Source organism: Leptonotus elevatus, chromosome 12 (assembly GCF_054856555.1).
Source record: "Leptonotus elevatus isolate MCC_2025b chromosome 12, RoL_Lele_1.0, whole genome shotgun sequence".
NCBI lineage: Eukaryota > Metazoa > Chordata > Actinopteri > Syngnathiformes > Syngnathidae > Leptonotus > Leptonotus elevatus.
The window spans coordinates 12338955-12411043 of record NC_141250.1 but is presented as its reverse complement, the minus strand read 5'-3'; the positions used below and the strand labels follow the sequence as shown (position 1 = coordinate 12411043).

Genomic DNA, 72089 nt, shown 5'->3' with positions numbered 1-72089 from the left:
GTACAACAGGAACCACTACTGCTACCAGTCACAGCAGCTACTGGGTCTCCACGCCATGAAGAGGAGGCAACTGAAGTTGGCGGGTTACAAAGTTGTAGAGCTTTACCATCACGAGTGGATTTCCATGTTAAGGAAAAGCAGGGCTGAGAAGATGGCGTATCTTCACTGCAAGCTGTACAACAGTCTGGAAACTTGAAATCAAACAGCTGCTGGACTTAAAATGAATGCTGTAGGTTGCTTTACAAACTTGTAAAGTGTGTCCCATTATGAGTATGTGCTAAGCACAGCAAAAAGACATACTGTATTCTATTCACTGTTGTGTACGTCATCCATATACTTTATGTGATAATAAAATGTGACATGGCACAAAGTTTGTATAACAAAAACGTCCGTCTTGTCATTGTCTTTGTCTACACACTATCATGATGAGTCAAATGTATTTGTTACATGCAGAGCGCTGTTCAAAAGTATTCACCCCCATTTAAAAAAAACAAACAAACTAATATTTATATATATTTTTTATTACTTGTTTGAAGAGTTCCTTGGTCTTCATGGTAGTGTTTGGTTGGCGGTGTTGCAGCCTCTGGGGCCTTACAAAAAATGTGTGTACACTGAAAGATGATGTAACATTTCAATTACACACAGGTCTTATTACATTTATATATATATTTTAGAAGCAAATTTATTTTTACACCAGATTTCATTAAATTATTTACATAACAAATGCTGTGGAAAAAGTCAACATCAATAATGAAAAGCAGAAAAATATCTCTTGTCTTTTAAATCCCTGCTGCTTTAGGATTACTGCCACTAGAGAGCGCTCTCCAACAAGGTACTACACATGCGCAATCAAATAAGTTCCAGTACAAAAGCTACATCTTAACTTTAGTTTGACATTGCATTATGATGCTTGTGGTGTTTTTAGATGTGCTTTTCTTCAGTGTCAATAAATGTGTATTGTATAATTAGTACCTCTACGGTTTTGACATGCAGTATAGTTAAGTAAAACCCAACATTTATTTTTCAGTAAAAGTAATTGTTGTATTGGGCCCATTGCTTTGTTTTAGCTATAAATGACACAAGAAAGTGTCACAAGACAGTAGATGTAGATATATTAAAGAAATTGCTAGTTTATAACAATTTGTAATTTTGAGAAAACGTTCCAAGGCCAAAACAATTATACCCAACTCATTTGCATACCGTTTTTCTTATATGTTGTGAATAATTAATGATAATCATACATGAAGATGCAGATCAACAGTGATTTAACAATGTAGGAAACAAATATTGATATGCAATGCTTCATTATTATTATTATTGAAAATCTCACTAAGTGTTTACATTTTCAAATGATTTTGACATTTGTGGAAAATCGCAATGTCCATCACTGCTGAGCTATTTTTAGAACAGGTTCATGGGCTACTCGTATTACCCGGAGCCCACGGTGACACCTGTACTAGATGTTACGCAGATTCTTCAAAATGGTGCAAAGCATAGGTGTTACTAGCCAATTTATTGGCGTGCGCAAGCACTCCTAAATTCAATCCGAGTACCCCTGACATTTGAGAGACTTTTATTGACCTATCCCTTTAAAGCAAGTTACAAAAGTGTATAACCATACAGTACTTGGAAGTAATATTACACAACAGAAATCCAACTCAACAGCCCTTGCCTTGGCTTGTTCCACTCATTCCCTCCCAAGTTGGCTTAAACCAGGATATGTGGAACATTTCTTAAATTTTTATCCTTACCATTCCTTAATTTTGCTGCATTTAATCGTCGCTGACTGATTTATGTTAAGTAGGAGTTAGCTGACGTTTATTCTAGCTTGGAAACGAGAGCGACACCAGACCCACCAGAGACACCACCACTGTCCTCTGAATTACATGAGAGAAGCTAGCTGTATATCATGTGTGTGTTAATATTAGGCTAAAGTGCTACTGACAAGCTAACTGCAGATGCCTATTAACATCACACCTATTATAATCATCACAGAGAGTGGGAGGATTAAAGTTTTTTTTTTCTCAATAGTAATCAAAGTATTCACAAGTGTCAACTTTTGTTCCTGTGTTTTACATGTAGAGTTGCAACTTGCAATTTGTATACCGTTGATCCAACGCCATTTGTGCTAACCACTACCTTACCATTCTACCTTACTACGGTATGATATTATTTACCCCTTTCCTGTGTCTTGTTTCCATTCAGAAGATACTCATTCAACACATATCTTTTCCCCAAAACAATTTCTATTGTAAGGATCATGCTTGTGTACCCAGTACTGCTGTAGGCCGTAGCTAATATTTTACAATTAAAAAGACCCAAGGGACAGTAAGTGCATTTTAATTAGTCAAAAGCAGTCAAAGGCCTTGAGACATTACTGTATGTGAGTGAATTCACATTTGGACCTTTCATGTGCCAAACTCTGGCAGCAAATTTCACACCTCTAGGTGAGCAAGGAGCATCCCTTTGAAGTTCACTCTACTCCCTTTCTCATTTAGCGCCTTTTATTAAATATATATTTTATGTAACTGTAGCGGTCTCCCCTTACCTTACTCAGTGGAGTGGCTGACCTAGGTTTGTAAACAGTCTATTTCTACATTTCCTTGATCAGTCGCCTTTCTCATGACATGCTTAATTAAGCAGCTATCAATACAAGTAGGTAAATAGAGGATAATCATCAGGCTCAGACACTACATTGCAGGCAGTTAGTCGAGGAGCTGTGAATGCTGTCTCAGTAATCCTCGTCTTATTTGCATTTCAATTCTTCTGCTTTTTCTCCGGCTGGAGGCTAATCCAGCGGCAGCTGAATATGTGGCCTCAGCGTGCATCGGCATCTCTTGGCTCATCCCGAGGGAGAGATACTACATTGTGTCTTGCTCTAATTCTTTCATTTACTTCATTGTAGGAAACGGACAAATCCTAATGTCTTGTTAAAACGCTGACGCAACAGCTCGAATGCAACAGAAGCAGCTGAAATGTGTGAATGGTTTTGTGTCGTCGGTTCATCTCTCTAGATGGTTTGTGTGTACATCATCTTGGCCTGGCTGACCTCTCGGATGCCATTCAGAATAGTGTCTGGCTCTGAAGCTTTTACAATTCCTCACGCACACATTAACCACCTGCGGTCTACTTAAATTGATGGAAAGTGTTTGCATTCAGCCCTAGATACACTTAATAGAGTTCTGAACAGCAATACACTGAAACCAAGAGGTTGAACACAATCTGTTTTGAGATACTGGTTCATTTGGGATCACTGTTTCCCAAAGGAAATAATGGAAATTTAATGACTAAGTTCCAGGGTCAAACTGCTGCTCTCAACTTGAATTGATGGTAAGGTTTTGCATTCAGTTCTTGTTTGACCTACTAGACACACTTAATTTACTTCTGAAAAGCAATATAGTCAAACCTGAGAAGTTTAACACAATCTGTTTTTAGATACTGGTTGACTGAGGATACATTTTTTTTCCACACAGAAATGAACATCATTTACCTGTTTCAGGGCCAAAATGTTACCATCAATGTTTGTAAGTATTGTGAACTGCCATACAAGCTTAAAAACAGAGAAGCATAAAGGGAAGTGAGGATTAAAGGAAAGTGCAGTACATTTGGCACCTGTGGCTAAAGCCAAACGGTGGTAGGGTTTTTACTTAATTGGGCCTGGATTGCTTTAATTGTTTCCCCATGTAGGGAAGGTTCATCTAAGTTTTTCTGGCTGTGGTGGCTATGCTAGCGACTGCTACCACGTAACGTTGTATCGTGTGTTTATGTACCATTTATCAGAAATGTATGCTAATCTGTGCATCCAACAACATTGCAGCTCAATTTATTATTATTATTATTATTAGCCCGTCTGTGGCAAAAATCTTCATGGTTTACTTAAAAGCGCATTTTCTGACATAGGCAGCTTGCAAAAAAAAAAGCCTATTTGCGTCATTTCAAAGTTGATGGAAGGGCTAACCTTGCAATCCTGAGACCCAAAGAAGCAGCACACTTTAATTTCACTGTCTTCAGAGCAGGTGTGTGTTTTTCGTACACCTTGTTTAGATGCAGAGTTCTGAGGGATCATATACATATCTTCAGTTTTCTCCTTCTCATGTTATGGTGGTTGAAACAGGCAATATCATCCATCCATCCATCCATTACTCCCTCCCTCCATCCTTTACTTCCTCCATCCATCCATCCATCCATAGATACATACATACATCCACCTAACATGTAAGTTATTGGAATGTGGGAACAAGCCGGAGTATCTGGAGAAAACCCATGCAAGTACAGGGATAACATTTAAACTCACTTCAGGAGTGCCTGAGTGAAGATTTGAACTCAGAAGCTCTTGACTATGATGCAGACGTGCTAAACACGAGTGCACCGTGTACAGTATTTATATCACAATATTGGTACATTTTTAGACATTTTGCACTATTTTTGCAAGCATCAGAACTGTCAGGCAGATATGCTAACCACAAGGAAATGTACTGCCAATTAAAAAGTCCACCTTCCATATTATATCCCCTCAAATCAAGGTTGCGGCAACAAACTAAAAACAGCAAGCTTTTTTTTTTATACGTTTTGAAAATGTTCATGGAAAAACAACGAAGTTGTCAAAAAAATGTCTGTTCACACAGATCTGTGTAAACACTGAAATTGCTGTAATATGCTGCTGGGTCAGTAGTTCACAATTTCAATAATGTAAAACTATTCATTTGGATTAGATAAATAACGTGGTTCTACTGCCTTATAATGCAGATGCTGCATTTTTTTAAACTCTCACTTGTATACACAAAATGCACCAAAGCTGCAGACCTCCATCAATTAATCCAACAATTCCAATACATTTCTACTAAAAAGACACTGATGGCATAAGTACTTTTCAAGTAACCAAACCAGACTCTGCATGATTAATGTTATAGTAAAAAAAAAAAAAACCTTCTACCTATCACTTTCACAATGTTTAGTGATCTTACATCAATTGTGCTTACAGCGTTGATGCTCTGTGTGAGCGTGTAAGGACAGAAATGGTATTACACAACACATTGCCGCTTGCACAAGTGTCATCTTGAACTTAACTCGCACGGGGAGAGCGACACACAGTGCTAATTAGTCTAAAAACACACTACCTTGTTTTTTTTCCCTGTCCTCCATCTTTTACACGCCTGCTATAAATACGTCTGCCGACGATATGCTCCGAGGGCTTTGTAATTATAGCAGGATGTGTTTTAAATGCAGAAATGTCTCTGTAAATGTTTACTCCTGGTAAAGTCACATACAGTATGAACTTAATTAGGAGCGTTGCTTGGATTCATTAGTCACTAGTCGCTTCACTGCTCGGTCATGACTTTGTTTTTCATAAATGCCACTTTATTGGTTACATTTACACAATTGGATGAGCTCCAATACGAGCTGTAGGAAAGATTACACTTTTACAAAGATAGGCGGCTATTGATTGACACTATCTTAGAAGTATTCATTTGACAATATCTTGTTTCTAAAATGAAGGTTACCTTTGATTCAATCTATTGTATTAGGTGTTTTATGTTAAAGCAAACAATTGAAATCATGTATTCATTTGAATTTTACATTTTCAAGCCTCTCTGGCCGATCTTGATTCAGATTCTGATACTGTATGTTATTTCGTCCTGCAGGGAGTTTCCCTTTCAGCATTTGTGCCGGTCGTCTCTCTGTGGATCTATGAGGTACCATGCTCAACTTTCAGAGCCTCAGGCGGGGTGACAAGCTTCACCTCAAGTTTTCAACTGTCTTTGCAGCAGGTATGCGCTCCGCTGAGTGACACTATTGAGAAGTGAAATTCACATTCTATTTCTACACTAGTAGATATTTTTTATTGATTAGACTAAAGCGTGTGTGTATATAAAAAAAGGTCTGCCTGTTCAGATTTTGTCTTGTAAAAATATATTTGTATTATTATATTGGTAGTTCAATTACTTTGGCAAAACGTGTTACTGAATATGGACGCTAATGTGTTTCATTTCGGGGGTGATAAACCAAATGCAGGATTCAGGGAGGCCAGACCGGCTTCCAGGATTTCAATAAACAGGGATTAATTTCCAAATGAACAACCAAAAGTCAAACAAAGAACTTGGAATGCTAACAAAAGACCAAAATCAGATGCAAAGTAACAAACAAAACACACAAAGTAAACTAGGGCAAGAATAGGATGATTGACGTAGACTCAAACAATGATCCAAAAGATTGCAGGGAAGGAGGAAACTAAATAGGAGCAAACTGACAAAAACCTGGACATGACACAAGGGGCAGAGGGTGCTGATTGGAAGACACTAGGGGACCGGTATGACAAGCACAATGAAAACAAGGAGACATGACAACCAAACCCAAACCATAACATAATGTGCAAATGTACACATTTTAAAACCTTTATTTACTATACAAGTATTGTTAACGTTTTACTAAGACTGCAATAAAACCCATACTCACATCTTTATTTGTTAAGAGACACCACTGTAAACTGCTACCACAATATAGACATTTCAAAGTAATCTCTCTCTGACTGTGTTTCACATTTAGCTCTTGTAATGGATCTCATTAGATTGTGCCGGTACTTAAAGCTGTGACCTGTGAGTGTATATGAAGCAATTAAGAAAAAGCTCAATTGGCTAAGATTTGGTGTCACACATTCAAAAGAGTCATGCGCTGCTAACCTCGAAGCATACATTAAAGCTGCCCACATCTTTTGCTTTTAACTCTTCATCTCCTTAATGCTAATTCATATTTTAGTCCGTAAGAAGACCCTGGTAACCCTGTCGACAAATGTGAAGTGATGTGCTGTGTAATTATTCATGACATTATCTCAAACACTCGTGAAAACTCGGTATGGAGTTGTTCAGTGTCAAGTCACCACGGACACACAAACACCACACCGGCAAAGTGAAAATATTGCGATCAGTGTGTTTGTTCATGAATTCTATCCTTGGGGTGTTGTGTTGTCTGGAGGTGTGCTGAGGAAGATGTCTGATGAAAGAAGGAGCTGCAGGAATTTAAAATCTTTCCAGTGTTCCAAGTTCTGCGTGTGAATAATTGATGCTTTTTACAGTACATTCACATTGACTTGACATTGCAAAACATTGTGCACTGCTGCGCATTGTTTGAGAACATTCCCGTCTCATGAAAAGCCCTGCAACATCTGTGCCTTTCATTTACAAGAGGAGCCACAGTGAAATGAAGAAGCATTATAGCCTCTCTGAGTCATACCTACCCAATGGCAATGAAGGTTGACCACATCTCTCATAATCATAATAATAATAATAGCAGCCATTTTTATTAGATACAATTATGACTACAACGGGACTATAAATAATGTCCGAGCAAATCACCTTTCGCTAAACCACACCCCCCGAACACTGACTGGCCATTCACAGTGCAACACAGAAGCGAGATTTATTTTTAATCTGCAAGTGGTACGCATTTGTATTTTATTTGTTAGGTGTAATCTTGAAATGTATACTTCAAAATTTTCTGACAGCTTCGGTTTTAGATTTACTTTACAAAAATTTAATTATTTCTACAGGAACGGCAGAAAGTGTAAGTCAGTGTTAATTTCTGAAAGCTCGACAGACTTGGCAACATTAACTAACAAGAACTGGCTGGGAAAAGTTAATTCTACAAAAAGTGAAAGATAAAGGACATGACATCACACTAAGAACTAGACATTTAGGAGAGCATAGACCTCTGCTGAGGTAGAAGCGACACCTGGTTGGAGCATGTGATTTGAGCAAGATGAAAGGTTTTGTGCTTCCTCCCACATTCTGAAAAACATTTATGTTAGCTTAATGGAAGACTTCAAGTTGTGAGTCACAATCATTTTGGTATAAGCTCCAACTCACTTGCGACGTTGAATTGAATACATTATAATGTAAAAAATAAATGATTGTTAACATGACGTAATTACTGTATGTATTCATTTGGCCCGTACATTAAGATGAAGAATGAGAAAATAATATTCACAACATGAGCTTATAAATAGAGTTGTGAAAGTTTACATACCTTAGGGGCAGGGCTGGACTGACAAAAAAACAAAAACAAATCGTCCTTGGCATTATGACTTAAGCGTGGTGGCTAGGCCCGACCCAACCTAACTCCTGACCACACCTGGCAACCACGTAGCTTTGCCACTCATGTTGATTGGTTCAATTTGCAATCTACATTGTAAATAGAATAATGGGTTGCTTCCTATAAATTGTGGGATGGCCTGTTGGGGTGAAATTAAAGAAAATTATCCTTAAATAGCCTCGCATCAGGACTAAAAGACACTGGCCCACCGGGTATGTAAACGTGTGCACTGTCTGGTGAAAAAAAGGCTTAGATGCCCCTAAAATCCAAATTTGTAACAATAATAATAATAATAAACACCCACATTTTTTATTCCAATGTGCACTTAAATTGACTGTTGTGCATGTGCAACCACAAGCTCACTCAAATCTGTGATGTAGTTTTTGCATAATCACAGGTAATCAAATCCCCGTAAGGAAGCTTGTCATTCAGCAGAGAAGCACTCGGCCTATTTTAAGGAATCCGGCAATGTTATCTCTAGAAGAAAAAAAAGCACTTCAAAGCTATATTTTGTCTCGCTCAAGCATGTTCTTCTGCAATTTTGAGAAACCCCCAAATCAGTGACACTGCAAGAATGAAGGACGTTTCTTTGTTTTGCCCACTTATTTAGACGCTGCAGCTCGGCTGTCATCTCGCCTGATTTAATGGACTTGACTGCAAACCCACAGCGGTTGACCTCATTCCGCAGAAACGAAAGCATTCTGAGACCTTCTGATCAAAAACTGTGACTTAACGCTTATCAACCTATTCTGCCGCTGATTAGAACCAGTTCCCTTTAATCCGCACAACTTAATTATACAGGAGATGTCCGACTCTCAAGGACGCTCTTATGCCAGAAGCATTGAATCCAAGCGTGAATACTTGATGTGGCATCTTTTCGACAAATATAAAAATGCAGAGAAGTCTATAAGGATATACGGTGGGATGGGTCGAGGACATACAGTATATGGTCCGTTTATATTGGCCTTCCATTTACAATGACAATAAAAAGAACCTCAAAAACTCTATGTCCAAGTTTAGTCGGGAACATGTTGTAAATTTGGACTAACATATTAGAGACACTGTAGTGTGAAAGTGTAATTTGAGACTTCAGACATCCAGTCGTCCCTCTCCCAAGTCACTTCTTCTAACTCTTTCGAGGGGATGCCGAGGTGTTCCCAGGCCAGCAGAGAGTCTTAGTCTCCCCAGCGTGTCCTGGGTCGTCCCGGGTGCCTGCTGCTGGTGTGTCATGCCCGGAACACCTCACCACGGAAGCATCCAGTGACGTGCAGTGATCTCTGTGTTTGGGCAGGCAGTCGTAAATTGAGACGCACACACCAATTACAAATTTGTGTGTCGGCAGGCGAGTGTACAACGTATCCTGGGGTGACCATATTTTCATTTCCAAAAGAAGAGGGCACTCGGCCTGATCTTCAGATACTTAAATGACACTCAGTTTACTCCAAGATTCCATACATTCAAACTATTTTAACATATGCCTCCTCTACGGGAGAAAAACAACAACATCATTACTCTCTTGTTGTCACTTTCAAACCTATACATAGTGTAGGATTTCTGAAATGAAAAAATAAATAAATAGAAGAAACCAAATCGTTTCATTTCAGCCTTTGGCAGGCAGTGCCTACCTTGCCTGCCCTGACCGCACGTCACTGGAAGCATCCAGGTGCCATTCTAACCAGATGCCCAGGCCACCTCACCTGGCTCATCAGCGGATCGACTCTGAGTCCCTCCTGAATAGGTGACCTTTCACCTTATCTTTAAGCGACAGCCCGGCTGCTTGCATCCGGGATTTTGTTCTTTCGATCAGGACCTCATGACCACAGGTGCAGCCCCAGCCACCAGTTACAAAATAAGATATGTACAAGATAATAGTCTAGCGTCTTTTAGTTCTTCGTCTAGTACAACTACTACTACTTATTTGACTTTTTTGTCTTGATGCCCTGTGGCACTGCAGCCAAGCAATTGTCAGTGTAGATATCGTTATGTGTGCAGTGTGCTTGCTCTTTTGGTCATCTGCAGTACACGACACACTCGCTCACAATTTAAGACAGTTAGGATGTTAAAAATCCTTGCTGAAGTTTGACCTTAGGCTTAAATCCGTCATCTTAAAGCTAGATAATCGAGTGCTTCCAGCATTGTGGGACCAGGTTGAGGATGGCCCTTTTCTGTTCCCAGTTGACACATCAATGAGTTTGGTGTGGAAGAGAACGCCATCAGACACCTTCGGGATGAACTGGAATCGAGATTGTGAGCCAACATCAGTGGCCTCTGATGTCACAAATGTTGGATACATTGACAAAAATTGTCCCAGGAACACTCAAAGGTGTCCCAATACTTTTGTCCTGAATCTTTTTATCACAATCTTGCAAAACAAGCAAACTTGCGTCAGTGCAAGCTATTTAAAAGTGATTGAATATCTCGGAAACATCTCTAATTAAATGAGATCCCATCGACAAACCCCGCAGCTTCTCTAATGCTGTACAAGCTGAGCCTTGCATTGTTTGATGTTCTTAATATGTTCCTGCGTCGTGCGTTCTGTGTGTGCCACAGCAGTGGCATAAGTTGCTATAGCAACAAGCCTTTTCCCCACTCAATTGTATTCCTGTGAGTGGATGTTGCTTTGATCGGGTAGCCAGCGGCTAGGTGATCCGTTTAATTGTGCCATAACCACTGGGAGACTCTTCTCTGTGGAGAGACGCAGCCATGCAGTCGATATGTTTTACAAGAGGAAATGAAATATCATCCGCGCACACTGCAGTCTTTGAAAAGTCTGAATTATTTATTTTGAACATTCTAAGCATTGATTTGTACAGAGGACTATTTGGACCACATTAACTCATTCACTGCCATAAATTCATAAAAAAGAAAAGAAAAAGATAATTAAAAATTAGGGGCGACAGGCTACTAAAATGTTTAATTGTAATTAATCGCATGATTTCAATAGCTCACGATTAATTACAAATTTTACATCTGTTCTAAATGTACAATTAAAAAAAAGATTGTTTTTCATACTCTTGTTAACAAAAGTGGGAAAAAATGTTAAACTAATAGAAAAAGTTTAAATGAATTTTTGACGTTTATAGCCGTCAATGGCAGTGAATGAAAAAAAAAAATGAAAACATTATTAAAAATTTGGAACGTTAGGCGTTAAAAATTTGTAATCATAATTAATCGCATGACTTCACTAGTTAACTCACAATTAATCACACATTTCATATCTGTTCTAAATGTACAATAAAAAATTCTAGGTTTTCATACTCTTGTTAACAAAAAATAGTTTTTTTTAAACGAATAGAAATTTTTAAAATGAATTTTTGACGTCTATAGCCGTCAATGGCAGTGAATGAGTTAAAAATATATAGATATATAGGCCTACTATGACGCTAAAGTCACAATTCGATAAGAATGCAATAAGGAAAAGACCGGATTCAATATAATATACACTCATTCTAATTACAATTGATAATATGTATACATGCAAACCTCATTGCAAAAGTATTTTCAGATATTAAAGGTTTGTCTTGCATTATTAACAGATATTGCAAAATGGCCTATTTGAATAATTCATCTCATGTTCTTGTGAGTTTCACGCTGTAAAGCCACCGGTGAAAAATGCTTTCAAAGAATCGATTTTAAAACCTAATCTCCATTCTCATGCGTCTGCCGTGCAGAGTGCTTCATTTGCAACAAAAAGACAAAAAAAAAAAGAAAAGATGTGAGGATGAGCTCAGCTGTAACTAGTGGCTGGGCTGGTATTAAATACATGCAAATATCATTTTTCTTTGCGTGCCTCCCATTGGAATGATCACTCACTTTACAACTGAGCGTCCTGCCGTGTGAATTTCTTTGGTCATTTTTTAATGTGAATTACCTTGTTTTTCTTCCCTCTGCCCAATTACAGCAGTTGTGAAGTGTTTTTTTTACTATTTTATTTTTTGGGTTCTACTATGTCACGGATGACCGCCTTGCCAAGTGATCTGTAGCTAGTGTGTCAGGCTGGCGGTCATGTACGGTCATTGCTGTTGCTGATGCTGCAGCAGCAGCAGCAACAAATACAGCTGTGTTCAAAACTCCATCAGGGATGGATGACTGATGAACAATTTGTCTGCTTACTTCAGTAAGTTGACCTTTCAGTTTGGTGACGAAAATCTGCTTTTAGTGGAATATGCTGTCAGAAAGGTATTCTATGTGTTCTATGCGTATTAAAATTAATAAATAAATAAATCATACATATGCATGCAATATATATATATATGCATATGTATTAGTGGTGCAACGGATCACAAAAGTCAAGGTTTGGATCGTTTTTCGGTTCAGCAAAAAAAGAAGATAAATAGTACTTGGACTTCATTTATTTTGTAAAGCGCTATTTTCATAAGTATTATTTTTTTTTTTTATGTTTAATATAGCCGTGTAGGATTTAGGAACACAACAACCTGGACTGGTCACCACTCACTTATCGGGCATATATGAAACAACTATTTACACTGACATACATACATAATCAATAAACTTTATCAATTAACCTAACATTCATGTTTTGGAACTCGGTTTGAAGCCAAAGTACCCATAGAAAACCCACACAAGCACGTGGGGGTCATGCAAACTTCCCACAGAACTGAGCCAGATGAAAGGGGCAGCTCATAGTCCTTTGCTGCTTGCAGCTTTAATTTGGGTTGAGTCATTGCCTCTGCCAGACTTATTAATGAAAAGGACCAAACAAAGTTGTGATTTTGCCATTCAAAGCTCCAAGTTTGCAAGGTCGGACTGTGGGGTGCTCAGTCTCCTGAGAAAAAGTTTGGTGTTTTGGTATCTTGTCTCCATGTAGCCATCCGAGGAAGCTCCTTGTTTCTTCTCCTGTGGATGTAAAAAAAAAGAAAAAAAGAAAAAAGCATCAATGTTCTGATTGAACTGTACTAATGGTCCACATCTGTTCTCTCCCAGACAAATACGTACAGTTTACGGTATTTTGCTATTATGGGCTCAGCCTTAAATGAGCTTGTAGTCGATGCTTCAATGATGTGAAATAACTGCATAATGGATCATGATACATCACAAATGGACTCCTTGTGTGGTGTTCATCCATTTTTGTTAAGAGCAGGCTAATGTATGCTATAAATAACTTAAGTGGCATTTTGATATGAAAAAAAACAGCGGGGCACCAGCCACTTACGTAGACTACATACTGGGAAACAATACTGTAGTGCGCTCTCTTACTTATTTCTTTCCGATGTTAAAAATAGAACAGAAGATTTAAGTGAACTTTTATAGCGAGCAAGAATAGCAATGTAAATCGATGGGCAAAATTCAAATATTGATGTCCTGGTCTTGTCACCTCTAAAAAAAAAACTCTAGAAAACTATTTTGGGGGTTGTTTTTTCAGTTCCGAATAAAATACAGGGAGGAAGTGCAAAAAACACAATCAGCCCGAGACATAACCAAGAATCAAAATATTCACTTTTGGACAGAAATACTGAACCAGGAATGAGCTGTACCATGCATGAGGCTGAAGTGCTCAGACAAGCGGTTGAGGATGAGATAGGAGGTGTCAATAGCAGCAGAGAGGTCGAGGAGAATGAGTCCTGTGTCGGCAGCGATGAGGAGGTTATTTTTATGAGCGTCTTGTCAGTGCTGTTGTGCCACATTGACATTGCTCATAGAATTTATGGTTAGGCATACAGTATGTTGGTAACGTTGGTTGACAGCTGATATTTTCAGGACTTAATGATGACAGAAAGGTTGGAAGATTGCCCGCTAGTAGTCGGGTTTTTTTCTGTCTTGACCAGGCTTTTTGAGGATGGGTTTGGTTTAGGCAGTTGTGGATTGATTTTACACGATGAGGATTTCTGGGGCAAATCAGTTAGTTTGAATGAACTGATCACTGATTCAGTCAAAAGATGAAGCAATATGTCTATTTAAATAACTTGTTTATTTGTTGCGTGCACAGTACTTGGTCCACCTTATATTTATGACAACTGTGGTGATCAATGGTGGGGGGAAAGTTCCTAGGATTGCTTTGTTTGCTATTTATGAGAGTGGAGTAGTCGTTTTTTTTCTTTCTTGTTTTTATTGAGTTAGAGGGATTCTTTTAATGCTCTTACAAACACAATTCTGCTCAACCAATGAGCAGCTAGCACACCTGGCCAGTTAATAGAAATAGTATCAGTTATTAGGGGTGGGAATCTTTGAATGTCTCACGATTCAATTCCGATATTTGGGTGTGCGATTCGATTCAGAATCGATTTTCGATTAAGAGCGATTTTGCTTCAATTTATAGATGTTCAAGGAATCGTAATGATCTACTCCAGTCTGACTCGCTAATGCTAATTAGTGCTCTATTCGCGGCACTTTTATCATTCAAAAGAATGGCTCCACGCTGCAAAAAAACAACTTTTATTTCAATAACTTGATCGTGACTTTTTCCTTGTACTTTCTAATGTGACTACAACTTAATAGTGTATCAGACCGTGTGGAACTACACTGCCCCTAAGTGGCTAAATCGGGTACAACATGAACAGCGCTCCCAATAGGGGCACACACAAACATTGGGAAGACAGTATAAAATAATTGAAATAAGATTTTGGGGCATTTAAAATCGATTCTGAATCGTACAAAATGAGAATCGCAATTCTTATGAGAATTGATTTTTTGGCACACCCCTGTCAGTTATTACTTTTTTTTTTCCAAATGGAAAATATAAAGCAGGAGAAAACTTATGAGCCATATTTATTTGCACATATTACACAAATGCCAGTTCTGTATCCAGGTTTACAACTGAGTTCCATTCTAATGGCGGTTATCTAACTCAAACTTGTGTTACTAAGCTTACCTTCTTGTGCGACCTGGCAACGTATTCTTATACTGTGTGCCAATCCTAACCTCAAAATGTCATACTTTGAAAATGTAAAATTACCAGTGCTGTCACTTGAATATTTTTAGAATCGATTAATCGACTAATCTGATTCATTTTAACTTTGCATTTAAGTGTATTACAAAAATTTTTTTTCCCTTGAATGATGTTTATTAACCGGTGATTGGTGTTTATTTCATACTTCATATTCGTATAGTGTTTAAAAAAAAAGTAAAGTAAAACAGATGTTTGCAAATTTCTTATTTTGATTAAACACAGAAGATAATCTTTCTCGTTTCTTTCTGTTGATATGAAATTTTTAAATAAAAAATGGCTCTAAACGATTACTCAATTATTAAAATAGTTGTTAATTAATTTGACAATCGATTACTTGTCGATGAATCGATACATTTTGACACCTCTAAAAATGACCCCCTGTTTTTTTTATATCGGAAAGAACGGAGAACAGCTTGTGCCGCAGTACTCGCCTGCCTTAGTCTAATGTGAAGTCATCATTGGATGTCAATCTATATTAAAATCTAAAGTTTTGTATGAATTTTTACACTATTATTTGTCCAAAGGAATGTGTTTGACCTGTATCGCATACGTAAATGAGTTATATTGGGAAGCCACTTTCCTGGGTTGCCGAGACAAATGCTGTAATGAAATCTTGCAAATCGAGGGAGCATACCGACAGTTATCTACACGTTACTGAGGGAGTAGTGGCAGTGTATCTTTGCTCGATCATGATTAACTGAGCGGTATGCGACGCGTGTTGTAGCGGAGGGTCGTCTCAGTCCGCCAGCTCGTTAGGAGCCGCCGCGCTTGATTCCAAACTGGAAGGAGGAGGCAACTTGAAAGTGAAAGTGTTTTGATGCCCTCGCCACCAGCCGCCGGTACATAGCCCGCAGCACATAATTCTTCCTCGTGCGGTTAATGAGCAACGATATGAATGGTCAAACGTGGCGTGCCGCTGTTGCCGCACCGCTCTTTGAAGTGGAGCCTTTTGAATATTAATGACATTCATGACCTATTTGCTACTTTACTTTATGGAAATTCTTGATGGCCGTGTTGCCCCGGTGGATTCAGGAGAACGTGAACATGCAAGTGGTGAACAACAACCATTTCATTCAAAAGGGATTATGCAGTTCATCATTTGAAAACAGTGTCCTCCACAAGGCTTTGAAATAGAGACAATGAAACTTTTATGCAATGATACATCCTTGACACCAGCTATCGCAAGCATCTTGCTTGTGACACTAATCAAATTAAGTAGGACTATTTGCTTCAATAAAGAGAAATAATCCCTGGAAGTTGAAGAGGACTGATTGAAAATTGTGCCCAGCAGAAAATACCATTTGCATGTACTGACCTTAAACCTCCACACCACTGGCCGTTTTATGTTAGAAATCAATAAGGTCTTTGCTGTGACATTGAGAAACAATCCCTCAAAGAACAGCTTAGAACCGCTTAAAAAGCTCAAGGACTGATTCGACTTTGGACCCCAGGCGTCTTTTTTTCCCCAGTTAATTCGGTGGAACGTTGAATGTCCTGAAGTCCTGCAATTTTACATGAAACATTTCGGTGGGGGGATTTGTGTACTGTTACTATGATAATAATAATAATAATAATAATAATAAATTCAATGAACTGATTTCTACAATAATTCAAATGGATGCGATGCTCGCTGTTATAAGCTACCTCAGCATTCGCCATCAATGAAAACGAAGCTTGTCGTCTCCAAAGCCATTGTCCCAGAAGCTGTCCCTGACATTACTACACATCCAATCATCTGAATGCGCAAAGACGAAACGGCTGTCTGAATACGCACTCCCTTAGACGATTTCTGTCCGAAAGGGACAGGGAAATCTATTTGAGCGAGATGACAGGTGTCCGTCTGATGAAAAGGTGGGGAATGTTTAGAGAGAAAGCAAACTCCTGATGGCATTTCAAGCACGTTTTTACATAATCGTCAGCCTCAATTCGCCATTTTTGGGTGTCTGAACAACTGTAACCACGGCTGTCAAAGCATCGGAAGATATTATGACAACATCTAACGGCGGGTGAAGAGATTCGCTTGACAGCTTGAGTATGGCCGTGCTCCCAGGGGTTCAGAAGACGGTTACCCAACACACCCACCTTGCCATCTGTCCAACTCCATTGTAGCTGGCTGCAAAGCCCACAAGGATGCGCACAGCAAGGGAAGACAGAAACACAGAAAAGTGCTTTTAGGAACTGCTGCACACCCTCTTCCTGTCACGAGCGTCTTACATTAGAATCATCTTCTTTATTTCTCAGTTAGTGTGTTGTCTCAAAATGGTAGCATTTTGTGTGAAAGCAATTCATTGCAATTTGTAGAAAACACAATTTTTTGTGTGTTTGGGATTATGCAAAACACAAGACTTTATAAACTGAAAACACAAACAGTTGGTTTGGTAATCTATAAACTGTATTTCAATGTTTTAAAGGTAAAACTTGGATTTGTTTGGATTTTGAAATATTTCTCCCATATGAATTAACGGGAATTGAAAGTTTTAACTGTGTCTGTTTAGCCATCCAGCAGCATGCCAATGTTCCCGGACCTACTCATTTTTTCATACGATATTGTGAAACGTTTGTGAGCATCTAAATATGACATTTTTGTGGATTTTGACAAATATATCTATGGTAAATCTTAAATAATCAGTTCAGAATTCAACTGATGCTATCATAAAACTGCTTTAACTAAAAAATAGCAATCATTTTTTAAATTAATTTTCCCCAACCAACTCCTTCCCGATATTTCATCTTCCAACATTAATGAAACTCTGATTTGTTTGTTGTTTTGTTTGTTGTTTTGTTTGTTGTTTTGTTTTTGACAGTTTTTCCAATAGGAGATAATGGGAATAAAAAACATCTGTTCCAGGGGTCTACAATGGCCATCAAAACACCGTAAAAATAAATACAAAATAAATAAAATGTGTCAATTTGGCCATACCGAAGTTTGTTCCTGGTTTTTCAAGCAAATCTGATTCGTTAAAAGTGAACGTTTTGGAAAATAACAAAATTACTATTTCTGTGAAAATGCAAAACAAAAAAAAGCCTTTTAATTGGTAGACAGATGAACAGTCTAGTTACTATATTTACTCAAATAGCATCTTTAGCACGTTTTAATGTGTCACACGTATCCTTGACATTGCAGCTGTAGATGTATAAATTGTGTCCTAGTAACTATAGACTGGGATGCTCACAATATCAAGGAGGTTCTGTGTACCTCCCGGTTTTAAATGTAACATTGATTTCCTCCTTGAATAGAGACAATTACATACAAACTCTGAGCTCAGGAAATTAATTCTGTGTCTCAGAAATTGCATAACAACTTTCATCACCGTCTTTTTTTTGTTTTTTGGGGAGCTCATCACTAATGATGATACTGCATTGTGAAATAAATGTGCTGGATGGATTTATAGATAGATATGCAGATAGATCGATTGATATTCAGGTAATCGATTGATATGCAGATAGATTGGTGGATATGCAGATAAATATGCAAATGGCTAGATACGCATATTTATACATACATATACTTCATCTCTTGAGAGAAATTATTACATTTTAATGGTAAAGTAATAGTTCTGTGCAGTGTGCTGTCTGGTTCAGTGAGTGCCACATAGTCAAGCGAGACTGCTTTTCATTCGGACGCAATTGTTGAAGTTTGTCTTCAACTTTTAAATTGCCTGTCTGCATTTAGACCATACAGTTGAGATAAAGTATGAAAATGCCCTAATTTCCTTCCTTTGTTGTTGCTTGTTAGCATGCCTGTCTCTCGACTAATGCGTTTAATGCATATATAATGAGATGGGCCATGTAGAACTGTGACAATTTGAATAGGCACAGTGTAGTGGAAAAGGGACTACAGTTAACTGCTTAGTCCTATTGCATTCTGTTGCTGGTCAAAACATCAGAACCAACAGAAACACGTAAGAATAATTAAATGTTCAAAAAATGTCAGAGTCCAAATTTTTAAGTTGTTGGAAAAAGAGAGATGAAAGGTAGATGAAAACGTTTTTAAAATGAACCATAAAATGTCCAAAAAGCAAGAGGAAAAGTAGAAAAATGAGATAAGATGTCCACAAAATTGCCAAAAATGTCCGTAAATTTATAGAAAAAAAGGCAGGAAAAAATAACCATAAAATGTCCCCAAAAAAAGGAAGAAGAGAGGCAGGAAATTATCATATGTCCATAAAATTGCCCAAAATGTCAGAAATTTGGCAAAAAGGAGAAGTCTTCAAATGTATGAAAAACAAATTACCCAATAAAAATCAAAAAATGGAAGACAAAAGGTAGAATAAATTGAATGTCTATGTTTTGGATGCTGATTTCATATTTTTCTTTTGTGGTGCAGCTCTAATTAGCTCTCGTGCCCTCAAGTGCATTAGCCCATCACTAACACACTGTTTCCTTCATCACAATGTTCAAATGTTTTGCGGCTCCAGACAGGTTTTTTTCATTTATTTGACCTAAAATGGCTCTTTTGACAATAAAGGGTGCTGACCCCTGCCTTATACTGTTAAGATTGTTCAGCAGTTCTGTATTCCAAACAATTCCACAAAAACAAGGTCACATACCTAATATGAATCAAAGCCTAAGATTCTATCTGCTTTAAAATATTGCAATGTAAAATGGATTCAGCACAACATTTTTGCTGTGTGTCTGCTACGTTTGTGTTTCCCCCCCACCCCCCACCCCCTCTAGACTTGTAGAATATATCCACTGTTGGTGGGTCACGATCATGATAATTTGGTCATTAAAGTAATACTCAAATGCAACAGACTGAAAAAGAAAAGAGCAGAAAAACATAAATGTCTAGAATTGCTCGAGGTGTTTTTATGAAACAGCATAAGGAGAGTCATGATTTAAACAGACAGTGCCCTGTGTGCCATGTATGTACTTTGCTGTGATGTTAACGTACCAGATGCCAAAAGCATGTGTGGGTCTGTGTGGCTATGCGGGTCACTGTATCCCCCCAAGTGTCCGTTCTGATGCAACATTGGCCGAGAGCGAGACTCTGCCCGAGTCCTTATTGGCTCTGTGTCGTTTATGTGACACTGTACTGAGGAAAAACATATTGCACTCTATTGCCTAGATATAGTGTTTTTTTTTAAAAATGGTAAAATGTCCATATTGAAGTTCGAAGCGCTTGCTCTACAGGCTGACCAGACACAACATTTTTGGGAGATAGGACCACCTCTGCAAAACAGGCAAAACTCATGGAAGCTTAAATAATGGGGTGTCTATTCATATGTTCATGAAAGCAAGCTTCAGCCCTGTTAAGATGCCGCTCTTTTAAATTAAAAAAAAAATAATGTAGGTCTCCTTTGAGTGAAAGTTTTCTGCTCGACAGTTGCATATTTGTTGGTATATTTATGAGATTTTTTTCTGTTGACATCATGCATTTATTTGCTGGGCTATTCAGGTTTAAAGAGCCTTGTGTTGATAATTTTCACTGCAGGTGACGTACAGCTTTAGATCCAGGAGGTAAAATTAAATGAAACATATCTTACAACCCGCAGCATCATTATTCTTTACTAATCATTTTGCTGACTATTAGTATTGACTATTGAGTAAAGCATTTTAAGCCCAAGTAGTCATTTAATAAGGGATGAAATGTTGCCCCATTAGAGCAAATGCAAGGCTGAAGTCACATACACACCTATACGAATATTGAAAATGGCATGATTATTATAAGAAATATTACCCACTCTAACTACAAAAGTCTCTTCCACTACGGACATGAGTGATTAATTGCTGCTCTTCAGGGCCAACTTCATTTACGGGCGAGTGGTCAGCTCCTGTCAGTGGAACGCCGGTTGTTCCAGAGACGGTCGGGAATTGAATTCTCTCCGCCGCAATCTGCAGTCATACACGTCACAGCGTTAAATTGTGCTGCTGGATCGCATTCGTTTTTGGTGGGTGAAATGATGACATATCTGTATAAGATCGTTGGGAATAATAATACACTGTGATGAATTATCTCAGTTAAAATGTGTCTTTGTAAGGTTGTAAAGTAATCTTCTTCAGTGTGGTTTTAATAGAACTGTCAGTTCTGATCTCAGCCTTATTTTTCCTTTCCAAAATTTTGCTAGAAACATCCACAGACTCCCATTTGAAGAGGGCTCTGCAGCCAAAAACTAACATGTATTCAGGCAAAATGAACCACCAATAAACAGACTACATTGTGTAATACATTTTTAATGAATCCTGGCCGACAACCAGAGTAAACATTGTGTGTTTTTCTCTCTCTCATCATTGAGCAAGTTAAATTTTATTAGATTTTGAGGGTTTTCCTTTTCATGTTTATATTTGGGTTATTGAAGGGTCAGTTTAAACTGCAACAATGTCAGTCCATGCAGAACTGCAATAAATAACCAGAAATGCTGTAATATGCATGCAATGTCACTTCACTCTTCTCGTCTGTTTTTATATGTGCGTGAAGACTTTAGCAGATAATGCCATTCCTCTGGCTGGGTCATTTATGATTTTCCCCCCCATCCCCTCTCAATTTTCTTTTCTTTTTTTTGTTTTTGTTTTTAAAGACATGACACGTAAAACTCAAAACAAGGTTTTTTTATTATTATTATTATTATTATTATTATTATTATTATTATTATTTAATAAAGAAAATAAAGTGTCCCTATTTGTCCCTTCTGGAATTAAAAACTTTCAAAACTTCTAACTTAAAATTAAATGTCAATGTTAGCAAAAAACCCTTCAAAGTTTGAAAGTGATTGATTAATCCTAATATGAGGGTGTGTACAAGTGTGCAACCACATTATCTCAGTTGTTTACTTTTTCTTTTTAAATCTTTTTTTTTTTTTTTTAATCAATTGAGTTGTACACATTATAGGTCACAAGAGTGGTGGGAAAAGTTTTGAAATGATTTATCTTGATCTTAGTGGTCTGGCATATGAACTGCTGTGTGTAGACTTTTCAATTGGCTAGGGACTAGCCCAGGTTCACTCAATGTCAGCTGGGATAGGCTCCAGTTACCTGTGACCCAAATGCGGACCAGTGTGCTAGAAACCGGATGGATGGATGGATGGATTACATTGTACATTACAGATTGACTCAGAAACTGAACAAATGGAAGGTCAGCCTCCCGGAACAGTTTGCCGAGGTTCCATGGTATTTAATGTGTAGTTCACGTACATCTGTTTGTTGTCCCGATAAATTCCAGGCCAACATTAGTGGCGCGTGGCACTACGATTTGCCCTTGATGTGCTCTAGTGTCAGGCAGGGGCGGGGCTGATATGAAGGGGGCGTGGGCAAAGGTTAAATCTCTGCAGGGCAGCGAGAATCCGAGTGAGCGACAGGGGACAAACACTGAGTCATGTTGACATGGGAGGATGTTATTAATTTGTGTGCATACAGAGAATTATGTGATGTACTCAGACAGTTTGGAAAGCCTTCCCCAAACATCCGTTCGCAATGTTGCCAAATCCCCTTTTCTTTATGTGAAATAGTCTCCTGTGTAGTATGTGTTCTCTAAATGGAAGGATGAGGAGGGATCGTGTCACTTCTCTCAGGTTTGGCAGTCATAAGCCCGGATAAGCCCTCATGAATATTAGTGTCTTTTCAACAAAAACAGCTCTGTGTTGTTGCAAATATACTGGCAGTATGCCGCTCCTGCCAAAGCCAAAACCCCCATCGACCCTCCCCACACCACCCCCAACCCTGCGCGTTTGCATTTATTGCCCAGCCCCTTGCAGCGTGTCATTTCCCCTCAAATCAGCAGGGAGACATCACGCTGACATAAACAAACGTGACGGACACAGACAAATTGCTGTTTGTGTTCAATATATCGTGCAAAAAAAAGAAAAAAAGAAAAGGGAAGACTGCCCCTTCTCCTTGTTTTGCCAACAGAGATGTTAAAAGAGGAGAGGATGCAGCCACTGTGCTTGGCTGCAATCCTGGAGGCAAGCATGAATTCACTCTGAGTCAATAATTTATTCACCCTCATACACACGCACATAAACGCAATATACAATACAACACGGTACTGAAACGCTGCCAGGAACCAAATGCACACGTCATATTTCAAGCTATTCAATATACAATATTCGTAAATCTCATTTTCCTAGTTTATATGTACTGATGTAATTGAATACTCATTTACTTGCTTGGAGCTTGTTGTCAACTTGTTCACTCATTGTGTTAGATCATCAGCTGCATTTTAAAATTAAGAACAGGTAAAAACGGGGATGCTTTGGCCCGCATTTTTTATCTGGCATCAGATAAAGTCAAACTTTTGAAAACAGATCTCAGAGTGGACGTTTGTTAAAACGATCACGTTAATGTTCCCGCCTGAACACTGAAAAACGCATATTTTCAAAGGCAAGGCTCGCTTGATAGCGCTTCACCGGTGAAGTGAAAATTTACTGTCACCAACAATGACATATTACTGCCATCACTCAAATTCTAAGATAGGATATGCAGTTGAGGTTTTCAATCATTTTTACAGCTTGGTGTGAGCGGGGATTGTTTTGACAGTGTTGTCGCCTGTACGTGGAAGTTTTCTTAAACGTAAAGCAAAGAAAATCCTGCTTTAACGAGCTTGTTCTCTTGTAAAGCTACCATTAAATGAGTCGACGTCGGCACAGATCCATGTACTTTCCATCCCGAAAGTTTTCTACGAGATGTAGAGTTGGGGTTTAAAATGACAATCCTTTAAAAATGTGACTTTGTCCCTTTGAAGGAGAACTAAACCCAAGATGTCAAAACTTTATCATGCATTTTAAATGTGCCTATCCTCTTTATCTGATACTGTTTGTTTCCCCTTAAAAAGTTTCATGCATGAGTTCATGTGTTCATGACAATACAAGTAGTTCCTAACTATAACAGTCCGAGTCACTATCAAGTTCCTTGTCCATCCACTAGAATCATAATGGCATCCTCCACAAACCAGGAAGTAGCTAGCTAACTGACAAATAGAAGGCGGGGCCTTGCTGGAGGTCTGTGTTCTACTAAGTGACAGACACGTTGTTAGTCAAGAATTTGCCACATTTAATCCCTAAGTACGTCATCCTGAACCCATTTGCTAACCAAAACCGTGTTGTTTTTGATGTGGGTTTTTAAATTGTTACATTGCTTTTATCTTATTATTTATTTATTTATTACAACCAGTCCCACAGCCTGTCAACCGCGTCTTCTCTGCCCTTGTCTTATTACGTGTTTAAGACTGAAGGTGCATTTGGTCCTGGAAGCTGCAAATTAATTGCCTACACTGAGATCAATAAAGTTGTCTGAATCTGACTCGAGCACGTCAACAGGCTCTCACATAAATTAAAGCATGGCGTTCCTGCACGCTATTAAATATGATTTTACAGTAATGACAAATAGTGTTCCAGTAGACTCTCACATTTCCACACTGTTGTGTGAGACCATGTTTATGTTTTGTTAGGAGCTACACCACCTCGCTTCCTTGATTCTTGTTGTTTTGACGTTTTTGTCCATACGTTTTAAACAGCTGCATTTTTTCTCCACAATTTAAAACAGTTCCAAGGCATCTTTATAATAGGTCTCTGATATTCTTTGTTCAAAATACACAAAGGAATGAATAACAGCACACTGTGTGAGATGGGACTGTTTTGACGACGTTGTTGCCTGTATGTGGACGTTTTCTTAAACGTAAAGCAAATCTTGCTTTAACGAGCTTGTTCTCAAATGTAAAGATGCTATTAAATGAGTCAGCATCGGCATAGATCTACATACTTTCCGTCCCCCAAAAAGTTTTGCTGCGAGATGTAGGGTTGGGTTTTTGAGGTTGGTTCTGTCAAATGCAGATGGATGCTTTTGTTACCAGGACAACCATGGTGGAGCTGAAGGAAACAGTTACTCAGCGTTACCAACTTTTAGCAACAAATCTATTGACATTTTTATTGCATTATTAGAGATTTCTGGAGAATCTGAGCCTCCATCGAGAGCAGAGGTCCACCCCTCTGCATTCAGACTGCCAATGAATCCAACACTGGCTAATTGAAGCATCCTTTGGATTGACTGTGGCTTTGGCCCGTTAATGGCAATTAAGCTGTCAAATAATGAGCAGAGAAACTTAGTGTGAGGGCAGTTATTAGTCACAATTTGGCAACATTCAGAATGGCTTGCACTAGACAGTTTCAGAAATAGCCAGATAATTACTCATTTATAATGTTGTTCATTTTACACTTGATGGATGGAGAGGACCCCGAAGAGCCATCTGTTGTTATTTTTGGTAAACACAAAAGCATGCCTTTGATGCCATTTCATGGCAAAAGACATTCGATTTTTTTTCTCCTAAAGCAGACACATCCAAAATATTCACATACATGTAAAATTACACTGAAATGGTATAATGCTTTGTGAGTCAAAATTAATATCAAGTGAGTGTAATCAAACTAAAGTCTCTTGGACTAACCTTTGACCTTACCTAACCGATCATAGAGAGAGACAAGTCACGTTGATTGCACAAAACTCAATATCCTGTTGATCAGTTTGATTGTGACCAACATTGATAAACGCATTTATTTTATTAATTATGTCATCCTTATCTAACGGGGCAAAGCATAACATAATTTGTTGAAACCATATTAACTCATTCACTCGCAGCCATTCTTACTGAAGCAACCACCTTTGCTCAAGACTGTTTTACTGGATTTTGACTGATTTTGCAAGGCCCACAGAATATTGTTTCTATTGCTATAAAAACATGGAGCCTACCAAACGAAAGATTAGAGTCTCTTCTTTCATCAGGAAAAAAAGTAAATTTGTATCTGTTTCCATTTTGCAGCAAATAGCATTAAAAGTTTCATCATTATTCACAAACCTGTTTAAAACACTGGGGAAAAGAGTTTGTTGCAACATTGCCCTGGTTGATCTCTTATAATCTGCTGCCACCTGCTGGCCATTTTTTGTATTAACTACCATTGCTTTAAGCGACTTCTTTAGATCAGAGGCTGCATCAAAGCGTCCTGTATTCTCTAGCATAAAATAACAGAAAAAAAATATGTTTTTGGGACCATGGCAATATTTAAAATAGAACATTTTATACGTTATTGGGAGCAAATGTGGCTAGTTAATGAGAAATCACGGGCGCAGACGTGCATGAGGACATGAGTGATGAGTATGTGATGACGTAATACAGGTACGTATGAGCTTGTGGCTGGCTTGACATAGATAATAATAAGATAATAAGTAACATGGCACTTAAACTAAAAAAAACTAAACTAAAAAACGTATTTTTGACAGATTTTATATGAGGGTTGTTTGATTTTTCCGGAAATGCAACATTGCAGTGATAGGCAGTCTGCTAGTAGGCGTGGCTCTATTTTTTGTCTAAATGACACTTGTTGGCTTTTGCGCATGAACTTGTCAATTAAAATGTCAATTCACCGTCATTCCCCTTTATACTCAACTTTCCCTTGGCATAAACTGTAGTAAAGTCCTCCCATATAATAGGTCGCCCCGGCAATTACATGCCATACACTGTGATGTCAGAGCATGGTGTTTACAAGTATTTTAAACGTCTTGTTTCAGTCAGACTAACTCAATAAGTCAATTCTCTTAGCCATGTCATGTAAGTGTAATGACCGAGAAGGCTTCGGGCTTGGGGGTCCAGAGACATATGTCTAAGACTATAACAACTGCGAGGCATCCCGTCCTGCACCAGATGTGCGGTTGCGCTCTCCGCGGTAAAAGGGAAGAAGTATCAAGACGCTTTGAGTCAGCGGCGTTTCTGCCGCGTCCGCTTGCCTGATGTGAGTCGATAGTAAAGGTCCCTCCCTCGGCCAAGGCTTGCAGTCATACGCTGTCTTCGCAGCGCTTGACGCGTCTCTTCGAGCTTACATAATGCAGATCTGCCCTAATTTCCCCTCTCCCCGGCGAAACTGCTAAACAACATAACGCCGCCGATCTGACAAGCAGACGAGTCAAAAGGTAATCTTCGGCTGTGTGAAAATGCTTAACAAGCGCTTGTTTTAAAAAGGGCCAACACATATGTGTATGAAAAGCCCAACAGTGCATTCATCTACAGTACATAAGGGCCTATTATTATTTTACGTGTCATCCAAGTTGATGTTGCCATGGATACTAGGCCTTGTTTTAAAGCTGCGACTCCTGTGCGTACAGTATAATGGTTCAGCAAACGTATGTAGGCAAAGATATGGTTCAGTCTCGGAGGTTGTCAGGTCCAACAATCTTGCAAAAAAAATGGCTAGAATTTCAATTCAAGCATATTTTGTAAAACGGCCTTGGGCATGTTCCGCTCGTGTTGTTTGCGAGGACACTCGGAGCATCAGATGTCATTTCGTTTACATGGCAGCATTGGTCATTTTAGTCTCTGGGTGATTCGAGTGAGTAAATGCTAAGACATCCCAAAGTCCAAATCTCAGCATTCCTTATGTAACACATCCACACATCGTTACAGCCCATTTGCTTGATTGAAACCATGAAACCTGATTTGAAATTCTAAAGTGGCTATTTTAATTTTAGTAATGTCCTGAAAAACACCAATGGGGATTGGAGGTGATGTAGCACATTACTACATTCACTGAGCTACCACACACGTGCTCGAGGGTGAAAAGAAGACATTGGCAATTTGAGATGAATGCATATATTTTTTATTCATTAACTAGCAACCAAAGCAGCAGCACATACAGTATACTGTAGAGAAACTCCTTTGCCCAGCTTTACCATGTACTTGCAATCGTATTTTAGTCCCTGCAAGTGTGCACAGACGAAGACAGAGCATTTATTTTGTGAACCCAACAAAATGAACTAAATTAAAAACACACAAGAGTGTGTTTGTTCTCTTATAACCAGACATTTGCATATTACGAAGGCGTATGAGGGCCACACTGAAGAAAAAAAACAAACATTCTAGGCGAATACAAACATGGGAATAAAGTTGGGATTTTGCGACAAAACGGCCACAATTCTACAACAACAAAGTCAATTTCTCTCTCTCTTTCTCTATGACTTAATTCTCATAACAATATTTCAAGAGTGAAATTTATATAGAGCAATAATGTGTGGAAGAAAATTGTGAATTCAGAGGCATACTTTTATAATATGATGGGACAGTTTTGACATCGTTAAAATAACTTTATTCTCGAAAGATTACAACTTTACCGTCCATATTATTACTTCAATCTCAACAATATTTGATATATTAATATAACTATTTTTATGAAAAAATATTGTAGGCCATTTTTGACATCGATAAATTAACTTTATAAGAATATGACATTTTTGTCTTTATTCTTATTGCCATAATAGTTTTAGAAAAATAAACTATATACAGTATGTACAACATGTATATCATGTAATACTGTAAAGTAGTCATCATTTAAAATAACTAATAAAAATTGATTGAAGGAATTTTGACATTAATAAAATTGCAACTTCATTCTTATAATTACGTTTCTTAGTCTGACTTTTTTCTTGTCACACAATATGTATTAAATATTGATACGGCATCCCCCCCCCCCCCCCCCAAAAAAAATACATCAGTATTTTAGGAGAATAGAATAAAGTCTAAATATATTGGAAGATTTGTCATGTTCAAAATTATTACTTAACTCTCTTAGATTATGTATTTTTTTGGGGTTCATTTTACTTTTCTTTTTCTATTCACGGTGGCCTTAATACTACTTTGTAGTATTTTCTGTGCACATACAGTACTTCATTTAACATTTTCAGACCCAGAGGTGTCATGGCAAAATATGGGCGGGTTCCCAAAATACATGGTGGCCCCGGAAAGTCTTGCCAATCCAAGCCCCCACCCCACATATTGACGCCCATGTTCAGACCAACTGTCCTAAATTACAAAATAAAATCTGCTTCAAAAATTGCCAAACATATACAGTATCATATGTACGTATTTATTCATTATATACAGGAGGTACCTTGTCTGCTCATAGAGTTGCATTTGAGTGATAATCCCAACATCATAAATATAGAGAGCATGACTGGACATTCATTTAGCGATTTTTTTCCCCTTTTGTTTCGGTGATTAAACACTTTGAAAGACATTTCAAAAATACTTTTCAAGAGTAATTCCTCCCTTGCTTAATCAGTCAATTAGTGGTAAAATGCACCACATGACCGCACACACGTTAAGTCAACAATCCAATAGCGCATCCAACAATGTGACTAATATCCATAAATTCCAACCATGGGAGCTGAGTTAAGGTGACAGGTTCAGTGCATATTACTGCAAATCATGTGCATTTACTGTGCACATTAAAGTCTCATGGAGCGGGACTTTCCTCATTTACACAGTATTGACCCAGACATTACTTAGACTGCATAATTTGCTCTTATGGAACACTGTATGCATATTAAGACATATTTCTATCCAGAAACTTCCTTCGTATTTGTTGTGCTTTTTAATTCTGTAGAGATGAGCCATTGTCAAGTGTCAAATTCCGTACTCGTAACTATTAAAAATAAATGCAATTTTTAAAGAGATATCCAAAATGTTGCACACAAGGTGCCTCAGTATAATTGTCCACAAGGGCCATTCAAACAGAAGAGAAAGAGAAAACATAACAATAAGTCACAAGAATACAGTTGTGTTATTGTGAGAATAAAATCTAAATATTTCAAGAATAAAGTAATGTTTAGAGAAGAGAATCATAATGTTATGAGAATGCATTTTGTAATGTTTTGACCAAACCATTTTAATGAGTCATGATACTACTAGAGAAGGAGGATAATATTTTAGTTTGTTTCATGAGAACGATACAAATGCAATAATAACAGGAAGCATTAAACTTAATTGCACGTTTGTGGGAATAAAGTTGTAATGTTAGGAGAATAGTCATGATATTAATAGAATAGGACCTTAATATTTGAGAAAAAAATGTTGCAAGAATATGTTTTGAATAGTATGACAAAATGCTCTAACAGTAAAGGTGTCATATTTCAGAAAACGTTTTCTTGCAGAAAATCAATGTGAAACTTTACATTCTTAAAATACTACAATACTTCAATGACTTTCTGTCACTATTCCAGTAGTAATTCATTATCAGCATGGCCCTCATACTGTTTCATAGCAGTTCATATAACGCATGGCGGTTTGTACCGAATATTCAACGTTATTCTTTTGACTGTCCATATGGCTGTACTGTATGAACACAAACCAATATACTGCACAATTCAGGGAGTGACATCATCGTTGACTCTTACAAATCAGTAGTGCATTTTCAAAAGAGGAAGCAAAAAGTATGTACTAATATCTACATTTCTTTGCTATAAAAATACATATTTTACACGGCTGAGGCTTCAAATACTGTATTTCATTATTTGATGAAAAATCGGACTTGTATTGCATCATTATAATTTTGTAGGTTACCTGGACATACAGTATGTAACAGGGTAAAATGCGCACATAGGATGCATATTACAACACTTAAACTTATGCCCTTGTGATACGTCCACAAATTCATTCTATAGTACATGATTGTGGCACTCGTGATTCATACTGTACGTATTGATGGCAAATGTTATTTTTTCCCCATACATGTGAATACAGTTGTGATAATAATCCTTTACAACATTTCAGGGTAGAGTTACAGCATGAATCAATTCCAAACAAGTGCAGCAGTTGTCCATAATCCCCTGCGGGAAGCTTGAGGGAACACCACTGATTTGGAGAGATTATCCTATAAACAACTTTAATTTTTGGATTCTCTCTTTGGTCTCAATCTGCAAACCAGTGAGCTCACGAGATGATATGCTGAGCTCCTCCTCAGCCATTGTTTGTTCCCCACCTTGTCAAATTTGTCTGATTTCAATAAAATGACTCATCTCCTGGACCTCATTTTCCGCCTACACACGTCAAAATGGATGGGCACTTTTGGAAATTAATTTCAATTTCATAAGAAAGAGCCAGTGGTAAATATCCGTGGCAACAACCTGGTTTATTTTTAGATGAGAACATATAATCTTCACGGCTGATTAGCGCTAATGAAATGCAACCAATTTGAGAGTAAAAAGCACACATTATTGCAAATGAAATAGCTCCAAGGCGTCTGTTATGAAAAGATGAGTCATTAGGGGCCTGGCTTTCTGCTTCATTGTTCATATTTACACATTTAATTTGAACTTTTAAGCATCACGTACATACGGCAGTACTTGCACTGACTCGAAGCGTGGCTCAGGCAGCATTAACATGCGTCTCGGGTCATCCTGTCAAAAGTGGATTCTTAGCATTTAGCCCTCAAGTGATTTCGCTTTCCCGCTTGATATGCAAACTAGTAAGTTGTGTCTTAACAAAAAAACTAAATTAAAAAAAAGTTGACTCTAGCATGAGTCAGCAAAGAGCGAAATGTGATAGAAATTTGAATACAAATATATTTTGTTTCAACACTTTATGACCACCATTAATGGAAGAGAACAAAGAAAAGTTTAATCCCAAAGAATTGTTGTTTGGGGTAATAACATCTAACTTCACAAATGTTTGTTCTTTTGTTTTTTTTGTTTTGTTTTTTAACAGCCATGATTAGCTTGCTAGATAATAACGTGAAGCACAAGTACTCAAAGAAAAAAAAAAATGCTATTGTTGTTATTCAACTTCTGAAGAATATCATGAAAATATCAGCACACCAATTTTTGGTTTTGGCAGTTTTCAGAACAACTTTCGTCAACACTTGATCATATCTATTAGTAAAATGATCTGTGAAAAAAAAATCCCATTTTGTTTTTCTAATTTGCCGCACCCGATAAAAAAACACCAATCAGAGACAGAAGGCGTGACTTGTATCACGGGCTCACACTGGGCTTACTGACATGTGCCTGTGGGCTTCAAGAGCTTTGGTGAAACTATCCACCTCCGTTAAATGGGAAACAAAATATCCTCCAAGGAGCTTTTCATTTTAAGATGTGTAAAATCTAGCAAAACTTCAAACATAAAAACAACAACAACAAAAATGTATTTTTCATTGTGAAGCCTTTCTAATGTTATTTGCTCAGAATATGTAGTCACTAAGATATTCATGTTTCATATTTTTTGGAAACACCCCGTACATTCAAAACAACTTGACTAAAAAAAAGAATCTCTTGTTGCGAAATGCTCCACAAATATGGTGCGCTGAAAAGATTTTGCAATATTTAGCCACACTTGCAACATTTGTCATCAGTTTTGGCTAGGTATTCAAATGTAAACATGGATGTGTTAACAGTTTGACGTTTGCCTCATCTGCGGGATACCAAGGGGACTTGAGGGGAGAAGCAGCTGCAGCCTGAGCAAGGAAAGACTATTTTTTAAAACCGACTCAGCAAAGTTCAGAATGGATGAATTGATTTGATTGTTCCTTGTGTGCAAAAAACTCACACATAATAAGCTGCAGAAAATCAGTTTGTTAAGGAAAGCGTTATTAAAAGGACTATCATCCCATAAAAACAGCATTATGCACGGTGCGCGGTCATGAATCATTTTGGTGTTAGATCCACTGTGATAAAAGTAGGGGCAACCCCAGCTATTTTATGTTCACTGAGGGAGACTCTCTGTCTCACACTTTAAAAACCTTTAGGCTACACAATAAATTCAGTAGAGTAAATTTGACACTATTTAGAGTAAATTTGACACTATTTAGAGTACATTTGACTCTATTTAGAGTAAATTTGACACTATTTAGAGTAAATTTGACACTATTTAGAGTAAATTTGACTCTATTTAGAGTAAATTTGACACTCTTTAGAGTAAATTTGACTCTATTTAGAGTGGGACCAAATAGACTCAGTTTTAGAGAAGGCTAATATTTACACTTGGAAGAGAGTAAAATAAGGAATTTAAAAGTCACTCAAGGGTTGATGAGCGAATTCACGACCTTCAGTTTGAGAGACTACCACACTACAACCTGAGCTATGCTCCTCCCACCGTTTGCGTATCTCCAAGAGGAGACCAAAAATAATGTTTTTGATCTCGGAGTTAGTAAGTTTCCAGCTGACACAAGCGATATGCTAACACAAAGCGGGAGCTGTGTGGCTCAGGAAGTAGATCAGCTGTCTCCCAAGCTGAAGGTTGTGAGTTTGTTCCTCAACCCTTGAGTGACTTGTATTTTGTTTCTTCAATTATTTAGTTTACTCCCTTCCAAGTGTAAATATTACTCTAAAACTGAGTCTATTTGGTCCCACTCTAAATAGAGTCAAATTTACTCTACATAATTTATTGTGTACAGTATAAGGGCATATTAACAAAATTAATTGGCAAACACATTTTTCCAAACCCCCAAAGTTGTCTGTCTTTCTACTAATCTACTACTTTTGTATAAAATCTATTCTTGCATTTTTGTTAGAATGGAGCAATGAAAAGAAGAAATGAAGAATTATGTGTAGGTATGCGGTTCTCCATTACAAATTAGAAATGCTTTAGCATTCCCATAACTAATGCTAAGTTTGAACTTTTGATCAAATCTAGAAACAATGCTAGCATCAGTTCAGTTTAAAATAACAAAGTCACGTCTCACTCAAAGCCATATGGTCCAAATGTCAATGTGTTATCAATTCAAGTAGGCGTACTTGTGATTGGGTCAGCTGACATGCAGTATATGTCAGATAAAAACAAAAGTCTCAACTCAATGCTGTAAAGTTGAGCATTACACAAATTCATGCTGTACCAATGAAGATGACGTAAAATGTTACCTCTTTGTGTTGAACTATAAAGTCCTAATTCAACGTATTTGCCAGCCATGTCTCTCAAAACTGTGTAAATGTTGTTCTTTTTTCAAGGACCTCAAGATAATCCGGATCAATGTGAAGCTTCGCCTTCAGTTCCCAATATTCGCTTCTGTTTGGCTCCACGTAAACAGTACTTGGGGTTGTGCAGTACAATATTGTCTGTTGTACTCTGTCGGGATGCGCGTACTGGGGCCTTGCGTCAAAGTCTGATGTGTACTGACTGGCCGGACGTGCAGCGTGCCTGCAAGGTAGCGTGTGGCTGTAGTGGGGCTTCTGCTCCGGATCGAGGACTTCTCTGTAGTACGATGGATCATCTTGTTTCATGCTGGAAGGCTTATTGATAGGCTCCGAAGCGGTGGTGCTATATTCCGAGCCTATTACATTACTCGCTGCTTCTTCGTCCGAGTTCCCCAGGAAGGCGCCACTTAACTCGTCGAAGTCCCGAAATCCCTCAGCGGATTTGCCGTCGGCACAAGCGTGACCTGTAGATCTGCTTGTTTGCTCCGAGGGGGGCGGAATATACTCGTACACGTGTCCGGCTGATGTTCTGACCTTTGGGACGGGTCCCTTTTTGTACAGTCCATACTCTAAGTTAAGCGAGCTAATACAAGCATTCATGGAGTTATTATGCTCGTTTTGACTCTTTAGGTGTCTCTTTCTCATTGTTACAAACAGTCCTGCAGCCACGAACACTGACATAATGAACATGAGCAGGAGTGCAAGGATCATCACGGATAAAGGGATGGCACTGTACTGTGTGCCGGAGTCCAATGACGTTTCTATGGTGATGGTGCTGCCAGGGAAGGATTCCTCTGAGGGGGGAATCATCGACGCCAGTACAACCGAGTTATTAGGGCAGAAATTAGCTGTCTTGATGTATCGCATGTCTTCCCCAGCGAGCCTCTTGGGCGAGCCACAGATGACATTGTTGACAACGGTGCCCGTGCTAAGATGCTCGAGCCACATCTTCAAGTCGAGAATGCTACACGAGCAATCCCAGGGGTTTTCGTACAAATCCACCTGTACCAGTGCCGTCAGCTGATCGAGCACGCCGCCGACCGGCAAATATCGCAGGTGGTTGCTGCGAAGGTTGAGGCGGGCCAGCGTGAGGCCGTGAAATGCTCCCACTGGTAATGTTTTTAAGAGGTTGTTGTTTAAAAACAGGAGCTGGAGTTTCGGGACGTGCTGGAATGTGTCTGCAGTGACTTCCTTAATGACGTTGTATTCTAAATATAGGAACTGCACACTCTCTAGTCCATAGAAGATATCCGCGGTAAGATGGTCGATCAAATTCCCATTAAGGTAGAGTCTCCTGAGATGAGTCAAATCACCAAAAGCTTTGTCATGGATTTGAGCTATCCGATTGTTTCCCAGGTGAAGCAAATCTAATCCGGTTGCCTCAATGAAATCCGTTCTCCGCACCACAGGGATGTAGTTCCCAGTGAGATACATCTTTTTGGGGTTGTAAGGTTTGGGTTCCAAATCGGAAATGTGCTCGATCTTTCGCTCCTGGCAGTTGACGTTGAGGCCAAGGTCTGAAATCTGAAGGTTGCAGGTGCAGGCCAACGGGCAGTCCAAAGGCACAGGAGATTTAGTTTGATATGAAATAATCTGGCCGTAATTCTGCGGTTTGTTCGCCGCCAGTCGAGTGGTTGGCCTTGATTTTAATTTACCAGACTGCCGAGGTCCCTTGGTCGGCCTTGACGAAGATCTTGCGATGCCAGATGAGGTTAAGGGAGCAGTAGCAAGGGCCGGCGTACTCCTGTAGTTGCCGTCCGTGCTCAGATGTGGCTGCGGGGGCATCTCGTATTCAGCGATGGCTCTTCTGGGACACAACTCTTGCTTGGAGACCTCATCGAGATCCCTCCCATGGAGGCGAAAGGGGAACTCGCAAACAACGTCGCCCACCAACGCCGTGTACGAAATGCTCTCCAGCCACGTTTTGAGGGCAATCAGGTCACAGGAGCAATTCCACGGGTTTTCCTCCAGCTGCAGTTCCACCACGCTGTTCATGTGCTCCAGCAAGCCTGAGTAGGGGAGCACTTTCAGCTGATTCCCCCTTAAGTCAAGATGAGTCAGTGGGACATGCTGGAAGATGTTTACAGGCAGAGTAGATATCAAGTTGTCATTCAGAATCAACACCTCCAGGTGTCGAAGTCTGCCGAGAGCGTTGGGGGCCACTTGAGTGATGTAATTATAATCAAGCTGCAGATACTCCAGACTTTCAAAGCCCCAGAACAGCTCCTCCTTCAAGGCATCAATTTTGTTATTGTTGAGATGTAATCGTTTTAATCCTTGAAGTCCATTAAAAGCTCCAGCTTCCACCTCGGATATCTCATTATTTCCCAGGTGTAATATAGTGAGTCCTCGATATTCAACAAAATCGTTGGCGGCAAGCTTTCTTAAAAAATTCCCAGTGAGCAGCAGATGATACTGGGGGAAGTTTAGCGGGTTTATTTCAGAGATGCTCCCAATCCCCCTGTTTTCACAGCTCGCGATGAGTATCCCCTCTCTCTCCTCACATGCACACAGACGTTCACATATCCCTTCATCAGACATCCCTGCTGTAAACACAGAGGTGGCACTCAGCAAAACACAAGTGATCCAAAGATGCATTTTCCTGCGCACGGCGTCCAAGCTCAGAGTCCCGCTAAAGTATCCTCAATGTCATCTGGAGGGAAAAAAGAAACACAAACGATAATGGAGCATGATGATGCGAGGCAGGCGGGCAACTTCCACACAACCAGCTGTAGCCGGCACGAGTCAAAGCCTCATTTGTCGCTACCCAGAGGTAACTTCTGGCCGTGTGACTGCTGATTTAAAATGGCTCAAACAAAGCAGCAGTGAGCGAGAGAGAAAGCGTGAGAGCGAGAGGAAGAGCGCGGGAGGACTCCCTCAAGCAATGTAAATAACAAAAAAATCAAGGTCAAAGGCAGACTTCAGCCCAAAACAGCGCAATCTCATGTAATTATATTTGAACCACATCGCCACCTGAGAATCGTACACGTGGTCGACTTAAAGCCCGATTTAGTACATCTTCTACTTCAAGGCAGAAATAACCTACCTCACACCCATGGGCTGAAACGCAGGCTCACCGGGTAATGTCAGCGTGTCTTTTATGTTTCATCCGTCAGGAAAACCTAACGGGGATCTATTCAGCACACTCCCCCCAATGCCCCGAAGAGGATGGGGAAAAAAAGGAAAAGCACTGATCGACCATAAACGCTTCTCCTCTGCCTCGCTGTGCAGGCGGAGATGCTGCTGCGCCTGATAACAAAGTTCCTTATTCTCTCTCCATCTCACTCTCCCTCACGCTCCCTCTCTCTCTCCCACTCTTCCTTACCCGGTGGTCGGGAAGATGTCAAGTCATTTCATTTCACGAAGAAAGAATCAGCTCACTTGAGCATCGTGCCGAGATGTGGAAGAAAAAAAAGAAAAAAAGATACATGCTGACCTACCTTCTGAAAGATCCCTCAAAATATCAATAATTCAGCCAAGCGGAGCGCTTGAGACGCGCTCAAACGGTTTGTTTTAAACCCGCTTATGGCGTTATTCATCCTGAAAGCAAAACCTCCGCCAGGATGTCACGTTACATCATTGTTTTCGCCTAATCTGTCAATCTTTTTTTTGGAGCTCAGGTTTAAAACATTCACCGTAGCTCCACCTGACGAAGGCAGCTGATGTTATTGGACAACTAAGCCTCTGTGGGGGTAAAAAAAGAAAAAGAAGAAGATACCTGACACCTTCTCGTCACTTGTGCCAGTCCAGGGTTGGAGTTCACTGGGTTTTCATGTTGCATCGCCATCACTTTCTAGGGGGAAAAACTGTCACTTTCATCTAAAAGTAGCACTAAAGTGCTCAGGAAGGGTACAGAAGAGCCTTAATAATCACGTCACTCCCTGCATAATGTATGAGCACACTGGGACTCTCCAGTGGGTCTATTGATCAGTTGCCCGAGCATCAATCTCGGAAATTAGAACTAATGGCTCACAGTAGCGCAGTGTTTTATTTCTTTTTTTTTTTTTTATGTGTGTCTAGTTGCTTTAAATGGTAGTAAATGAGCCACACAGCAAATGACTCATTGCTCTCATTTGGATGTTTCACCTGGTCCTCCAGTTCTGGCACGAGTGGTGTAATTTGCGTGAATTATTTATTGGTCCCATTTTTGTTTTTCAAATGTACCAAACGTCCACACAAACACGGGCTATTTGTTTACTAGTACAGAGGGTTTTAAACTTTATACCATGTACAGGCAAATGTGACCCGAATCCGATTTTTTTGCTCATATGTGACCAGTATCTAGGTCACTTTCACGTAGACCCAGATCGGATATGAATCGTATTTTTTGCAATGCGACCTCAGTCGGAACGGACAGGTCGCATGTATCCAACCTCTACGTCATCAAAAGCCCAATTTGTACTCACGCGCGGGTGGGGACGAGTGCTTGGGAGATTACTCTGTAAATCTACAAATTTGTTATGAGTAACTTTTTTGACTTTTAATTTAATCCCACTTGAAACATGAAGCATAAAGTGGACATTTGTGGTCATAGCAATATTTCGGCTTTGCAGACGGGTCATTTATTATGTGTGGCAATGATATGATGTCATCTTTAGTAGACATCTCCATGAATTGAGCAGATCGAAAAGTGTCGCCTCATTTCCCCAAAATATTTCTATGTCCTCCCACATCGCTCCTGAGATGATAAAACATGGAGGTGTCAAGCGATTACATTTTTGAATTGTAATTAATCGCATGACTTCAATAATTAACTCACAATTAATCACACATTTTTATATTTGTACTAAATGTACAATAAAAATGTTCCCCCTTATTTTTCATACTCTTGTTAACATAAAAGTAGGGGAAAAATTAACTAATAGAAATATGGCTGCATCTTTTAGTCATTGATACAGTAATTTCATAACAATTCATAAAATTGAGTTAAAATTAAAAAATATGTACTGTACTGTAAAAAACAAATGTGATATTGATTTGTGTTGAGGTCATATTTCTGCCACCAGATGGCACAATTTGCGTTGATGATGGTGACAGCTCAGTGCATTTTTCTTTTCATATTAAGAGCTATCTAATCTTTAACATGAAGTAACTTGTGCAAAAAAATAATTGTAAAATACAACTTGACCCGAGTCTCCACAAATATATACATTATTATTACATTTATTACTGCTAAATTTTGACGTGGACGTGTCTGCTGCGTTGCGACTGTAATTCCCCCAGTACAGGCTTTCCAAGTAAGGGGCGGTCATTAATTGTGCGTTAACAAAATCAGTGGCGTTAAAGGAACTTTAAATTAACTCAAAATTAATACACTAATTTTGACACCCCTGATAGAAAGACAAATCTGATATTTACTTTCATAAACACTACATTGTGAATGAAGTTATCTCTTATTCTTCGTATGCGGGTAACTTCGGAATCACATTTGGTTTACAGACCAGACAGACTGAGGTCGCAATTAATATGTAATGTGAAGGATTACACAAAAAAAATCAGATTTGTAAAATTTGACTATTTAAGTAGAGAGAGTTTCCTCGCTTTGTCCTTTTTACATCTGCCGAACAAGGCAGAATAATTTTCAACGGATTTACATTTCCTATTGTGGAGACTTAACCATAATTTGTACTCAACACACCATAGTCTATCACGGACAGTTGTAAAGTTATCCATTTATTCATGTCCTAAATCATGAGCTCTTCATATTCAATCATTTTGTTTTTATTCATACACTTAAAGGGAGTGAAAAAAAGCTATGCATTATACATTTGACACTTGAAATCTTGGGCACCACACATTGACAATTTCTGGGTTACAGCACTCCCTGTGTTTTGGCATGTGTTTGCCAGCCTGCAAAATGTGTTTCGATGCGGACAGAGATGTCATTTTCTTCAACATCATTGCGAGGAACAGAGTAAAACCCATGTTTAAAAATACCTGCGTACACGTAGTGGAGTCATGGGTGCCAAGTTGCCTTAGCTTTGGAAGGTAAAAGAGAGACACCTGTCATGCCCTTGTCAAGCTGAGGCGGTGCCGCTCATGTGAAAGCCTGTCAACTGTTATACATCGCTGTAAACCATCATCCTCTGCATCCCTCCATCCTCCCCATGGAGAGGAGGATGGAGGGATGCAGCCCCAAGACAACATTCAGCATGCATGCTATTCGTCTGTTTACTCTGCCTCCAGCGCATCATCCGGCCTAACGGGCCGGACCCAAACTCCATCATTCCGTTGGGATGTAAAAAATTTATCTTGGGTTGCATTTACATTTCATGTTGGTGTGTTGTCGGCCTACACTTGGTGGTGGCGTCACATGAAGAAATGGGTTAAACGGCACATATTAAGGAAGTTAATCGGTGTAGCATTTTGTTTTTCAAACAAAACAGGAAGTACAAAAACAAAAAATGACTTGTTTTCTCAATATTTGTTCCAAAAACCAAAATGAAGAAAATGGAGAATGAGTCGTTTTTCAATTTCCGATTTTGTGCACAAATGGAAAATGGGAAAAAACGGACGATTTCGACGTTTCATCCAGTTTGGATATTTTCACTTTGCATTACCCAGAAGCGATTTTTTGTTTGTTTTATCTGGCTCATGGCTCGTGACTCGTGACTCGTGCAATTCGTACAATTCGTACAATTCGTACAATTCAATACACTGATCTGTATATAGTACTGGATAGCCGATCACACATACACGCCCATGCTAGCTGTTGAAGCCACAGGGTGGCCATCTTACCACTCCCATTTCGCGAGCAGACTATTATATACAGTACCGTACGTATAGGTACGGATTAGACCTATACAGCTCGTAGGCTCTTAGTATAGTGGCGGGGGTGGGGGGATGGTTGGCTGGGTGGTAACTATTTTTTTTAATGGGGGACCGTATGTACTGCTTTGAAGACCCCCTTTTTCTTTTATTGCGTATCCAGTAATATATGCAGATCAGTGCATGACCACAAGTCAGATAAAAATAAATAAAAAATAATTGCTTCCAGGTCACGCAACTTGCGTCAAGTGGAAATATTCCAACTGGATGAAACGTCCAAATTGTCCGTTTTTCACATTTTTCATCTGTGCACAAAATCGGAAAACGAGTAGCGAGCCTTTTTGCACTTTTACACCAATGTTACATAAAACATAGGGTTAAAATGGGATCCATTTATATAATAAAGCCCCCACACCGAGTTTTTCCACCCACGATATGATCAGCTAGGCTGAGGGGAGTTCCAGAGCCATTTTCAGGCAATGACTGGAGTATGGCTGCCAGATTACAATGAGTATCCCCCAGAGCTGCATTGAATTTACATTAGCATTCATTTCTGATGAGCAGCAATTTCTTGATTGCATCATGAGGTTGTTGATGCAGTGCCTATGAAATGAAAATGGATATACTGATTTCAAAATTGCCCCCACCCCCCTTTAACAACATTTGCAAAAATTATTCAAACAGTGTGTATAAGTTTGTAATTTTTCCTATGGGAGAAGCTGATTGTCAGTCCAACATCACGGAATAGATTCTGTTTGACTTCCATTAAACTCCAAAACCAGCACTATACATAGATACACATACAGTATAATTGTCGAAATGCGTCTTTGCTCTGTATTAACGCTTAAAAGGGAAAGAAGAAAAACAGTGCCATCTGGTTGGGGTACGACACTCCCCTCACAGTCCCCCCTTGGCCTTTAATCCATGCTTCCTGCTCGCTCACTAGACAGACAGGAAACACACGATTACGTCCTTGTTTAGTGTCTCTCAGAGGCTTCCCTGCCACTGAGCATAATCCTCAGCAATTTGATGTAGAAACTCTCCATGCGCGTACACACATTCAACATATGTAAAGGGGATGCCTAACAAATGTGTAGAAGACAATATGGTGACTAAGTGCTACGCTGGGAGGTCAGAAATAACGTACGCCGAGCTGGAATGATGCCACCGCATATCATGGCGCTCTACTTCTGATAGACGCTCCTTACAGATGGCGCGCGCCGCACTTTGTCATTTGCGTCCAGCTGGAACAAATAAGAGCGTTTGGCATGATAAATCTGCTCTGCTGCTGTCTGGCAACATCTTTAGTGGCCTGCTCTAACAAACCATCCTCATGTCCCACAATATGTGCTCGACCTGGGCTTTGACTTCAGTATTACCCCAAATGAAAAATGCTGACCTTACTCTTTTTTTCCTTCTTTTTTTTTGTGATGGGATTTAAACTACTTTGTCCGCAAAGGTTTTTGTTTTTTGTTTTTTTTACAAGTATGGTCTTTTATTTAAAGGAAGAACACTATTGATTTTCCAATGATATATGATCCAAGGAGGCTGAGGTTAAATGTTTATTATTTTAGAGCGCCTCGTTGTCACCCTCAGTGCACTTATATTACTGAGAGCACGATGGAAGAGCAATAAGTGGGGAAAACTAAAAACTAAAATAAAAAAAGTTCAACTTTTTTTGTTCGACATTTGGCTTTTACAGTCGCTGTGTGGACAGGGTCTTCACGCTGGTCTGGTCAATTTAGAGTGCCTCGTTGTCATGGCATGGAAAATCCTCTGACAACCCAGTTGGATATATTCCAGTCACTGGAGCTCTTAGTTTAGACGTAAGAGAGATGCTATACAGCATGCATTTCCCCAGGTTGAAATACAGTAGTGGTACTGTATTTGATTCACAATTGACAGTTGGCTGGGTTTTGGTTTCAGTGAATTCAGAGGAAAGACAGGCTTGTTTTTTCAAGATTTTGACACTTCATTTTACATACTACGTATTTTTCCGGGGGATTATTGTTCCATATTGTGCCACAAAAAAGAAGAAGATACAATCAATAATCTTTAAAAAACAAAAAAACAAAAAAAAAAACAGCAAGCGCAAACCTAATCATCATTTAATTGATTTTTGTCCTTAGCCACGACCTCAAAATTATGAACACGGGTAATTGAAGTCAAATATTATGGTATGCACCCAAGTACGGATTTGATGCGGTCGTCTTCAAATATTTTGGAGAGTGTCAGGAAAAAAACAGAAGCCTTGTCAGAGCAAGATTTGTGACAGATCTGGTCTGAGCTGTTGCAGTAGATGAGGTCAAATTTTAATGTTCCTTGTCATTGCTCAGACAGGAACCAATTTCTCACCATCAATGATTTGTTACTCAGGTTGAAGGGCATGGTAAAAGAAAGAAAGAAAATGGTGTTCTTTGTCTGCATCTGAAAATCCAAAGTGTTCATCCAGTCATCTCTGAGGCATGACAGTATGAGCAAAATAGCGTTCTTGAATATATCTCAGGTTTTAAAGCCTATATTCATTTTGAGGGGCCTTGCTATTGGTAATTGTGGTCAAATGTCCTTTGTTCCTTCTTCAAGGCACACAGTGAAGAAAACAGGAACCATTTAAGGATCAGACGTTCAAGGATGTTTTTTCGCATACCCGTAAGAAGATACATATTGATTTTAAAGCACCCGGCACACGATGGCGCAGGTTGCTGAGGTCAAAGCGAGAAGTACACCATGTTCCTTGTTCTGCTCCACTTTTTTCCCCCCATCAGAAAGTGGTTGCTAAAGTTAAGGGCACTCATTAAAAAAAAGTAGTTTAAAGATAGACTTTGTGAAGATAGCAGCGGGGAGGAGGTCGAGGAAGAGGATAAAGTTTCTCCAAGCATGAAAAAGCATCTTCCTTTACAAGTAAACTAACAGCAGGCAGCCCCTCGAACATGCCTACTGAATTATTACTCATTTCCATGTGGAAGTGATGAAGATTACATTACTTGGCCATCACAGATGTCATCTTTGACCCTCCATATGGATCCATAGGCTCCTGACTTGTTCACCTCCATATCGGGCAGATGCAGGAATAGAAGTCGACAGTGCCCTTTTATGCCTCAGCCATCCACTGCAGACCAAACCGTAACACTCAAACATATTTATCGGCTCTAATAAGCCATTTAGTATTCAACCCCTAAACCTTTTTTATTCCTGCAATCAAAGCCTGATGCAAAAAGCACCACAGTGAGCTTTTTTATTTATCTTCATTCTTTCCGTTGCTCCTCTGCACCGATTGTTTGTGACATAGTTGAAGTTGACAGCAGCCTAAAGGTCTTATAAATGTTTTCTCGAGGGGTACGGTTCTCACTAGCTGTGCTTTTTCCTGGAGAGCTGAGCAGAAACTTAGATAGTAATAATTGTATATGTAGCAATGTCGCTCCACTTATACTGTAGTATTGCTGATGTTTATTCGTCTGAACTCCTTATAGCGCTTTTTTTTTCTCTCAAAAATATAATTCTGCCAACTATTCTTGCTGTTGTTCAAAATCACTTTTGTACACTATATTTAATAATTATATACATATAAATATATGTACATATTGTATATATATATAAATATATATATATATATATATATATATATATATATATATATATATATATATATATATATATATATATATATATATATATATATATATATATATATATAAACATGACTTAACTATATTAGACACCCACCAAAAGTAAGGTTTATGTTGCAACTGCATCGTTAATTACATAAACCATTTAGGTAATGCTTAATAAACCGCTATGTAGAAGCTATTTCAGTAATGGTATATTTAATGATACACTTATTATAGTTATCAATTAAACAAGATTTACAATTTTACAGTAAAATAAAAATGACAGGACGTTTTGCCTAATTGATTAAGATGTCATTTAGCTACTTACTTGCATCCCTAAAAGAAAAAAATAAAGGTTAACCAGTTGAATGTTGCGCTTGACTTCATTTCTGTCTTCTCAAGGAACACAAATGTGGGTTCAGATAAAAAAAGAGGTAAACATTTTTTTTTCCTTATTCCTTTTCAAAAGGGTTAAATGTCAAAAGGGCACTGAAATTGAAAGCGACGGCATTAAAGTACATCATGATCCTGTGTGGTGTTTTAAGACATGTCTCAGAGGTGGCCTAATCAATGAGTCAAGTTCTATTATCTATTTATTAATGTGCAGTTTACCAATTCACATCTGCATGTATAGTATTTATTATTCGCGTACACTTGCCACATTCACTTCTGCTGCTCACTCTCCACCGTCTCGTTTCCTGGTTGTTCTTAGTGAGTACATCAATATTGGAATTTGTATTCTCTACTCACAGCCATTTGGAGACATATTTGTATTATTTGGTGGTTTGCTAAAATATGCTGTGACGTATAGTGTGTTTTCCCTCTTCTTCTTTCACTTCCTGCTCGACGGCAACTTCTAATTGGACTCACCTGAGACGGACTACCTGTAAGTAACTCTCTGTATATATCATTAACTATTGGTCCCCTATTTGGATCAGCGCTATAGAATATGGATGGATGTATTAGGGATGCAGTTTGTGAAGTACTGTCAGTCAGACTGCTCATAAGGAGGAAAGACAATCAGTTCTAGCTGCTATGACGCCCTCTGCTGCCCATGTCGTTTTCTCAATTACTATTTAAGGAAATAAAAGATAGAGGCAGAGATTGCAAAGGTACTCACACTCTGTACTTACCATAAGTAGAAGCACAGAAACTAGTGTAAAAAATTTAATTCTTACCTGCAATTATAAACAGTACCCATTTGGTAAAATGGTACAATGAATACAACTTATCTGTACAAAAAAATATGTTTTTATGTTTTTGTGTGAAAATAAAACATTTCTGATATTTTGAAATTTTGGAAAGTATTATTTACACCAGAGGTGCCCAAGTCCAGTCCTCGAGAGCCGCTATCTTTTTCATGTCTCCCTCCTCCAACGCAGCTGAATCGAATGGTCAGCTCATCAGCAAGCTTTGCAGAAGCCTGATAATGATCCTGATCATGAATCAGGTGTGTGAGAGAAACGTGGATAACAGGCTGGATGGGGGCTCTCGAGGATCGGACTTGAGCACCCCTGATTTACACAATAGGGAGCTATTTAGTTTTAAAGTTTTTTTTAAGACATGACTTGGGAGTTTCCTGAACTTTTTGTTGGAAAAACAAAGATGTATTGTGACTAAGATTTAAAGAAAAAACAACAACAACTTGGAGTTGGAGGTTTTTGTTTTTTGTTTGGTTTTTGTTAAGTTTTTTTAAACGCCAATATTTCCCTTTTAATGAAAATGAATATTGGCTCCAAGTATCTGTTATCGGCCTCTCCTTGACCACTAATATTTGGTATCGATATCGACCCTGAAAAAAAAAATCTCCATCTCTACCAGAAGCAGCAAGTGGAGGGAGTAAAAGTAAAAATGCCCAAAAATGTATACGCAAAGTACAGATACACAGAAATTCTTCTTAAGCACACTTAGCACAGTAATAAAATAGAATTACTTTGTTGTTGTAGTTTTTTCATCTGTCTTCTTGCCACCACTGGGTTCAAGTCATTTTAACTCATTTGTAGCAATACATAAATAAGTAAGTATATAATAACTATTTTAAGTCATCTCCCTGGCCCTTTATTCAGCTAATATCCAAGAAAAATAAACTCTTTTCATAACCATAACGTCTCAAGTCATAAAAAGGCCATTATAGGTGAAAACAATCATCTAATGTGGTGTAGGACCCAGAAAGAAGTAATTATGGACAAATTACATTGAAACTTGAACCGCAACTAACACGAGATGAACCACAATAACCCATGTTAAATTTTAAACGCACTGTATGGCTCTCATTTCTCTCTGTGACTCATATGATTTGAAACTATGAATCACCCAAGACATGCAGTTGCACATTTCGCCTGAAGATGTCACTGTTGCCCTATAAAACACAAGTAAAAAAAAAACAACTATTACAATTGCAGCATTCTCCCCCTGTCACCATTTAACGGGCATCCATAAATAAAGATGCACAGCCAAATTGGATGTAAATCTAATTTTGACAATTGCTGGATGGATGGCACGCGTCTTAGTGCCTCAATCTTATCAACATAATTTGATTTGAATGTTAATTTGGGTTGCAAAGTAGCCCGATATGTTTTATTTGTATTTTTATAAGTAGTAAACATAGCCTTTAGTTGTGTCACAACAACTTTGGCAAGCTTGTCACAGCAGCTTGCTGAGCAGCAATTTGCCAGTGCCAAAGCGGGTCCTGATGTGCATTCATTATTCATGTGTTTTAGGAGCGTGATTACACGTAGCAAGAGGCAAACGATGTCACCACACTTGCCTGAATGACAAAAAAATATATATATATATATACAAAAAATAATAACCTGTCTGCTGTAAATAGTCACGATTGGGAAGGATCAAATGTCTGAGAGCTGTTGACTGTCTCACAGCTAGGTGATGGGTGCAAGATAACAAGCAGACATGTTCACTAAGGTCAATTGCTGTGTGCTATCTGTCTGTGTTTGTGTGAAGCCAGATCCTACCCTCTTAATTAAACACCACATTGGGCTTATCTGCCCTTCTCATGCTGACAAGCAAACTAAAGACACACTTTCTTTCGGCTGCTCTTGAATAAACAAAGCCAATGGACGCCCGGGTCCCAAATGGACAGGGAGCCGCTCGAGACGACTGCGAAAGAACCGCAGTGTGCTAATCTGATGCGGGGAGATCTCTGCGGGTTTTATCTTTTGACTCGGGTGACTCAAGAGCGCAGGTAATTACCATGGTCAGAGAGGTTGTAATGAGTAAGTGTGCTGGGAGTGGAAGTTAGTCACGTTTAATCAGAACAGTGGTCACGTGCAGGGCTGTCTTTCTATGGATATTCGTGGCGGGGTGCCAATTACTTAGGAAGGCTCCGTATCAGGATAACCACAGCGGTACACTTTTTAAAAATACCAATTCCATTAATGTTCAGCACAAATAATTGTGGTGACATATTAGCAAAAGTTAACTTTTTAATTGCTTGCGTACAAATAGTTGGATCTCGGGAGTGCCTACCCACCCGTCAAGTGTGAAATTAAACAGCCAAGTAAATATTTTGTTATCTGCCTAATTCTGAAAACGTGTCCGTCACTGAACTGCTGTGCATTGCCAAAATGACATCATTTATATAATAACCGCCCCCACGCCACATTTCTCCGCCCATGACTTGGTAGCTAGGCTGGCTGAAGATCCATAGACACTGTCTGAAATACTGCATCAAGCTAAATGGACTTTTCTTGTTTGTTGAAGGTGTTTGATCTTTAATCCAAAAGGGTGGCTGGGGAAGGACTGTCCAGCATACCAATTGGCTTTTCAAATTTTTGCCCATAAGGCCACTCTTTCCATGGAATGAGCCTAAGTGAAAAGTTAAGCAGAGCTGCAATGTCTTTTGTTGGATGCACACATTTGCATCAGCTAACATCACTAGCTTTTGATTAGCAGTACATGCTTGATTGCTTGTGCACATGGTAGTAGTGGTGTTTGTGTATGCGTCACAGAGCACAGAAAAACGGAATAATAGTGTGCGAAGTACTGCCTCCAGAAGTGAAAATTCATATTTTGTCTTTGCGTGCACTTGCTTTTCCCTTTCACTCTGGGCTATGCTTCCACAGCATAAGCTGCTTACCTAGTCACAACACCCTAGCTCATGCTAATGAAATACATAGTTGCCATTAATCCATTAGTATGTGGCCCTGCTCACTGACACAGTGCCGTCTTTCTCAAACTGGCAAATTTCAGCGAGACAGGAAGTATGTGGTATAAAGTCTACGTGCAAAATTCTTGCTCTTTGAGGTATTTTTGCGAAACTATGTCACACATGTTAAAATCGGTGTTCAGCTGTAATGTCTTAATTTGCCCGATCAATGCTCCACAAAAACAAATTACGTTAGAATTAATCTTTATCAAAACATTTTAAAAGATTATTTCAATTTTACACGGGTTTCCGCTATTAGTGGGCCAGGCCAGTCCCAAACCCCCACGAATGGCGGCAGTTCACTGTAGAATAAATATAAAAGCGTTTTAAATAGATATATTGCTCCATCTTCTGATCAAATGGGTGATCGGTTTTGTTTTTTATCCAACTCATTGGTGGGTGATCGGCTTAAAAATCATGATCAATGAAAGCTTATCTGATAACAGTTTTAAATTGAAAAAAAAAAGAAGAGGTTAACTCCCCACTAATTGCGGGGGATGAGGGCTGAGCCCCTACTAAGGATAGAGAAAACGTATGAATAATGAATGCCTCTGAAACAGTTTAATGTAATGATGTCAATATAAGAGATGCCATGCACAACACAATCCACAAATGCTGAATCCCAAACATGCGCGCTTCACTGCATATCTGCCAGTCACACACAGTCGTTTTTTTAATTTTAATTTTAATTTTAATTTAATTTTAATTTTAATTTTAATTTTTTAATAGAAGATGGCTGATAGTTGAGTTAAAAAAAACTCCTAAAGCAACTTAATCCAACACGCTTTATAGTGGGCTGTCAAACAGTTGACCCCTCTGTCATTAATTTTGCAATTGTACCATTGCTCTTTATTAAATATAAATGAAATTAATGGAATCCATCATTTATCACTACCTGTCACGTGTGTTGTTATTAAGGACGTGGGTGAGCTGGAGCCTCGCCCAAATGACTTTTGGACCATAGGAGAACAGTGGATATAAAAAGTCTAAGCACCCCTATTCAAATGCCAGGTTTGAGTGAGTTTAGTTTTAATTCATCATAGATGGGAGTTAGCACACACCGCCCACCATGGAAAGCACCTCTGATTAACCCCAAATGAAGTTCAGCTGTTCATATATGCGATATTTTCACAGTCGCATCAAGGAATGGTCTGCAGAGACCTTCCACGGCATCAGAGGGATCTCATTGTTCAAAGATATCACTCAGGAGGAGAGTGCAAAAGAATTGCCAAGGCATTAAATGTACCGTGGAACACAGTGAAGACAGTCATCATCAAGAAGACAACATATGGCACAATGGTGACATTACTAAGAACCGCATGTCCCTCCAAAGTTGATGACAAGAAAATAAAAGAAAACTGGTCAGGGAGGCTGCTAAGAGGCTGACAGCAACATGAAGGCAGTAATTTCTGGAAAGTAAAAAGCTGTTTAGTGTGTGACAACAATTTCCTCTCTTTTTCATATGTTTGGTTGAAGGGCGGGGGTGTCAAGACGGAATTCCAGTTTTCTTTGCTAGCTGTATTTGGCAAAAGTACACTTGCATTCTAAACAAAGGTTGAACTTTTTGGCCATAATTTCGTTTGACACAAACAAAACACTGCTCATCGCTAAAAGAACATCATGCCTACAGTGGGGCATGGCGGTGGCAGCATCCTGCCTTCGGGGCTGTTTTTCTTCAGCTGGAGCTGATGCTTCATTCAAGGCGAAAGGGAATTATGAAAAGTTCCAAATACCGGTACCAAGAAAGGCAAGTTCATTATGTAGACCACAATTCATACACAAGATATTTCAAAGTGCTTTTCAGCTATATGAAAAGTAAAAAAAAATCCTTTTAAAATTCTATAAACATAAAAATAATAACTGATTGAATACTTTCAGTTGTCATATGCAAAGCTAAATAGAACTGTGGGAGGAAGGCGGTCTCCATCTGCCCATCCACAGCTGCCAAGTTGATACAATCCGTAATCGGAGATCTTCTTGTCGTTACTTTTACTGTAAATGTACTTTTTGTCCGCTGATCTCATGCATGGACTCCAGTGAGTCCTTCTGATGTAGACTGGCGCCTACCTCTGCTGATTTTAAATGGAGGCTTCGATTGCCTGGGAGTCGACTGTGCTCCCTCCCACAACTTTTTTTCAATTGTGTTGTACTAATTATAAGTGACATTAATGGTGGAAAAAGTAATTTTAAATAATTAATTTTATTCTTGTTTTCTTATATCACAGACTTTTTATATCCACTGTATAAACATCAGCCAAATGATCGCCATTCAATTTAGAAAAAAAAACGTAACTTATTCACTGCCATTGACGGCTATAGACATCAAAAATTCATTTGAATTATTTCTATTAGTTTAAAAATGTTCCCACTTTTGTTAACAAGAGTATGAAAACTTAAAAAAAATATTGTACATTTAGAACAGATATACAATTTTTGATTAATTGTGAGTTAACTAGTGAAGTCATGCGATTAATTATGATTACAAATTTGAATCGCCTGACGTCCCAAATTTTCAATAATGTTTTCAGTTTTTTTTAATTCATTCACTGCCATTGACGGCTATAAACGTCAAAAATTCATTTCAACGTTTTTTTTATTAGTTTAAAAAATTCTAATTCTTAATAATCTTTTTTTCTTTCTTTCTTTAAAATAAAAAAAGTTTAATTATCTTTTTTTTTTATTAAGAAAAGATTATTTAAAAATCAGGGGCGTCAGGCAATTAAAATTATTAATCATAATTAATCGCATGACTTCACTAGTTAACTCACGATTACTCACACATTTTATATTTGTTCTAAATGTACAATAAAAAAAATCTAGGTTTTCATACTCTTGTTAAAAAAAATGGAAACAAATGTTTAATAGAAATAGTTCAAATGAATTTTTTACGTCTATAGCCGTCAATGGCAGCGAATGAGTTAATAATCTTTTATTTTTTTTTCTTTCTTTTCTTTAAAAAAATTACAATCAAAATTAATAAACGTTTTTTTTTTTAAGAAACGATTATTACAAATTAGGGGTGTCAGGTGATTACAATTTGTAATCGTAATTAATCGCATGACTTCACTAGTTAACTCATGATTAATCCCAAATGTTATATCTGTTCTAAATGTACCAAAAAAATAATTTCTAGGTTTTCATACTCTTGTTAACAAAAGTGGGAACAAATTTTAAACTAATAGAAATAGTTCAAATGAATTTTTGACGTCTATAGCCGTCAATGGCAGTGAATGAGTTCATTGCCTTCTCCCTACTTTTAATGCGGCGTCACTACATCTCACCAGTGTAAAACCAAAGATATCACGTGATAGCTCCAGGCTGCAGCTCTTTGTCGGCCAATTACGGTGACCTGTCAGAATGTGACACTGGTGTCGTTACGTGTCGTGGTAATTGTTCTGCAATTAAGAGTCACGTTGCCGCTTTGATTGTGGAGTGTTACGGCAGAAAGGGACTGTTCCGCACTATTCCCCGCTGAGAGGAGACAAACATGAACCGTCAAAGTGTGTCGGCAGGATACTTGAGCTTTATTTAGCGACGTGACTTTAATCCACCAGGGGATCGGGAGCAACTTTTGATTGTTCACAAGAGCAAAAAAAATAAAAAATAAAACTCTGATGTTGCCACGGTAACCCACGTTGTGCCTTTAATGACAGGCTGTGTGCTGTCATAGTGTCATGGTTAGGGGTGATCATTTGCAGCTCTGCTCTGCATCTCGCTCAGATGGCTTTGCACCTTTTTCGCCATCAGGCATCCATTTTGCATGTTAAACTCATTTGTTTTAGGCGCCACAATTAACTCGCGCTTTGAGGTATGACAGCTTGCGTGTTTGCATGCATGTATCGACATAACTCTTGTATGTCCTCGTTCCACACCAGCGATGATCCTTTACCCCGCTCTCGCCTTCCAATTGGACTTAAATAATGATTTCTCTCATGTTTATCAGACCTTCCACCAGTCAAGCACTTATTGGGATGCCTTCATTTTCCTGCTCCGTCTTGTTGTACAGCCCGAGGCTGTCTCTTGCCCAGCGGTTGGCGAGTAGGGTTCAGGTAATACGTATACATCGTCAACATATTAATGTCTCCACTCAATTAAGGCGAAGGTACATGTTGGCCAAATATCATCAGGCTCACAGCTAAGACTTCTTCCAGGGGCATCTCATCAATATTTCATATAGATATTCACAGTGAAAATAGGAATGCTATTTTATATGAGGGCTACCTGAACCTGTGTGCTGCATATTGGTAATTTAATTTAGTGTTACAACCTGCAATATTGAAATACTGGGAGATATTATTATATGATAACTCATGCAGTTGTTTATTGAAATTTGGAATGAGCATTTCACAAATGATTTATTATTAGGGATGTGTGAGTACCTAGACAGGTATTGGGCCGATACCTGGCCTTTTTTTCAAGGTATTGGCACTTGCTGTTGTGGCCTTTTAGAATGAGGAACTAAAAATTAGAATAATATAAAATTGCTTTCATGAAATTGCATATCGTGGCATATATAGTTCTTCCTTAAAAAAAAAAAGTATTAAAACTACTACTGGTATCACTACTTGGTATCGGTTACTACTCGAGTTGAGTACTAGCGCTGGTATCGGTCTGAAGAAAAAAGTGGTATTGAACATCACTAATTATTATTGTTTTAATCTGGGACACTCTGCGAATGCTCTGAAGCACCGTTTCTGCACCTGTGCCTTATTAAGCAGAATAATGTGGCTCAGAGGAGTCGTACCATAACTTGGATGTCAAGTTGCTCAAATTCCCATATGAGGTTGCTCTTCTTTAGGCAGCAAACAAGCTGACACTGAATCGACAGCGCATCTGCTGATTGCAGCCAAGTCGCTTCCAGACGCTTTTAATCACCTAATCAATTGCACATAATCAACAGAATTGTTAATGACCAATTAATTAACGAATCCATTTTAATGCCATCACTGCTTAGAATACAGTGTGACTTTCCAAGCCTAACCAAATCTCTAAATAATAGTTAGATGTAGTAAATAAGTAAATCAGTAATTAAATGTGCTTGTGAATATTCTCATTTCATTGTCAGGGCATCAAATCGATCGCAGCTGAACTGTTCTGGATGAGCCAACTGTTTATCCTCAAAGTTAGAGGAACCCAAACACTCACACTGAGGGTGCAAAACAACAGTTGTTAAGAGGCATTAGAGGGAGGCCTCGACCAGCCAATGAATCACGTTAAGATTCCTTTCAGTTCAAGGCACCTAAAAAACAAAATTGACACAAGGTCCACAATCATTCACTTCCATTTTGCATGTTTTTTGAAATGTTAGAAGGAGCCAGAATACATGGATAATACGATTATTTAATTTAATTTAATTGATACTTCTTCCTATGGGAGCAAATTAGGGTTCACTAGTTGGGTTTCCAGCCACCCATTTGTATTTAAATTTTCAAAGAATGCAAAAATAAAACTGAATGGAAATGCTAGAAATTCGAAAAATGGGGCCCAAAATTTGCAGGAAAGTTTTTACGCTTAGAGGGGGTGGATTTTGAAGCGTATCGAAAAAAAGGAAAATGCAAATTTTGGCTATGGAAACAATTTTGACATTTTGATATTACGTCGCACGTACGTTTGTCGTCACAAAGCAATGTCAGACGATAAAGTAAGGTATGTTTGGGGGGAAGACGAAACATAAATATTTTTGGAATTAATTAAAGAAGAATATTAATGCAATTTTAGATGGAAAACAGCAAAGAAACGCTACGGTTTATCAATAATTAAAAGAGCAAACTCGCTTCCTGGTCTTCTTCTTCACATCTCTATGGTGTATACCGCCACCTACAGCGGCAGAGTCCCCTCTCAATATTTGCAAAAGAAGAATAGATGGAAACAGGCATAAGTCGCATGTCCGTTTTGCGCATTTTCAGTAAATCCGCTTTTTTTGAAACAATTGGATGGAAACCTTACTAGTGTCTTGCTCAAGAACCCTTCAACATTGTCACAAGGGTTGAGGCTCAAACCTTCAACTTTCGGGTTGTGAGACGACCACTCTAACACTGAGTCATGGTGTTCCCCAGGGATCCATTTTAAGCCCGTCACGTTTTAATTAATCTTAAAAAACAACTTTCTGGAAATATACAAACAATTATTATTTAACACTTGCAATCACCCTGAAATAAAGTGAAAAATATGTACAAATGATTAAGAGAAGAGAGAGAACATTTAAAGCCCTTAAAGCTCACTAACTGATCATAAGATGGAAATGAATGTCCGGCATACATACAGTAACATGAGCATTGTTTTAAAAAACATATAAAAAAAATACAATTACATCGCATATACATTTCTTTTGTAACTCTTACTGTACAGTATCTGTCGTGCAAATGAATACATTATTAAGTTATTTCCACCTTTTACAAGTCCACATGCAAATGGGTGAGAATCTGCATTGAGCAATACACTTCAAGGTCTCCCCACAGAGACAAATTCTCATTTGAACACATTATCGCCCCCATTAAATCTTTGGGAAATTGGTAGCGAGGCGCGGACTTTATTTACGGTTACCTCGGGGCGTCTCTGAGCTTGTGCGGTCTCTTAAAATCGGCAACAAAAAAAGTTCACAGTTAGCGACAGTAAACTTAAGCGTGCTTTGCTTTGACTTTTCAGATAATCTTTGGACCTTGTTTAATGCACCCTCGCTTTGTGAAAACGCACATGTGTGATTTCAACCCCTGCATATGAGACATCGTTGTTCTTGTTGATACATAAAACAATGTTATTTGAGGTTATTCTGCAGCGGAGAAGCTTAAAGGCTTACTGTATCCACATGCTCCCAGATTGGTTGGGCAATAAAGACTTGAAAGAATGATGGACTGGTGACCATCAGATGGAAAGAACCCCCCCCCCCCCCGACATTTACTGATATTGAGTGACTGATAGAATGAGAAAGGCAGTAATGAGTGTTCATAACAATAAATAACACGCTCTCAAATCTGCCATTGCTATTATCAACATTGATGTTGCAGTCTTGTATTTTACAGTTCAGTCCTGCTGTAAATCTTTTTTCTTTTTTTTTTTCATCCCCTCTCAACAGCTGTTGCAAGCCGGGCTGATAACAACACACCCACGCTGATTAAATTGCAATCGATTGCTGCAAAATGTCAGGAAATGCAAGGATCTGCTGCCATTCGATGTGCATCGGCGGAAAGTTGAAAGTGAGGGTGTGTGTGTGTGCGCGCGTGTGCTATGTCACGCAGTGTGAAGAATGACGGGAGGCTTCTGGCTGTTTAATTGGTGTTAACACTTGTGGCGCACAGTTTGCAGGCGCCGTCTCCGCGGCCGTGACCAGTCGATGAGAGTCAAGAGGGTTGAAGGCCTTTATAGGGCACGGAATCGGATTTAGTAACGGAAGGCAAATTTGGCATCGTACATTTCATCAAGCGGAAGAATTTTGGTTTCTTAAAGTTAACCACATGAAAGGTAATACGTGTTTATTTTAACAGTTTTGGTCCAGTTTCAATCACGCTTGTCACTTTTTTGTCACAGTCAACCTCATCTTGATTTTGCTTAAGTCAAGTTTTAGTCAACTATAAGTCGAACATTTTAGTCTTTATTTTAAACATCCATTTTTCTAACCGCTTATCAACATAATTTTAGTCAACAAAAACTGTTAACATTTTAATCAAGTTTTAGTCAGGACAAAATGTTTTCCCTTTTTCATTTGTTGTAGCAGATAACATCTGATTGATCCATCTAAACTAACATTATTTTACATAACATTTTGTCTCATCCTTTGATATAAAACACAATTTGACACACAATTACATTATATCAACATGTGGCTACTGGCTACATGCTACAAGCTAGTAAGTTAGCCAGCATTAGTTAGCGGTCGGTTTAACATTATTGTTGAAACATTACAGACCATTGGATAAAAGGGATACTTGACTCATTGAGCCATTTTCAGCAGTAAAATGTTAATATTTGATAGCTTCATTATTTTTCATTTACAATTAATACCTTTTTAAACACTTTTTTTTCCACTTGCTGTTGATTGAAGATGACAGCACCTGTGCTGAGGAAGTATGTAACGACTAATCATGGCTCACCAGTTATCTGGGTTTGGTCAGAAAACGGAGCCATGATTGGTCGGCCATGATTGGTCGTTACCTACTTCCGCACAGGTAATGTCAACTTCAGTCAACATCAAGTGGAAAAAACAATTTTTAAAGGTATTAATTGTACATGAAAAATAATGAAGTTATCAAATTTATTCTGGACAAAATATTAACTTTTTACTGCTGAAAATGGCTCAATGAAAGTATCCCTTTAATGTTACAATAACTTTTTGTCAAGTTACCATCTTTGGGGCGAACTGAGATGCTTCTCTTCACGTTTGCTGTGTTTTTTCCAGCTAACCTTTTCCCCACCTCCCTTCTTTTCGGCTATTAAGCAAAAGGGTTTTCTCCACTTCATTGTAGCGGTCTTCTCTTTCTCTCTGGCCCGTAAGCATGGCTTACATGCACTTAATTGTACAATTGTTAATGCTTCACTTTTTTTTAAACTTTAACTAAAAAATGAAATGAATGAATTTACTGTATTACAGGCTCCTTTCTTGTTTTGGATCATATTTTTACATTCCTTACGGTCATAAAGAGCCTTTTGCCACTGTATATTTAAACTACAATTAAATAAAACTAATCACTTTTTAGGTTTCGAAGAGTTGAGGCGGTGAGTTTGGTTATTTTTCTATATGCAACAAAGGCTTTCCAATTGCATTTTCAACTTATGTCTCTCAAACACAAGCTGAACCAAGTGGGCATTTTATTTTATGGCGCATTCTGCGCCTCTGGTCTTAAAAAGCGTTTCTCAGAGTGGAGAATGATTTCTCGCACGTTGCCGAAGAGGTGTCAAATATTAGTTGTAGTTTGGAAGCAGTCAGCTCACTTAAAGGAGGAAGTTTGCAGTTGGAGACGATGTATTATTGAAAAACTGGTATTATTGGAATAAATACCGGTAGTTGTTGTACAGTGTGCAATATGTGCCTTTATGTTGGCATCGGCCAATTGTGTATATGATTTATTAATCGTATTGCTCATATTGTACTGCATGTTGCGGTAATTTCCATTTACTGTTTTACGATTCCACTTTTTACTCTGTGCCATCACTCCTACACTTAAAAAAAAGAAAGAAGCTAATACACAAAAAAAAGAAAAAGAAAAACACACTTTGGAGTTAATCCTGCTTATTGAGCTCCCGAGATTTCCCCATTTTTTTTTTATATGCTCCTTTTCTGCTTAAAGATTGCAACATCTCTTATTAATGGTATGTCTATGAGTATAATATATAGTAGTAGTTGGAACTTGCCAAAAAGCAAGCCCACCCTAATTGTTAAAAACTGCTGCTATACCTACCAGCTTTGTAATACTTTACTGATTGCAGCATCACTGATGCGATTATTTCTCATTGTATTTCAGGTGTTAAATAATTGCTCACATTCATGGGTCCGTGAAGTCTGTCGAGCATGATAAATTCCTATCTGTGAAAGATGTGAGATGTTAATATGCTAATGATATACACATGTTACTTGTTTATTTGTAAAAACTAATTAACAGCTGCAAAGTCCATCCATATATTTTTGAGAGCATTTGTCCCCATTATGGTTACGAGTGAGCTGGAGCCTATCCCAGATAAACTTTGAATAAGAGGTGGGCTTTACCCTGGACTGGTCACCAGCACATATAGACATAAATAGACAAGCAAGCATTCACACTTACATTCACCCCTTTGGATGTATTTTTTATTTTATTTGAGTGACAGCCGCAGTACCCGCAGAAAATCCATGCAAGCCGGGGGAGAATTATGTAAAATCCACACAGGATGGCGGAGCCGAGAGTCGAACCCAAAGCCTCAGAATTTGAGGCAGATGGGCTAACCACTAGGGCGATTTGCTGTTTATAACACATGCGATGTGTATAGTATAACATTTACAAACAAATTCGATTTTAATCGACAATAAGGTCACCCTTTTTGTCAAGTGGTACCTAATTAAAATAATGAAATAAAAGTGTAACATTATTAGGAATACGGTGATGACATTTAAATGTCTTGACAACGTTACTGACGTGAAATAGACACTTTTATACTTGATAGAAAACTTGACAGCAGCCTTGAGATGGAAAAAAAAGCGTGCATTTGAATCGAAACACAAAACAATAAGTAAACTGACATGCCAGATGGTGTTTTTTTAGTTGGATATAGAAGAGTTGATCTTTACTAATCCACTCCAGAAAGAGCTACTAAATTCCTTTGAGAACAAGTCCAATGTTTCCTCACTTTTTGCCGGTGATACATTCCGTGATCCTCCATTATAGGTGAATTTCCACTAAGTAGATGTTGGCTTCTTCTTCTTTTTTTAGGAGGGTGGGGTATTATATGCCTCTATTAAGCCATTACGAACAAAACCACAAATGGTTTCAACCCTATCAAACACTTTTTACACTTAGTAATTTAGCTTTTAAAATGCACAATGAAGAATGAATATCTGTGTCCTTGAACTTCCGGCGGAAGTTCTTCTTCTTCATCTTCCATTAGAAGACAAAGAAGAACAAGAACAGTCGTGGGAACTAGGATTTGCTGTACCAAAAAGCACATTTAAGTACATCATTTCTGAACGCAGTTTACTATTAGAAGCTCGTGCTTCAACTGTTTACTTTCCTTGTACTGCCTGACACGCTGGGTTCCAGTACTCGGCATCATTCTGAGTTTCCGAACGGTCTGAGTGAAGCAGGGCGCTCGCCGTGTATTTCCAGATGCAACCACAATGAGGGAACGGGGCTTTTGAGGGTGACAAGCTTTAATATTCATGATTTTGTTTTTTGTAAAGGGAAAGTGAGCAACTGTGATGTCATCTTCAGTCGACAGCAAGTGGCAAAATGGCCGCCCCCTGAGATGAATAAAAACGGCTGGATTTTGCTTCATAACTCCTATTCCACAAATGAAATCTTAATCAGAATGTCATGTGAGATCACATATTATTGTCAAGAAATGTTTACGGTTGTCTTCCACTTTCCACTTTCCACTAGTCTGACTCAGAATGAAGGAAATAGCAAAGAAACCAGCAAAAATAGTCATGTGAACTCACAATGAGTGATGCCGTAATAACCGAACCGCAAATGAGCCTAAGTTTACACAAATGATGCCCAGTAACTCCAGAGGTTTACCTGCGAAAGTGCAATCCTTTACTGGTAACAACTGAGTGATATAACACAGTGTCTCACTGTGATCAATATTCTTATGAAGCGCTTTTTCTTCTGGATGAGTCGTGGATATAACTCGATAAATACAATCATGCAAAATACCCTCTCTGGATCTATTCATTTTTATAACACTTAGACTCACAGTGTTTCGGAAATGAGCGAACGGGGAGCCCAAATTGAAATAGTTCTCGCTGCTGACACTTAGTCATGGTCAACCTGCTCACTTTCAAAGACAAGAGAATACTTTTTCTTGGGAATTTTCTGGAAGGCGTCACACCGGGGAGAAAGCCATTAATCATAGGCACCCTCTGGTCACAAAAGAGCCTCGTGGAAAATATCTACAACCTTCTCATTTCGGCTGCTAGATTTCTTGGCAAAGCCTTAAAGTGCAATGTCATGAATGGCTGGCCTCCCTCCAAAGCCATTAATGATGCCGTGATTGAACCCCTCGTTCGGGCAATCACCCCGCCACGTTCAAAATGTCATATCAGGTTTGTCAGGAAAGATTATTCTGAAGGTCATATTGTGCTCCTGACTCTTCAGTTGCTGCTACTGGTGCAACAAAAAGTGTCTGGTGACGGACAGCGGTTGTGCTCTCAAGTGGACCCCTGAATCCTTTGGGGGGAATGGGGGGGGGGGGGGGTTGACTTGTGCACATAATCATTTCCCAGAGCGCATGAAATCGTCCAGAAAACAACAGCTGATGGATACATTATGTTACGCACGTTCATTAGTCACTGTCAAAGCAAATATATAAAACACTCAATTCAAGCATGATAAAGCTCGGCCGGCGCCGCTCGCGCAACAAACAATATATTTCCTTGAAGAATTTGATGTCATCATTTTAACGGCCACGTGCATCTCCTGATAAGTTTGTCCCCTCGGCCTTCCTGCTGCAGTTGAAATCATGTGGAACGCTTTTACTCTGACAAGGGGGTGGAATCGCTAAAATCTTTGCATGAGGGATGGCCAATACAGTGGCATTTTTAAACATAAAAACAGAACACGGGACTCTCTCTTACGGTCTGATGTGATATTTTTTTAATTGTAATTTCTCCTTTGACAACAGCGTTATGAATCATCCAGACAACAAAAATAATTTGTGATTCGCTATAAAACTTAACAACTGCAATAAAATTTTAACTATCTTGGAGATGCAGCAATGTCCATCAACTTAATTGCCCGGATTCCTTTTTCCAGTTACATTTGCATGGCCACTTGTGGTTCGACAGTTCATGGAGCTCAAGCATATTCTACCCATAAGTCAAGTGGAAGTAAATTAGGCATACTGTATGTCTTCATCATTTACAGTCAGGCATAAACTAAAGAAATCAATGGGGACCTGATTCACGACGTTCCCAACATAAGATATTTTGCAGGACATTTTACAGGAAAGGGGGTAACTGAGCGTATACATTCTTCAACATAAACTTTCCAGAGTGACAGGTTTTGCCTTGAAAAACCTATACGTTCACTCATAAGTCAAGGTACCACTGTACTGTGTTTTTATAAACATGCATACTATACTGCATGTCAGTGGTTCTTAACTTGGGTTTGATCAAACCCCTGTGGTTCAGTGAGTCGGTCTCAGGAGTTTGGCGGAGGTCAAGACACACACCCAACTCAAATGATTCAGTAGTCGACTTGCGGCTGTTGTGATGGTACGTCGTGTGATTCTTCATTATTGTAATCCTTTCATACTATGTTGAGCCAAAAAAGAAAGTGGTTGTAAGGATATGTGCAATATGGATTCATATGTATAATGTAATGTATGGTGTTCCACAGGGTTCAATTCTGGGGCCTCTGCTGTTTTCATTGTATTTGCTGCCCCTGGGTTCCATCTTAAGGGGGGGAAAAATGACTTAACATAAACATATAATCTTCTATATCATTTTAATAGACACTGGGAAACACCAAAGGTCTTTTTAGTTTTATTCTTGCAAGAGCGATTGCATGAGCATAGACAGAATGCAGTTATCAAGGTCTTCAACAATTCTTTAAAGTTGCTTTGAACGCAGCACCCAAGTGTATAGGAATAACCTTCAGCTTTAAGCCACTTGTTGCTTCATCAAATCGAAAGACATTGCATGATTAATGTAGCAGTTTTTTTTTTTTATTACACTGCACATTTGTAAGCCACTTAAAAAAAATGCTGTGTGATGGCCACACCTGCTAAACATTTTAAATGACACAGACTGCTGATTTTTTTTTTTTACTCAAAAATAATGAATTATGCAAATGAATCCATTCTCTGTATTAAACACAAAATGCATGTTGGCAACATATGCAGTGTAGTCACTGGCCATTGAATACAATTGAGTACAACCACAACAGCAAATAATGAGTGTCTTTTGAGGAAACGCAGCCCATGTCTACGATAAAAGAATGTGGATTTCCCACGGGGCCTCATTTGTTTAGTGAAAGAAGATATACAAGTTGAATGGGTACTATGAGAATACTGAGTAAATGGCATATTTTTGTGAAAGCTCCGAGGCTGAAGCTCAAAGTCGACACCAGTCACGTCTTGATGGTTTTATTTTAAATGTATATTGGGTGTTTAAAAAGGGGAAAATCGTGCAAAAAAATCTAGCTATTTTCTACCTACTTTCGCACCTTGCTGTAAATTAGCAAATACTATCGATAAATCATTTGATATTATACAAAATACCTTATTATCTGAAAAGTGGCAAACAATGTGTTAAATATGAAGGATATAATTAGTAGAGGGAAAAAAAATTGAAAGACACACATTCGAGTGAATCTTCCCATCAAGGCCAAACAATTTTATTTTGGATTATCACTAAACTGCACTCTTACACACCACCAGCATATGAAATGATTTTCTCATTAAGAGTCCCTCTTTATTCATCCATTTTCTATAGCGCTTATCCTACTTAGGGTTACAGGTGAGCTGGAGTCTATCCCTGCTGACTGGTTTCCAGTCAATCACAGGGTTCATGCTATTTAGACAAACAAGCATTCATACTCACATTCACACCCATGGGCAATCTTCAACTGACTTAGCACGCGTGTTTTTGGAATGCCAGCGCGTCGATCGAACACAGAACCTCTTGACTGTGAAACAGACGTGCTAATTACTATTCCACCATGCTGCACCATTATGAATCTTGAATTATTCAGTGAGGCCTAACAACTGGATAATCCACTAGTATTTAAAGACCTTGTAACATGAATTTTGAGATTTGTTTGAAGATAAAGAATCAATGACTCAAGTACTCACTTGTGGAGATATGGTATTCACCAAAGGGTTGCCAACCTTTCTGGAACTCAGACCTACTTCTTGGCTACTGATTTGTGCTACCAGTTTGAAACACACTTCTGAAATAACAAATTTGCTCCACTTGCATTTAATCATATGTTGCTATTATTACTGTATTTTTATTACTAAGGCTGGGGGGAAGAAATTGGCTAATTCAGCACGCCCATAACCCTAAGCAGTTCAGATAATGGATGGATGAATACTTACATTTTCAAATGATCATTTAAACAACATACTTAGAAAATCACAATACCTCATCACCGGTAAGCTGTTTTTGCAAAACAACACAGCATAGCGGCTATCTATCTTAGGGACGTATGTGCTCAAATGTCTGTCATGTAATGTGAGCCACAGGCTGAATAACGTGCGCTGCTGTGATTAGCTTGTGAGCTAGCTGGTCGTTAGCGCTTCTCATCGTGGCATGGAAAGTCATGAGATAAGCTGCTGGTATATATTCTAGCCACTAGAGACTTTGAGCCGATATATATTCATCAAACTCAAACTCAAATGTACAAATGAGTAGTGATAAGAACGACGCTAGGTCGAGAGGCATTTGATTGACAGTTGGCATTTGAGCGGAGCGTAGTTTCAGCGCATTCATCAGACATGCCCACAACATTTGAGTGGAAACAATGGTCTGATTCATTATGATTTTGTATACTTTTGTTTTTAATCATTCCAATTTGGCAAGGTTCGTATTCGTAATGACACTCCTCTGTAGTGTGCCAAATTTACAAGACACATTTATTCTCACTTTACAACCATAATGGTTTTTCCACTGTGTTGTGTGCTCAGTAACATTCAATCTATGAAACTGCAAAACAAATTCAACATTCATGATGGCAGTAAACATCAAAGCATGTTTTATATTTACTGAGGCGAGCGTTAGTTGCTGCAAAATCTTTGTGTTCTTTTACACATTTTGCAGGGTGACCTTTGCTCAAGGGCATTGGCGCAGCCTCATACCATGTCAGTCACCATGGCCTCTGGCATTGTTTTCTTTTTTTCTTGCTTGCTGCTCACAGTCTGGATGGTCTTTTTTGGCTGGTGTTGCTCCACAGCACACATCATCCTTCTCACAGGGAAAAAAAAAAAAGACGAGATGAGATGGAACATTGCAGGGCTGCCTTTCTTTCATAATGTGACATGAACATCTTGCTCTCTACAGTACAAACACGGCGGACATGCCGTAGACTGGCTAGCTCCTTGAGTTTACAGAACAACCGAGTAAAAAGTGGAATATTGTTTTTTTTCTTCAATGTTGTCAGAATAATGCCTTTTTAAGATGCTATTGCAAAAATGAGTGAAAATGCTGTAGTGTGCATGCCAGGCTTCTAGTAAAAATAAAAATAATAAGAATAAAAAATCCGCACATAGTTTAAGTTAATAGATTTGGGTTGTAATTATTGTTACATTTCAAAGCAAAACTGGGGAAAAAAGCTAAACACACTTGAGCAAAACACACTGGAGTTAATCCTTCAGATAGCTCATGAGCTGAAGTGTCACAAGATATGATGATGTTTTGAATGCCAAGTTCTGTTTGCCATTTTAATCCAAACTTTTGGGGTGTTTGGCCTTGAAGTTCCACTCTATTTTGAATGCAGCTCATAAGAACAGCGAAAAGGCAATATTTTTAGTGCATGGCATAGCATTGAGTTAAAAAACAAAAATCAGCAATATGTGAATTTGTGAGAAGGCAAATGTCACTCGATCCATTTTTATTATTTTGAGTCGACACAGACATGTAAGTTTTAGAACGAAACTTTGTCCTTTTAAATGAATTTTCTCAGTCTGAACATGTTCAACAAAAGATAAGCAAGCACCCAGTTAATTCAATGTCATTAATTAAATAAGTGTGATTAAATAATTGTCTTCGCTGACTTATCTTTTTTTTAAATTGGTGTTTATCTCATTTTAGAAGAGAGCTCCTTATAGAAAGTAAAGCCATTTCATAACCTACGGTGGCAACTTAACTCAAATGTGTATGCTAGTGTGAACACGCCGTCACAAACCTATGCAAATAAAGCAGTAGTCATAATTCCTCTGCATAATTGTAGGAAAAGCACATCTGTGAAATGAACAAAATAATTTACAGTGGTAGCACCTAAGACAATTTTTTCATAGAGAGCGCATGATGACTTGATTTTTGTATAGCTGTAAGCCTCGTTTAGCATGTTTGGAAATTTGTCAGACCGTGTTGTGCAATGCTGGGCATTCCGGAGGTCATTTTCATTTGCACGCCCCCGCCGCACCTGACAATTTGGTGACAGAGTAGTAGGCTAGTTTTTAGATCAGCTAAAAGCAGGTCTAATTTGTGGCGTTGGTAGATTTAACCAAAGTGCAGGCAGATTCAGTTTCAGAAAGAAAGAAAGAAAGAAAGAAAGCAAGCAAGCACCAGATAGTTACTAATTGGGGAAAAAAAATAAAAGTAACATGTACGTTCACCACTGATCTTAGCCATACAAACAATTGTGGGTGGGAGGTGTTCCAAGTGCCCACCTCACGGCGCAGATGTGCTTCCTCCATGTCCAGACTCTCGTGTGCAAGAAGCACATCACATTTAAAGAAAATGAAAGTCGTCGCTTTGACTGGCCATGATTGAAGATGGTTCTACTTTCCACAGCGGCACAGCTCTTTCTCTCGTAGATCTGCCGGCCTTGCACTCGTCCGCAAAATTACCAACATTGGGTGGGTGAACTCTTATCTGCACAGAGATACATTGCGCAAAGAAAAATGATGGCAGTTGCAAAAACATTGTTCTAAATGTTACCATTTGATGTTATGTATTTTTTTGGAATGCACAGCTGGGTGTCCCCGCCCAGCTGGGCCTGGATGATCGGCAACACCACTCGTCACGCTTTCTGTCTCGACAGTTTCTGATAGGCTATTCTGGTCAAGTTGCGGTACATTTTAAAATAATAACTGAATTAAAATTAGAGACAAGATGAAGCCACAGGGGGGTTATCTTTCAAAAGAACATTTTAATAATATTCTACTGTCGTATAGACAGTTTTAACCTACATGACAAAAGTGTGTTTTTAAACTCCCCCTTTAAAAGTACAATCATCAAAATTGTTGTACATTATCAAACACTTTACATTTTTCATTAAAAACCATCATGCTAATTATATTCCCTTCAGGGGAAAATTCAATTTACACTCTGCTGGTCGATGTAGTTTTGTTGCACACCAGCAAGGGAAGCAGAATTCCCACATTGAAAGGATGAATGTGTATGTCCTGTGTATCTCACTAATTCCGGGAGTTCTTTTCTTTAGTAATGCATCTTGTCAAATTTAGCATTTTCTGCAATGATTGTTCTCATTAGGATTGCAAGTGAGTTGCAGGCTATCACAGTTGACCTTGGGCAGGAGACAGGATAGACGGCGTATAGACAAACAAACATCTACACTCACAAAAGACAATAAAAGACAATTTACTGTCTTCACTAACAGGACACATTTAGACAAACAAGGATTTACACCAACGGACATCATTGGACAGTGAACCATAACATGCACGTTTTTGGAACGCACCCAAAGAAAACCTACGCAAGTAAATGAAGAACATGCAAACTCCACACAGGAGTACCCGAGACGAGATTTGTACAAAACCCACTGCACCGCTCACCACATTACTCCCTAAATTTTTTATTTGTTTTAAAACTCATTGATTCAACAACTAAAGCCTTGCCTGAGGACTGTACTAGGTAAATGATGCTTGTTTGCACTTACTCATTTTAACAGTGTTTCTCAGTATTGATTGAGCCTATACACATTTAAAAAAAAAAAATCTCAGTTCATACCACCAAACAAAAATATCCCAAAATAATGAAAACATTACAATGTGTGGTGGCAGTGGAAAACCATTGTTCATTGTTCTGTCATTGTCTCTGGCATAGATAAATGAACAAAGATATTATTTGTAGTGCCGACCAATTAGGTGAAATCAATTAGGAATGCCTGAGTTACATAACATTCATTCAAAATCAAAAAATCTCAACGTAAAGCTGAAAACATTAATGTTCTCTACAAACTGTGGTGCACTTTTTGTAAAGAAAAAACGACTAAAATGGTGTGAGATCAGACAGCATGGGTCCACACTAATGTCAGCTGTAGAAGAGTGACAGGTCGAGAGTGAGAGGTAATCACAGGTCACGGCTAGTCAGCTCGGATTTTAGGTGTACTTATCGACGACGGCGGTGGTTTGAGGCCGACAAAGGCAGCTGTCTTCTCCCCTTGTTAAAAGGGATCATGCGATGGAGAGGCGGCGAGAGGCGAGGCCGTAAATTTGATGGAGAATACAGGAAAGAGAAACTCTTATCGTGTAACTGCTTTCCCCAAAGGTCATAAAAGACACCCTGCAGGTATCAATGTGCTGCGGAAGCTCTGGCCGGCAGAAGAGGACTTGTTTGCACAAGCGCTAACACGTGCATTTTAAATGCAAAAGTGCCTTGAGATAATGGTCTTGAATCGTGTGTGTGCGTGTGTGTGTGTGTGTGTGTGGTAGTGCTGCACACAATCCAATAGTACAACAATCATATATAATGTCCTTCAGCGTTGCATTTTATTTTCCCTCAGCCAGGGTGGAAGCATATATTGCTTGTCCCCACATGAACCTCCACCAGACTTTTATTCAAAATGACGACACTCAATTCAGGTATCCCGTCCTGTAAATGTCATTTCTGTGTTTTTCGCCCTTTTAAGTATCCATGGCGGTAGCTAGCTTAAGTAAGTAAATAACAGTTATAGACAGAGAATGTACCGTTCTGCACAGCACTCTATAAAGTTGATGTAATTAGGCTCACCACGGCTTTGAAAATTCTGCTACATTTCGTCCCTCTGGTAGACCAAAAAGAACATAGCTCATGCAGTATATTCTGTCATATACCACACTAAATGAATCATACACATCTCAATGGATCATATGCATCTCATAAGTAATTGGAATACTGTACTGTAAATCTTGTAATTGAAAATAAAACTGTCCAAATTCCTGCAGTGCATCACTGGCTACATTTTTTGGTACATGTTTTGTGACATCATCGGTCAACCAGTAAAAAAAAAAAAAACAACAGTAAGGCAAGGCAAAACATTTTTATTTATATGTCGTATTTCATTCACAAGGTAACTCGATATACTTTTACAGGAATGAAAGTAGAGCATTTAACAAACATTAAAAAACAAAACTATAGAAATAAAAGACAGTGTGCTAAAATTACTAAAATAACTTACAGTTCAAGAAAAGGATTATAAGGATATTATTATTCACACTTGGATATTAATTCATTCATTCATTCAGTTTTTTTTTTAAATCACTGCATACTCCAGCTTTTATGTCTTAAACCTAAAGTCTTACGCATTAATATTGATCTGTTTCCTAATGATTTTTGAGAAAGCATTAACATGATCAGTATCTTCACATAATAATAATAATAATAATAATGATAACATCATTATTAGTGATCATTTGAGCAGATGTGTTATTTTGGAACTGTTTATCAAACCGGTAGCCCTTCGCATGAAAGCAAGAAGTAGTTCTCAGTTTCAAGAAGGTTGGTAACCCTTTTCTTAGGCTATGTTCACACTGCAGGCCAATTCTGATGTGTCTGACATGTTTCAGATACATTTTTTTCATGCAATATGAACAGTAAAATTATCATTTACAAAATTTATCTTGAGCAAATCATTCCATTACTAATTTACTACTGGAAAAAAAAGAAAAGAACATATCTATCTATCTATCTATCTATCTATCTATCTATCTATCTATCTATCTATCTATCTATCTATCTATCTATCTATCTATCTATCTATCTATCTATCTATCTATCTATCTATCTATCTATCTCTCTCTCTCTATATATATATGTATAGGGAGAGAGAGAGTGCAATATATTCTAATTATTTTATTCTTAAAGATCTCATTATTTCGAAGAGACCCATGTGTTCATAGAAAGGCCACAGGAAGTGCAGAAGTTCATGTCCCCTTCTCCTATGGTGACCATTTCACTGCTGTACATTTTCTTGACCACAAGCCTTATTATATTTTAGCAGCAAGGAAATGGTGACAAAGAAAAAATATATATATTTGGAACTATTCAAATGCGGCTATAATCAGCTTTACTTGAGAAGACCGAGGGAAGTATCAGACATGACAGAGGAGTCATTATAACGGATTGGCGAGGGAAGATGACGAGAGCCCAGGCAATCAGTCCGTCCTCTGGTGCAAGAACGAAATCCCCAAAGGAAACTCGGCGCAAACATTCGATTTGTTCGCGAGCGCCTCTCAGCGCGTCTGCCTTCTCGTTTGTCCTACCTCATGGTGCACATCGTGCTCCGACCAATCAAAGGGAACACCCGATCTGCGGCTTTCCCGCCATGTCTGTCATCATTTGCCTCCATCTTGACAGTCGCCGTGGTTTAATCGCGTTAAATGAGACGATAAAGATGATTGTATATTCATTTGGTTTGATTTGGGCATAATCAGCGCTTTGATTTGTTTGTTTAGATCAGCTGGAAGGATCATTCAGCTGTTGCATGATGTCACTCACAGAGAGGGGCAGAAAAAGGTGATGGGTATATATATATATATATATACACTATATTTCCAAATGTTATTTATATATGGCACACTTGCTCACGTTATCTAAGCCAGATTGAACCCCAATTTTATACACACGTGTGCAGTTTTTAGCTTTTACATCAGAGAAGGAAGAACACTTTATTTTACATTACAGGAAGCACAGGAACACACATACACACCCGGCCACCCACGCAGACACATTTTTTTTTCCTTTCAGAAGATTCCATTAAAACCTTTTTTTTTTTTAAATCAAGTGTAAAATAATTGACCCTGGGGAAGTACTAATCTTATCTAATTTGCTAGCATATAATATCCTGACTGATTCCACTTATAATGTGTTTTTTTGGGTTACATGTTGTGTCCTTTGAGAGCTGAAATGACAGGAAGGATTGCATCACTTAATACTAGTGAAGTCCCCCCCCCCCCCCCCCCTCCCTCCCTCCAAGTGCTTATAGAACCAGAACCTCATTTCCATCTTCAGTCAATCGAATTGGTTGGGACATTCACAGCGACTCCAACAACAGAGGCCCAGGCAGCATGTGTGAATATTCCCAAAGATTATAAGCATGTTTGGATTTTGTTCATAATGTTTCTGTGTTTGTTCAGGGCCGAGTGGGTGGCGACAAGTTAGCTGCACTTGCGACTCATGGGTCAATATTGCAAATAGTCTCAACTCGATGTCAAACAGTTTTGATCCCCAGCTGATCCATCTGTTTACCCATCCAAATCTATTTCTATTGCCTGAGGGGACATTGAGACTCATTCATGACATATTTATATGGATTCCCATATACAAATCCAATTTTCTCTTTTAATGGCTATGTTAAACATAGCATGTACAATTTATTATAGCATGTGACAAGAATGACAAACAAATTGTCCAGATGACGTACCAATGTCGAATTGTCCGAATCTATTTGAACTTCCTCACATGGACAAGCACAAGCCGCTTGTTGCTAGACAGAATTTGCAAGCACAATCTTTTGTGCCACATACAAAATTGGCAAACACAAGCTGTTTGATTCTCTGACGGTGGAAACAGGAACATAATGAAAAATTAAATGAAAAACAATGACAACAATTGTCACATGCAAGCCGCGCCTACTATGCTGTCAAGCTAGAGTCAGAAATCAGCAACAGAAACACCGATTTGGAAACACACAGCAATTTATAGGCAAATTTATATTTACATATTTATTCTGCTAATGGATCCTATACTCTCTACTACATAAAAATAACAAAGTAGGAAAGAAAATTTCCCTTGTGCCACAATAATCTTTGATTCCATCACTGCAGCTCTGCTTAGGTTTTGGCTTTGACTGGTTTCTGGAAAGTCCAGCTGTTGCCGGAAAAAAAAGGTGGATGCTGGCCCAGCCTAGCTGCCAAGTCATAGGCAGAGAGTGTGCCGGCACTATTATGTAAACTAACCAGATTGTGACATCACAGTACAGCAACATTCAGAATGTCTCACCCACAGACACATTTTTGGAAGCAAGCAGATAAGAAAATAATTACTTGGGTGTCACATTGAGAGAACAAGCAGACCTCACACAGGACGATCGGAAATGGAATTCAAACCCTGAACCGCAGAACAGTGGCACAGAAGTGTTAACCACTAGCTTACTGCACTGCGTAATTGTTTTGTTTGTTTTTGTTTGTTTGTCAATGCTGCCAAAAATTATCACTTAACAGCTAGCTCGCTTATCTTAGTGTTTCCCAACCATGGTGCCGTGGGCGACCATCAGGGTTACTATGGAAAGTTATAGTTAAAACGGAATTACTTCATTTGTACAAACATGATTATTTCTTAATTAGAAATACATCGTTGTTCATTGATTTGTGCCAGCAATGTATAGTGAGTGGCCTAATAATCAAATTCTCCGATGGCAAATGCTACAATAAATCTGTGTATCCATCCACCTGTTGCCATTCATAACACTAAATAGTCATGGCTTCTTGCGAGTGTATCAGCTTTAAGTAAACAGGCTCAGTTTTCACACTGATCAATTCAATTTGGGATTAAATTGAGTTGAGATCATCATTATAACGGTATTTATATTTTTGGTGAAATTTTTGTTTGACGGTGTGCTGGCAGATTTCTTTTTTAATGTAATGTCGATGAAGGTTGGACAACTGGATAATTTAATACTATACTTGTTTTTTTGTAGGTTTTAAGGTTACATCTTATAAATTCCACGTGGTATACGTACAGTATAATTCTACAATTCAATGGATTCTTTACACGTAACCTGCCAAAATCCAGTTTGTTTGTAATTCCAGTTAGAAAAAGGGACTTATTCTACATGTGGTGTTTTATAAGACTTGCCCACACTAACCTTTACAAATGCACATTGTCTATGTAAGTCCTCCTCCAAAGCACCAAGCAGCAAATTAGAAAAGGGCTTTTTGATATCTCGTTACATCCACCGATATGAAGTAAAGTCAATATTCTTTCCAACAGCAGAAAATAACTAACATTGGATTCTTTGTACTTAAATTCTTGTTTTCATCCAATCCCAGGGACGTGCTGTCTTTTAACAATCCTGACATTCAATCCCAGGTATGTATTTAATATATTTAAAAAATCTTACCATGTGGTAGGGTAAAGGAGGGTCTGAATATGTCTGCCACTAGACAGACAGATGGACAGACAGCGGGCTTTAGCTTCAGATCCACGAAAAACCTTCAGTGTAAATGTAGGGCTGCTTGATTTTACAGTACGGTGTGTTTTAACAATCTTATCTTGCTGTATAGAATCAAACTTAGTTATCAGAACCAGCCAATCTTTTAATCAAAATGT

General features: G+C 38.6%; 2 protein-coding genes across 4 annotated transcripts in view; one reads left to right on the top strand and one right to left on the bottom strand.

The window, feature by feature from the left end:
• fastkd5 (FAST kinase domains 5) overlaps positions 1-380 on the top strand; it is a 4147-nt gene extending 3767 nt beyond the window's left edge. The window contains exon 2 of the mRNA XM_086090414.1: positions 1-380. This exon is cut by the window's left edge and continues 2229 nt beyond it. Within this exon, the coding sequence (XP_085946540.1) occupies positions 1-196 (196 nt within the window). The 3' untranslated portion in view covers positions 197-380.
• Positions 381-12562: 12182 nt separating this feature from the next.
• slitrk5b (SLIT and NTRK-like family, member 5b) lies at positions 12563-37217 on the bottom strand. Of its 3 annotated transcripts, XR_015096727.1 has the most exons (4): positions 36696-36951; positions 33596-36302; positions 17075-17105; positions 12563-12942 (listed from the first exon to the last, which is right to left on the bottom strand). XR_015096727.1 is itself a non-coding variant. In XM_086091751.1 (2 exons), exon 2 carries the CDS (start codon positions 36245-36247, stop codon positions 33650-33652), a length of 2598 nt encoding a protein of 865 aa, XP_085947877.1. In that variant the 5' UTR covers positions 36248-36302; positions 37090-37217; the 3' UTR covers positions 27552-33649. The 3 variants fall into 3 exon arrangements, 1 of the variants encoding a protein (XP_085947877.1); XR_015096726.1 differs by lacking the exon at positions 17075-17105; XM_086091751.1 differs by lacking the exons at positions 12563-12942; positions 17075-17105; positions 36696-36951 and adding an exon at positions 37090-37217 and having other exon boundaries at positions 27552-36302.
• Between the last annotated feature and the right edge of the window lie 34872 nt (positions 37218-72089).

Bases quoted from the DNA above. Each gene is read 5' to 3' on its own strand.
- slitrk5b (XM_086091751.1), bottom strand. From the start codon at position 36,247: ATGCATCTTTGGATCACTTGTGTTTTGCTGAGTGCCACCTCTGTGTTT.